Source organism: Ranitomeya imitator, chromosome 2 (genome assembly GCF_032444005.1).
Source record: "Ranitomeya imitator isolate aRanImi1 chromosome 2, aRanImi1.pri, whole genome shotgun sequence".
Classification (NCBI taxonomy): Eukaryota; Metazoa; Chordata; class Amphibia; order Anura; family Dendrobatidae; genus Ranitomeya; species Ranitomeya imitator.
Genome location: NC_091283.1, coordinates 769,324,294 through 769,396,382, shown reverse-complemented (window position 1 = coordinate 769,396,382; position 72,089 = coordinate 769,324,294). Strand labels below are relative to the sequence as shown.

Sequence of the window (72,089 nt, the reverse complement as noted above, 5' to 3'; positions counted from 1 at the left end):
AATAAAGAGCCTGGAGATACTCACAGAGTGTGATTTATGACAGGATTCATCAAACAGAACATCTATATTTCCTTACCTGGGAAGCTTTTAGGGTAATGGGAAATAAGGCCCTATAGATATAAAGTCCTTGTCTAGATGAAAAAATAATGTTTGGATGTGTTACTAATGAAACATTAAGAACCTATTTAAATTATATTATCAAAGGTACCAAATATCAGTGTGGTCTCGTGTTTGGTAGTTCTGTCATTGGCTTGTGTATGACACAGTAGAGAACACATTTGGTGATTTTTTTTCCACCATAAACATTATGACAAAGTATCCCCGAATAATTAACAGAGTTTTTGATATAGCTCTTATTTTACCCTCTCTTAAAGGGAATGTGTCACCTATTTAAAGCATAAGAGAGGCCATGAGCCTGATTCCAAGGATGTGTCACTTACTAGGCTGTGTGTTGTAATTTCAATATAATCAGTGTTTTAGAAGCAGGAGATTATTGCTATAGGGGTAGTAGGTCTCACAGAGCATTCAGGCTAATGTGTGCAACCACGCCCTCACCACTGATTAGCAGCTTACTGACAGTGTACACAGGAAGCTGCCAATTAGTGGTGTGGGCGGGGTTATTATACACAGCTCAGCATTCAGAGAACTGCTGGATCTGCAGCAGAGAAAAAAGGGATTATATCAAAACTACATCAAGCAGTCCAGGAAGTGATACATCATTGGAATCAGGCTCTCTGCCCCTACATCATGCTGCCCTCAGATTAAGTAGTATAAACCTGCTGACAGATTCATAATTTTCAATATTCAGGTACAGTCCTCTACTTGAATAGCAATTAGACTTTCTAGTATCTCCTAGGACTAATACCGGTCAGAATTGAGACAACAAGAATAATATTTACCAGTGACCCCTGCAGAAAAGTGTTTTATTTCACTGTGGAGGTCTTACTAAACAGGATCCACACAATACCCTTCTAGACTAGGGAAGTAGGTGACAGCAATTGAAATTTAGATGAGCTGAGAAGGACCAGGCATTGAGGTATGAGGTAGATGCTGACAAAAAAATAGTCCATCTAATCCACCTCAAGCATGCAAAGCAATTTTGAGAACTCCCATAGAAATGAATGGAGAGACGCGCATGCGCTGCAATCTCTCCATTGACAAGAGTACGCAAAGATGCACCCTGTTCTCAGGATGAATGCAGACACTAGTGGTATTATTTATTTATTATTATTTATCTATTTACTGGTGTGATCCGAATCCATCATACATTTACGGCATTTGCCATTAATGTAAAGGTTTAACCCATTAAATGCAACATGCTGGATTAGATTCTGTGAACATCAGCACATATAATGCTCGGTTCGCATTAATACAGTGTTCTCTGGCGAGCACTAACTTAGGGATAACTGTTTAGTTCCCACAAAACTATATAGTATTATTTTTGGAGAACCAGAGCTTTTAAGACGAGTGAAGATCACTTTAAGAACATTTGTGACATATGGAGCTCAAATATCTAAAATAAATCCAAAATGCACAAGGATCAGGAAAAGGTTCGTCATGGGAAGCGCTTTACACCTTCAATGCAAAATACAACATTCATGACTTGGTCACCATGAGAAGCGTCCTGTGCAGGAATGTCAAGAAAAGAAGTTACATATTTAAGCTGCTACAAAGAAGCGGTGGCATACAGCCTTGGCATTCACAGCCTTCCCCTCCCCCTTCATCCAGAATATTTTCCAAACTACAAGCTCTTTTCTTGCCCTTAGAGAAATAAATGTCTGTTATAGACATTGTTCAAACAACAAAAGAACGTATTGATCAAAGATATGGGGCCCACCAGCGAAAAGAATTCATGGTGTGACCACCCAGCTTACAGCTTGCAGCTGTCTAGCAGGCAGATAGAGGTCTCTTGAAGAGACTGTCTAGGTGGAATGACAAATAGTTTTGAGATCAGATAAAGTAGATTACTCTACCGTGTTTATGGTGTAGCCATGATGCAAGTGGATTTCGTACACGCATTAGTCTTCCCTTGCATTGATATTTATTGTGGCTTGTTCACACTGTGTTTTTGCCACGCATTTTTCCGGCAGGATAAAAAAAACACAGCATTTTACAATACCAGCAAAGTGAACGCGATTTCTGAATCTCACACACGTGCTGCTTATTTTCCCCTTGCAAATTTGAACCATGAAAGCTTTTTTCAACTCTGCAGCACGTCAAGGTTTTTTCCAATATTTTTCACCCTTTCAAATGAATGAGAATAAAAATGTGCAGATTTCATGCAATGTTTTTCCTGCCAACACTTTTGTAGCAGAGCAGATATCATTCATCATCTTTACATCGATAAGTCCACCCTCTTGTCCAAATGAAGCTGTTTATTAAAGTGATGACAGACGTCCATCCATGTATTTCCAGCACATTCCTTGTCAGCTCAAGCCCTTCACACCTAGTGCACTGCGCGGGCCGATGCAAGGTGATGATGACATGTGCATCTGTATATTCACTCCATTAATTTTCTCTGCTTGAACCGTTAGTTTTACTACGGTTTTCCCATTTTATGGTGTGATTTCATTTGATGATCAATGGAGGTCTGACCTCTAGGGACCCCATCAATCCAAAAATTGAAAGGGGACACAGCGCTGATTTATAGCTGTGTCTCATTTACTGTTTTCTTCTGCACAGCTCTGCTTGGCCACCAGCTATTCAGAGATCTGCTGGATGACTCCCTTTAAATAAAAGGGGCCAACTGCAGTCTTCGGCACATCTGGTTATTGGGGCTGGGGCCACGGCCAGTTTTAGGGAAGGTGGGGCCCTAGGCAAAAGTTTAAAATGGGGCCCCAAATGCTAACATATTGCACATCACACAGAAACATTTCTGTTGCATTTACGTGTGCTGAGTTCAGGCCGCTAAATGAGTGTGATTGACAATATTGAAGTCGTTCGACGTCTGTTTCCTGGCATCTTTACACCAACTCTAATCACTATTAGCTCAATCTGTCTCCATACAGGATCATGTTATCAGCAGCACAACTACAGTTTACATCGGCAATGTGCTGCTGAGAACAATGATTTCTGTTCCGGCATAAACAATCCAATCACTCGATGAATAGGCAGCATTTTGCTTGTTTAGTATAATACACCCCATAGTTCTCCATATAATATAATGTGCCTCTTAGTCCTCCATATAGTATAATACACTCCCCATAGTCCTCCATAGTCCTCCCTATAGTCCTCCATATAGCATAATACACTCCCTATAGTCCTCCATATTTTAAAATACACTCCTCAGTCCTCCATATAGTATTATACACTTTCCATAGTCCTCCACATAGTATAATACACTCCTCATAGTCATCCATATAGTATAATACACTCCTCAGTCCTCCATATAGTATTATACACTCCTCATAGTGCTCCATATACTAAAATACACTGCTCAGGCCTCCATATAGTATAATAAACTCCTCAGTCCTCCATATAGTATAATACACTCTTCATAGTCCTCCATATATTAAAATACACTGCTCTGTCCTCCATATAGTATAATAAACTCCTCATAGTGCGCCATATAGTATAATACACCACCATAGTCATCCATGTAGTACATTTCACTTCCCAAAGCATAATGCACCCCATAGTTCTTCATATAGTATAATGTATTCCCCATAGTCCTCGATACAGTATAATGCAGCCCACATATAGTTTAATGCAGCCACCCCCATAGAGCATAATGCAGCCACCCCACAGAGTATAATGTAGCCCCTTTAGAGTATAATGCAGCCCCAAAAAGGAAAAGTTTATTATCCAATATTCATGTAAAGACAAAGGGGCAAGTCGTCCGCCAAACAAAAAAAAAAAACAGAACACTGGTATATACAGATATTCTTCTGCTGTGATGTTTCTGTTTTTTATATATGGTGGACGACTTGCCCCTTTTGTCTTTACATGAATATTGGATAATAAACTGTTCCTTTTTGAGTGCCAAAGATTTTTTCATTCTTGATTACTCTGATTATTTTCTTCTGAGCACCAAATTCCTGTTACAGTGAGCACCCCTTATATCTCAAATATTATAATGCATACAATATAAGGTAACCCTCCGTAGAATATAATGGAGCCCCACTCAGTCATCCATGTAGTACAATTCACTTCCCATAGTATAATGCACCTTCATGTAGTATAATGTATTCCCCATACTCCTCGACACAGTATAATGCAGCCCACATGTAGTATAATGCAGCCACTCCCATAGAGCATAATGCAGCCACTCCCATAGAGCATAATGCAGCCACCCCACAGAGCATAATACAGCCCCTCCATAGAATATATGGTAGCCCTCACAGAATATAAAGCAGGCCCTCCATAGAATATAATGCAGCCCCCGTATATAGTATAATGTAGCCCCTCCATAGACTACAATGTAGCCCTCCTCGCACAGTATAATGCAGTATCCCATAGAATATAATGTAGCCCCCTCATAGAGTATAATGAAGCCCCCCATACAATATAATGCAGCCCTCCATATAATACAATGTAGCCCCCTCATATAGTATAATGTAGCCCTCTCATAGACTATAATGCAATCACCCCTCATAGAATGTAATATAATTCAGCCCACATAGAATATAATACAGCCCACCTCCCCATAGAATGTAATGTAGCCCCCATAGAATATAATGCAGCCCGCCTCCCCATAGAATATAATGTAGCCCCCCATAGAATATAATACAGCCCACTTCCCTATAGAATATAATGTAGCCCGCATAGAATATAATGCAGCCCACCTCTCCATAGAATATAATGTAGCCCCCATAGAATATAATGCAGCCCACCTCCCCATAGAATATAATGTAGCCCCCCATAGAATGTAATACAGCCCACCTTCCCATAGAATATAATGTAGCCCCCATAGAATATAATAAAGCCCACCTCCCCATAGAATATAATATAGCACTCCCCATCTACTATATAATTGTCTAAGGGTCACTTCCGTCTGTCTGTCCTTCTGTCTGTCACGGAAATCCCAAGTCGCTGATTGGTCGCGGCAAAACAGCCATGACCAATCAGCGACCGGCGCAGTCCGACGGCAACATGGCCGCTCCTTCCTCCCCGCAGTCAGTGCCCGCTCCGTACTCCCCTCCAGTCAGCCCTCACACAGGGTTAATGGCAGCACTAATGGACCGCAGTGTAACGCATTCCATTAACGCTGCTATTAACCCTATGTGACCATCTTTTTTACAATTGATGCTGCCTATGCAGCATCAGTAGTAAAAAGATCCAATGTTAAAAATAATAAAAAAAATAAAAAATCATCATATACTCCCTGTCCGTCGGCCCCCGGATGCAGCCCAGGCCTTTCCCGCTCTTCGCGACGCTCAGGTCCATGCATTGCGGTCTCGCGAGATGATGACGTGCGAGCTGCAGGAAAAGCTGCTGTGGAGGCGACGGAAGGTGAGAATGTAATGATTTAATATTTTTTAAATTATTTTCCTGATTGCTTGCGCACAGCCGGCGCGACATTGCCGCGGGATTTAAATCTCGCTTCCCTGATTGGTCACGCCCAGCCGGCGCGACCAATCGCGCTTCGTGATTTAAATCCTGCACCAATGTCGCTGATTGGTCGCGCCGGCTGGGCAATATACTACATCACTGGGCAATATACTACGTAGCTGGACAATATACTATGTGACTGGACAATATACTACGTGACTGGGCATCTTTGGCGCTGATCATTACTTCCTTCTAAATTAATTGAGTGAAATTGAGAATGCAGGAATTCAACAGTAATATCTTTCCTAAAAGAGCATTCAGAGTTATCTCTCAAAGTTTTTTTTAAACTTATGTAAATTTTTTTAACATGGTAAAAAAGTTTGTAAGGGGAGACAACTTATTGATATGAGAAATGTTGGATGTAAATGAAGGTGTTTTGCTTCCCTATTGACAGGACTCTTATATATTTCTTTCTTGTCCTGTTACTGTCAAATAGCTGATGAAAGACTGGAATGTGAGCTGTGCTTTCTCATTGAGCATGAAAGTTAAATGAGGACAGGCAGTATGCCAGACATCAAAAAACCTTTGAACTGGTGCTCCAGTCCTTAATTGGGTGGAAGCCTATTCTTGTATTCCTAGCATGAGTGAATCCCACACAAGTCTCTACTAGTAACCCAAAAAGTGCCACTTTTCTTCTGCTGTCTGTTGCATTAAAGCATCTGCCAACATGAATAAGAGCAATAATGGGCCTCAAGAAGTGGCCGTTTGTTTACCGAAATGGTTCAGATGAAAAATTGACAGTTGCCACTTTAGGAAAATGTAATTATATGCAGAACCAGAAAACATTAATTCAATTTAATTAGTAATAGAAAGTAGAGATCAGCGGATTGATCCACGAAGGATCAACTTGAGTCGAATTTCCTGAATTTTGTTGTACCACACCAATTCGAAAACTTTGACATTCACTTGTCGACCTTGCAGAAAAAAAATCATACCTAGCACCATTTCTTACACTGCTGAAGCATCAGAATTCTGGTCAATGACATTTTGGGCAGCCGTGTGGACTTCATCATAATGCCCTGCCGCTATGGTATCACATGGTCTAACTCAATTTATTACGCGGATCATACTTGTACGGTGGTGGTTAGTACCTGGGTAAATGGAGACCAGCAGGTTCCAGTGGAGCACAGCCAGGCACAGCTCTCTCTTTCTCTAGCAAATTGAACTTTTCTGCTTTTGAGATTCGTGACAAATTCATTTGATGCAAATAAAATTTTGGGGGAGAATTTGGTGAAACCAGTGAATTCTAATTTTAAACAATCATCTCATTTCTAAAAGTTGCTGTTAGCAATAAAATTTAAAAATTGCACCTTTGTTTTTGTTTTGATATTGAGCAGTATTAAATCACACTATAAATGTATTGTATTACTAGTGTGTTGATTAGAGATGAGTGGATCTTTTAAAATTTCATCTCTTAAGGACCAAGGGTATTTCCGTTTTTGCATCTCCGTTTTTTGCTCCCCATCTTCCCAGAGCCATAACTTTTTTTATTTTTCCTTCAATATGGCCATGTGAGGGCTTGATTTTTTGTTGGATGAGTTGGACTTTTGAATGTCACCATTGCTTTTACCAAATAGTGTACTGGAAACCGGGGAAAAAAAATCAAAGTGCGGTAAAATTGCAAAAAAATGTGAAATTCTGCAATACTTTTTTGAGTTTCTTTTTTACCATGTTCACTAAATGCTAAAACTGACCTGCCATTATGATTCCCCAGGTTATTATGAGTTCACAGACACCAAACATGTCTAGGTTCTTTTTATTTAAGTGGTGAAAAAAAATACAAAATTTGCCCCCTCCCCCCAAAAAGTTGGGCTTAATTTTTGCGTGTCAAGCTGGCGTTTTAATTAACGTAATATTTCAGTAGATACAATGCCTTGATCACACATTATTGCACTTTAATGCAGTGTTGCGGTGACCAAAAAAGGTAATTGATTTGATTTTTTTTCGTGTTACACCGTTAACCTATCCGATTAATTTTTTATATATATTGATAGGATGGAAGATTCTGAGCAATACCAAATATGTGCATTTTTTATTATTGTATTTTGAATGGGGTGAATGTTGGATGATTTGAACTTTTATATATTTTTTTTATTTAATATTTTTCAAAACATTTTTGTTCACTTTTTACTGGCATCAACAGCCTCCATGGGAGACTGGAAGCTGCAATCATATGATTGCTTGTGCTCTATGTAGCAGACATCCTCAATTGCTATGAGCGCCGACCGATACTGCATGTCATTGGGTGTTAAGGGGTTAAATTCACCCACAGTAAACATTTGGTTTGCGGTGAATAAGTTTGCATGAATCACATAAATACAAAGCCCCTAATTGATCACTGTGAGCCCCCATTGGATTCAATTGAACATGTTTTCAGCTCTATAAGGCAAATAAAGTCTTTTTAACGTCCAAGTGACTTCCAGCTATATGGGTAGGGGGAAAATGGATGGTAACCAAAAGTGTATTTCACAACACACTGCAGTATAAGACTTTTTAGGCTGCCTAAATTGTATAAATAGTCTAAAATTTATTCATTGGAGTGGAGGATGGAGTGCAGATTGGTGCATTGCTCTTGTTTATGGACAGGTGGTGCAAATGGCAGAAGCTGTGGCATTATGACATTTTTGGATGCGACAATTATCCTTGTTTGGTGGGTATAAAGCGCTTTCAGACTTTTTTAAATGAAGAAGCAATAGCTTTTTAATAAGCCATCCAAAATGTATCCTTTTAATAGGGAATAGAGTTGTACTCCACTGTTTTGAATGTGAAAAAGTAATGGCATCTCAACCAAAAGACAGCCATTTTCAGGTCTCTGCAGAGATGCTCAAAAGGGTTTAGGTCAGGGTTCTGGCTGGGCCAGTAAAAAATGGTCACAGAGTTGTTCTGAAGCCACTCCTTTGTTATTTTAGCTGTGTGCTTAGGGTCATTATCTTGTTGGAAGGTGAACCTTCCACTAAGTCTAAGGTCCAGAGCACTCTGGAAGAGGTTTTCATTCAGCATATCTCTGTACATGGCCGCATTCATGTTTCCTTCAATGACAACTAGTCATCTTGTCCTTGCAGCTGAAAAACACCCCCATAGCATGATGCTGCCACCACCATGTTTCACTGTTGGGATTGTATTGGGCAGGTGATGAGCAGTGCCTGGTTTTCTCCACACATACCACTTAGAAGTATGTCCAAAAAGGTCTATCTTCGTCTCATCAGACCAGAGAATCTTATTTCTCATAGTCTGGGAGTCCTTCATGTGTTCTTTAGCAAACACTATGCGGGCTTTCATATGTCTTGCACTGAGGAGAGGCTTTCGTCGGGCCACTCTGCTGTAAAGAAAAAAGACACAAAAATTGAGCTTAACTTGAGTTGGTACACATGCAGAAGTTAAACGCATGTTCAAATTGGCCACAAAACATTAAAACCTACAAGAGAAAAAAAAGTAAGCAAAAACCCTGATGTAACTAAGTAAAAAAGCAAAAGTGCATTTAAATAACAGAGTTTTTAGCAATACTTTTTTTAATCAAAAAATATCACAAAAGCCATCCCACCGCGTCAAGCTAACTCTGGTCGGGACAGTCCTACACTGTCTAATATTAAAACCTTACCATGTGTCAATGTTGACCTCAGTGTGAATAAGGGCAGACAAAAGGACTGGGCCCAACTAGTGAAACACCAGACTGCGGAAGCCTTATATATAATCTCTAGCTCAGAAACGGAGGCCACACCCTGGCTTGCTCAGAATGCAACAATACAAAGAAAAAAGACACAAAAATTGAGCTTAACTTGAGTTGGTACACATGCAGAAGTTAAACGCATGTTCACATTGGCCACAAAACATTAAGACCTACAAGAGAATAAAGTAAGCAATATAATATAATATGGTTGTTACGTGTTACGGAACCACTCAGCACCCAGAATATGTTGTGCAGTTATATGTATGTATAATAGGTTCCATGTGAGATGCATGTCCCTAATGCATCAGCCCACAGGCTGCGCCCCTGGGCAGAGGGGACACGATATTCCCCTTTTGGTCGCCCTCACCTTTGTAATTCCCACAGTAAATATCGGCAGGCTCCGGCCACCTGCGGCTATTGTAATGTATGTCTGGCCTGCCGCTTTTCTATTGGCCTGCCCTCTGTATCTGTGTGATATATTCTGTGTCCTGTGAGTAAAGTGTTGTCAGACTGGAAATATGTGGAGAAGCAGTGATCTTTTATATGCGCCCATGTAACCAAGCAATTCCAGCCAGCGTCATTCATTCAGACTCCAGCCAAAGCAGAGTGGACCTCCTGAAACACGGGGTGGTACTGAAAGAGGTACCCCAGCTTGGTAGACCCCGTTACACTGGTGGCAGACAGCGGGATATGATACCCTTTCTACAGGAGGAAAGGAATGAATGGAAAACAACTACCAGAAGTTAAAGAGGACTACATTAAAAGATCTGGTGGAGGCCCGAGGGTTGATCGCCAGCAACAAAACAAAAGCAGATTTGATAGCAGCCATCATGGAACACGACACTGCAGCGCCCCCCAATGTGAACGTGGAGGAGACTGAATTCCAGAGGGAGGTAAAGAACAGACAGGCGTTCTGTGGCCCAAACCCTGCAGTAGAGATCATACGAGAGGTGATGGCTGATGTGCGTACTGATCTGAAGGAAAAGATGGCCGAGCGGGCCAGGATAGAGCTAGCCAAGATGGAGATGGCAGAGCGGACCAAAGTGGAGCTGGCCAAGATGGAGATGGCAGAGCGGAGAGAGGAGAGTCAGCGAGCAGGGGGAAATCTGGCCTTCGACCAGGTACCTTCAACAGTAAGCCACAAAAAGATCCAGTATAATGCCTTCTGAGTTCCGACAGTTGGAGGAGGCAGAGGAAGACATTGATGGGTTTCTGCTGGACTTTGAGCGGCAGTGTGCCCTTCATCAAGTGAAGCCGGAGGAACGGGTTCAGATTCTGGCCAGCAAGCTGACAGGCCGGGCAGCAGACGCCTATCGCACGGTACCTGATGAGGACTGTATGGACTATGAGTGGATCAAAGAAGTGATCTTGACCCAGTATGCGCTGACACCAGAGGCATACTGCCAAAAGTTCCGCGGACGTATCAAACACGTAACCGATACCCATGCTGAATGGGCCTGTAAATTACGGTGGTCACTGCTAAAGTGGGTGCAAGGGAGCCAAGAAACCACTAAGGAGGACGTCCTCCAGCTCTTCTTGTTAGAACAATTCTTTAATGGACTAACCCCCAAGAAACAGGAATGGCTTCGGGACAGGTGGCCAACGACTCTTGAGGAAGCCGCTCGTCTGGCCGATGAACATCATGATGCCAGGAGGCCTCAGTTGTCTGGATCAAAGAAGGTCACTAGGGGTCTGCCCATGGACCTGGAGGGCCCAAAACCACCGAAGATTGTAGGGGGACCAGCTAGAAACCCGACCTACCACAGTCCCCCTGGGGTGCGATGCCACACCTGCCGTCAGCTGGGCCACCTGCAAAGACAATGTCCCAACCGGACTCAGCATACCCAGTGGACAATGGCGGGAACAGCTACCTTCAGCCGGGCTGCTGTACACTGCTACCAAGGCGAAGCTGACCCAGCATTGGGGGCTACGACTAACCAAGGGGTGGAAGAGATGGAGGAAGTGCTGCATGATGTAGACCCCGTGCAGGCAGCCCGGGCAGATAATCGACAACAGCATCGACAGGTCATGTGGGTTAATGGGAAACGTATGCAGGGACTAAGAGATTCCGGGGCAACTTTGACCCTTGCGAAGACTCATCTCGTCCGGGACCGAGAGATGACGGACCGGACAGTGGCAGTCCGTGTAGCAGGGGAGCTATACATCGACTGCCAACTGCCAGGATTCACCTGAACTGGGGAGTCGGGGATGGCCTTGTTGAGGTCGGCTTGATGGAGGATTTGCCTGCAGACGTCTTGCTGGGAAATGACTTGGGGCCCATGTTGTCTGCCTTCTCGGTTGCCACTCTGGCTGAGACATATCCTGGACCACCCGGAGACAAGCTCGAGCTGCGGAGGCGGAATCACACTCAGAGGAGGCCCAGGTAAGACATCCCAGCCCTACACGTATTCCCATAGCCAGACACATTTCTTGGGCCACCCCAGATGAATTTAAGAGGGAGTTACTTGAGGATCCTTTATTGGAGGGATATCGCAGGAAGGCACAGGAGGGGAGAGGGGTACTGGAAAGGGAACAGTTTGTATGGAAGCAGGGACTCCTCTACCGGATCACAGAGCAGCACCACACAGGGACGAGCCCCACTATAAAACGACAGCTGGTAATTCCCAAGAAGTATAGGCAGGAGTTACTGCGAATCTTTCATGACATATCCTTGGCCGGAAACTTCGGCGTCAGTCGCACCAGGCATCGTCTGACACAAAACTTCTTTTGGCCGGGGGAAACCTATGATGTTCGTCAGTACTGCCAGACCTGTGACAGTTGCCAGCGCATTGGCAAGAGGGGAGATCGATGCAAGGCCAAATTACGCCCCCTCCCCATTGTGGAGGAACCATTTAGCCGAGTAGCGGTCGATCTGATAGGGCCGTTAGCCAAACCCAGTCCGTCAGGAAAAAGGTATATATTGACAGTGGTAGATTATGCCACACGGTATCCAGAGGTGGTTGCGTTACCTAACATACTGGCAGAGACGGTGGCGGCCGCCCTGCTCCAGGTTTTCTCACGGGTTGGATTTCCCCAGGAGATTATCTCAGACCAGGGTACCCATTTTACAGCAGAGGTGACCAACCAACTGTGGAAGCTGTGCGGCGTAAAGTCCATTAGAAGCGCCCCATACCACCCGCAAACCAATGGGTTGTGTGAACGCTTTAACGGGACATTAAAACAACTCATTGGGACTTTTACCAAGACCTACAGGGACTGGGAGAAATTCTTGCCACACCTCCTGTTTGCCTATCGGGAGGTGCCCCAAGAAACCACGGGGTTCTTCCCGTTCAAGCTGGTATACAGGAGACGGGTAAGGGGACCCCTAGACTTAGTGCTAGAACACTGGGAAGGGGAGGGCCTCATAGAAGGGGTACCTATTGAACCCTATGTGCTGGAATTCCGGGACCGCCTACAGGAGCTGACCCAGGCTGTACGTGAGAACATGCAGGTGACCCAGCGGCACCAGCATGTATGGTACGATCGGAGGGCCAGAGAGCGCACCTTGGAAATAGGACAGAAGGTCCTGGTGTTAGAGCCCACTAGGCAGAACTAGTTCCAAGCTGCATGGCAGGGGCCCTACCAGGTAGTGGGGAAAATAGCCGACACAACCTATAATGTCGCCGATTGTGACGACCCCCGTGTTATCCGCATGTTCCACGTGAATATGCTGAAACCCTACCGGGAGCGCCCTGAAGAGGTAGTGGCCATCTGTGCACCTGAAGCAGAGGATTTAGCCGGACTTCCCTTGCCAGATGTCTTAGGGGAAAGGACTCAGTCTAAAACATGGGACCAGGTACACTTGGGTGAAGACCTAGGCCCGGCACTAACTGCAGGGGAGTAGGGAGGGACTAATCAGACTGTGGCTGTCGCTGATTGGTTGCGGCAGCCATGACTGGCAGCTGGTGAGACCAATCAGCGACTTGTATTCCATGACAGACAGAGGCCGCGGCCAATGAATATCTGAGACAGACAGAAAGACAGACAGACAGAAGGACAGAAAGACGGAAGTGACCCTTAGACAATTATATAGTAGATGGAGAACTATGTGGTGCCCATAATACTGTATGTAGCTCATTATAATGTATGGCGCAAAATATGGGGCTCATTCTGTATGGAGCACTATGTGGTGCCCATAATACTGTATGGAGCAATATATGGGGCACATTATACTGTATAGAACAGTATGTGGTGTCCATAATACTGTATGGAGCAATATATTGGACACATTATTCTGTATGGAGCACTATGTGGTGCCCATAATACTGTATGGGGGAATATACTGTCTGGTTTCTGAGCTATTGTAGAATTTACAATAAATGTCACTCATGTAATGTGAGAATACCATAACAATTATATATATGATACAAAAGTTATAAAGATATTGTGCAAAAACTGTGTAAATGTTCTAAAGTGAACAATCAATACCACCAAGAGCAGTAATATTTCAAAATCAAGAGAACTCATCCCACATTAACAAAAAACCTTGTGTGGTCGGCACATAACTGAAGACTGAGGCTCTGCTAGAGACAATTGGTCTCCCTGGTGGTTTGACAAGCGACTTATGCACTTTAGGAAGTACATAAAATAAAGGAGTGACCAGGTTATCTACAACCAAAAACTTATACACATCATCAATTATCAAACCACATCTTGCTTTGTCTGTAAGATTATTCAAATATCTCATTATTTTATGTTTCAAATAATCTGTAATGCACTTCTAGACTAAACAATCTTTAAGTTATAAAAACTTGATTCCAGCTCACCCAGTTGATCTATGCTCATCCTCCTGGAGCTCAGACACCGGCCTCACCCTGGCCTCACATCAAGGATTACAGAAAAAATTGGAGTCCGGCTCAACAGGATTGAATTTTCCTTTTCTTTTTCAAAAGAAATTATTGTGCATACAAAAGAAAAATGTACGTGGTCGACATGACCCAGTCGACGCGCTTCGAGTGCACTAAGCAGTCTTACTCATGACTCTATGCTATGTATAGAGGAGCTGTGTTGGTATCATACTGTGTATAGCAGAGATGTAGGCCCATCATACCGTGTTTAGGGGAGCTGTAGGCCCACCATATTGTGCATAGAGGAACTGTACATTGGGGGATTCAGTAGACATTATTAAATGTTAAGTGGGCACTTAAGCATTTTTGTTTTAGGGACCCTCTTTTCTAGGGATTTTGCACAGGGCATTAAAGGGAACCAGTCAAGTCCCCCATGCCCTCCAACCTAGCAGCATTCACCTATGTATGAGCACATTTCCTGCCTAACCAGCCACATATAATGCATTCAGTGAAAACAAGGTATAAAAAAAAACATTTACTGTATAAGGTTGTGCAAAAATCACAGCTGCAAGTCATTAGCAGGACATAGAGTAAAAGATGGAAAAGAAATATTTTCAAATAGAACTAGATTGTAATTGATTTTTGGGTGAGCATATTTCTTCCAGATATCCCAAGCAATCTTATGGGAGCTTCACCAGAGAAAATACCAATTCCACCGTAATCTACAGTCCACTCCCAGTAGTTCTTGCAGAATGTCTGTCTGTATTTGATGATTTTCTTGACTGCTTTACTGCCCTACATGATAACAAACCAGCTTCCAAATGCCTTCGTCTCGCAGATGTACTGACATATGCTTACTGCCATTCCGGAGCAAGCTCTTCACTGCAGTTGAACCGATCCTGTAGCTGAACCATCTTTACAAGATGATGCTGTAACTTGCTGGCCTTTCTTGGGTGTCCTGAAGACTTCTTTACAGCAATTGAACCTCTCTTAAAAAAACACAGATCTAAACCAGTAAGTTGGAATCTTAAGTAGGGTGTTGTGTTTTCCAATTGGCTGAAGACAGAGTTGATAGCTTCAGCTGGACAGCACTGCAGGTCCCAGTCACCCAAACCTTAGCGGATGATGAGTAACCATATTTGCGAATAGGATCTAAAATTTAATCTCGTACTTAGTCCTGACATGATAAAACAACAAATACAATACTTTTACACACCAATTTTATTGTAATAAAACCATCCATTATTTTTTTACTGAAATTATGAAACATTAATATTCAGTCCTTCATGATTTTATAGGGCTACATGGGGAATGTGACCTTTTCCAATATGAGAATGGCCTATGTTCTGCATAACAAACCTTCATTTATCAACAATTTATTTTCCCATGGTTTAAAATGTAAAAGACAAGAACATCTTTCAAGTGGTCAGCTAATTCATATTCACATTTCAAGCTATTTTGTGAAAAAGGATCTAGTAATAGTTGTTTTTTTTTTTTGCTGTGAAAAGAAGAAAAGCTCATTTATGTACATGTCTTGTGTTTTTTTATAATGCTATGATTTAAAGGAATTTTTACATCTAAAAAGGAGTTATCCAACTTTTTAAATTTAGCTACTGATATAATAAAATCCCGAACCAATGAGAACGTGACAGGGAATGATTATAGTGTAAAAATCAATTTTTATTTATTACATAATGTCACGTCCTCATTGGTTCGGGATTTTCCACTATATCTGTCACATGTGGTGACCCATTGATTATATTGGGACTTTTATTTTATTTTGATTTTTTAATGTGTCTATTATCTAGGTGTCACTACTGTGTCTCTTACTGATATAATAATAAAAAATAATAATACAATACATGTTAACCCTCCTATGGTGCTCTTGGTCTTTGTTTATATGCAATAGTCACTTGACCACTGCCCAATCACAGATGCATAGCCACCTCTTGTATACGACAGAACTACTATCAGAAGTAGAGAGGTTCCAGGAATAGTGAAAATTTAGGGCAATGTCAATCAGTGGTGTAATTACAGTAGAATCCGTTTGACCCCAGTGCAAAATTTGGGCCTGCATGTTCGTCAAATGCATGTGTCCTTGTAGCATTCCAAATCCTGTGACGACATACTTGTTTGCCCTTTCATGTAAAATGTCCCCATCCTATAATAATGTCCCGTATTCTGTGCCCTTTCATGTTATACTGTTCTCCCCATCCTGGCTGCTTCCTGTAATAATGTCCGCAATCCTGGGCACCTTCCAGGTATACTGTCCTCCATCCAGGACATTTTCCTGGTATATTGTCCCTCATTCTGAGCAGCAACAATGTCTCATCCTGGTATAATGTCTCTATCCTCGGACACTTCCTGGTATAATGTCTCCCTTTCCAGGTATAATGCCCTCTTTACCGGACCCCTTTCTGTAATAATGTCCCCAGTCCTGGGCACCTTCCAGGTATAATGTCCTCCATCCTGGGTATTTTCCTGGCATAATCTCCCTCATTCTGGACCCCTTCCAGTATAATGTCTCAATCCTTGGCCACTTCCCGGTATAATGTCTCCCTTTTTCTGGTATAATGCCCTCTTTACTGGACTCCTTCCTGGAATAATGAAGACACAAAAGAGAATAGTAAAACCAAAAACACTCAGTTTGAAAAAATGTTGCAGTAATCCGCAAGTGCTAGTAAAAGATGTAAAAAACAGGGTATTTGGTTGATACATTTTTTGCAAAAAATGTATACTAAGCTGCTCTACCAATCTTCACGGTATACCCTTATCAGAGCAGTCCTAACTAATGTATGCAATCCCTATCTGATGTATTTAAAAACCTGATCATCTGTATATAACCTGTGTGAACAGGGTTCAGAGAGGAAAAATCCATGTGTGCATACAGGGTAGAACAGCTTTTGTGCAGATAGCCCAAGAGGAGTGGTGGAACTCCCCAGTCTTGTAGACACAAGAGAACAATTATGGAAACAGGAACACATGGGCTACTTGCACAGTGAACAAGTCTGTATGATCATGTTCACACACCACCAAGAAACCTGAAGACACAAAAGAGAATAGTAAAACCAAAAACACTCAGTTTGAAAAAATGTTGCAGTAATCCGCAAGTGCTAGTAAAAGATGTAAAAAACAGGGTATTTGGTTGATACGTTTTTTGCAAAAAATGTATACTAAGCTGCTCTACCAATCTTCACGGTATACCCTTATCAGAGCAGTCCTAACTAATGTATGCAATCCCTATCTGATGTATTTAAAAACCTGATCATCTGTATATAACCTGTGTGAACAGGGTTCAGAGAGGAAAAATCCATGTGTGCATACAGGGTAGAACAGCTTTTGTGCAGATAGCCCAAGAGGAGTGGTGGAACTCCCCAGTCTTGTAGACACAAGAGAACAATTATGGAAACAGGAACACATGGGCTACTTGCACAGTGAACAAGTCTGTATGATCATGTTCACACACCACCAAGAAACCTGAAGACACAAAAGAGAATAGTAAAACCAAAAACACTCAGTTTGAAAAAATGTTGCAGTAATCCGCAAGTGCTAGTAAAAGATGTAAAAAACAGGGTATTTGGTTGATACGTTTTTTGCAAAAAATGTATACTAAGCTGCTCTACGAATCTTCACGGTATACCCTTATCAGAGCAGTCCTAACTAATGTATGCAATCCCTATCTGATGTATTTAAAAACCTGATCATCTGGAATAATGTTTTCCTTTCCTGGTATAATGTTCTCTATCTTGGGCCCCTTGCTGTAAAAATGTCACCCATCCTTGATCCCTTTTAGTATTATATGTTCTCCCATTCTAGTATAATGCCTCCCATGCTCGGCCACTTCCAGTAATATATGTCCTCAATTCTTGAACCCTTCCAGCAGAGGTGTATCTAGGTTTTCCAGCTTCCGGGTAAGATTTCAGTTTGCCTCCTCCAAGCACATTTGCCATTTGTATGCTTAGGCTATGTGCGCACATTGTGTATTTGCTTGCAGAAATTTCTGCAAGGTTTCTGCATCACTTGGCAGAAACACGCAGCTGGAAATACACGCATTTTAATGCATTTTTTATGCATTTTTGCATGCGTTTTTGTAAATAAATAGAGCAAAATAAAGATAAATTAGAAAAAAAAAATTGTGATGCAATTTCCTTGTTCAGCCTGTTCAGCCAGATACCCTCATTAACCTATTAACCTACATATGCTGTAACAAAAAAGCAACTGTCAGAAATCTGCGTGAAATGCAACATCTGATTATTTAAAAAAAAATTTGAAAAAAAAATTGCGTGGGCTCCTGCATTTATTAACCAGCAGAAGGAAAGCCAACAGCTGTGGGCAGATGTTAAGGAGGCAATAGCCAAAGGTTCCCAGGCTATTAATATCAGCTCACAGCTGTTTGCTTAGCCTTTACTAGCTAGTTTACAAGGAAACACCAGAAAAAAATTGATATGGGGTCCCCCTATAAAATTAAACCAGCAAAGGCTAGGCATACAGCTGCGGGCTGTAAATATACCATACTTACTGAACGTCTAATCCCCGACGCCCTTGTCTTCTGCAAACAATCAAAAAATAATAAACCAACATATATTACCATACTGTCAGATGTAGTCCATTTAATACCGAGTGTCCCACGGCGGTCTCATGTGTAGAACAATTACATCGGGAGATGTGACCGCTCTACCCGGCCTCTAGCGATACACTTGTAAGGAGGAGAGCTGGTTTGCCTTATCCAGAAGGAGTCTGGAACACCCGGTACTGTCACCTAAGTTACAGGGGGAGAGTTTAGTGCTTTGACCGACCTTTTGTGATAGAAATATTTATATCATGTAGATCTCACTTGCATGTATACTCCTCTATAATCATATATACTCATATAAACGCAAATATATCTATATACACTATAATCAATTGCTTAAAATGGCTGACATAAACTGATATAAGCCAGACAGACTGTTCAGTGATTTCCACCCCAAAAAGCGGAAGAACTCCAGATGTCTTAAGTGCTGATGAGATGTCTCAACTTTGTCCTAGATGCAGAGAACTTCATTTTAGTTGCTTAATCAGCATTCATATGTGCATTAATCACAATATTCCATATGTATTTAGATAACCAATAACAGAGGAGCTAGGCAATATGTTAATTAACTAACCACCCCTAACCACTTCTTTCTATATGCAATTATAAAACTATGTATGTACAATAAATGATCAGTATTGTTGGAATGCTTTTCTGTCACAATGGTGACAGGGCCACAGCTAATTGAACAGCTCAGAGTGTGAGCCAAAGGCAGATTGGCAGGACAAGCCCTCAGCTTACATGACATGAGCCAAGACAAGACAGAGTCTGTAAAGAAGTTTATGGCAGAGTAATGCAAGTATTCCAAGACTTGGGCTTCACCATTCATGACCAGATACACAGGCAAATGTTGGCACAGGCCTTTGTGCATGGACTGAGACAGCCAATCAGGAAACCACTGATAGTGGCTAGTCCCGAGAACAGGTCAATAGCAGTGGACTGACCCAGCAAAACGGGTTATGTGCGCCTGGGAGACTGTTTATTGCCAATTGTCACCAAAACTGCTGCCATTATAGCGCCACAAAGAGCGCCAAGAAGGAAACGGGTGCCGTGCTGCTGAGAACGCCGGAAGGGAAGCCAGAAGTGAAGATGCTGCAAAGTGTCAAGCGACACGCCGGAAGAACCGCTGCAGACTCCGAAGAGGAGACACCGACCTCAATAAGGTTAGCAAAGGGGAGAAGCTTTGTCAAAGCAGGGGGAAGAAGTGATGGTAGATGCAGCCGCAGCCCCTGTAATGCCCCAAGACCTTGGGTTGGATGCAGCCACCGGTCTCATGGCACCCCCGGGCCTCGCCACGGACGCACCTGCAGGCTCCATCTTACCACCGCAGCTTCAATCAGCATGCCGGACCCCGCTGCCGCTACAGTGTCCATCATGCCGTTGTCCACAGTAGCCAAAGGGATTGAGTCCCAACGAGGAGTGCAGAAGACAGCCCCTCTCATGGTGACCACTGACCTGGAGGCGCAACCACCCTACAAAGACAGAAGAAGTGTCAAGTGTTACATCTATGGCAAGTTTGGCCATTTCTGGAACCAGTGCAGAGCATCCATGCAACCCAAGAGTTGGTCCAGAGAAACAGGTCAAGGAAGAAGTTCAGAAGACAGTGAAGTACCCCGTCCATGGGACAGGGGAAAGCAAGCCAGGTCCGCAAGACACTACGCTCCTGACATGTAAAACCCCGTCTGCAGAACCAATACCTCAAATTGCCCTGAAAGTGGATGGCGTTGTCAGATCTTTTCTTCTGCACACCGGTGCAGCCAGAAGTGTGATGAGACCTGTGGAACTCGCTGATCCCACCTGCCTATCAGAATCCTCTGTGTCTCGCATGGGCATTGATGGTCAAGTCAGACATTCTCAGCTTACAAAGCCTCTGAGCGTGTGCACTCAGCCAGGACACTCTATCCTGTCCCAGTTTGTGGTGTCAAGAACCTGCCACTCAACCTGCTGGGAGCAGACCTACTGCAGAAGCTGAAGGCAACCACAGTGTTCCAGGAAGATGGGACCGCGACACTTTCTTCATCCCTGACCCAAGAAGAATCATGCTGGCGGCCCTACAAGAACCTCAAACAACCGATGAGGCCTACCCAAGGAGGTACTGGACGTAGTACTAGAGAGTCTATGGTCTAAGGGACCCCAGGATGTGGGAAAACCTCAAGTTGCCCCAGTACGGGTGTCACTCAAGCCAGGTACCCCATACCCTCGTAAGGCCTAGGCCAGGCCTAGAGCCAAGCTGCCTCTGACCAACTGAAGGTCTACCTGGAAATAGGAATTATGGTTCCTCGCACATCGCCTTGCAATACCCCGCTTTTCCTGGTCAAGAAAAAAAGACTGTAAAAGGAGAGCCAGCCAAGTTCAGAATGGTACATGATCTGAGAGCTGTGAATGACGCCACGGTGTTTGAAACTCCAATTGTGCCGAATCCACACACTCTGCTCTCAAATGTGCCTTCCACAGCAAAAGTGTTCACAGTGACCGACCTGGCTAATGCTTTCTCCAGTGTCCACTTCATCCAGAAGAGCAGTACCTGTTTGCCTTAACGCACCAAGGGGGACAGCACTCATGGACAGTTATGCCACAGCGGGCCCAGAACAGCCCTTCACAGTTCAGCAAAGCAATGTCCACAGTCCTCATCAACTGCGTCACATAACATGCAGAAGTAACCCTGCTACAATACGTGGACAATCTACTCCTTTGTGCACGTGTAAAGCCCATTCCTTGTCTCTCCTACTCTACCTGGCGGAGCAGCACTGCAAGGTCTCAAAGAACCAAGTCCAGTGGTGTCTGAAGTGAGTTACGTTCCAGAGACACTGTATTGCTCACCAGACGAAACATCTGACAGATAACCGGAAAACCACAGTGGAGAAGACGGTTCCTCCAACAACTCCAAGGGCGCTACAGGCCTTCCTTGGTCTAGTTTTGTATTGCAGAGCCTGGATCCCTGATGCCTCAGTCCTAATGCAGCCTCTGTGTGATTACATCAGTGTAACCCCGTTCCTCCTGACAGATGCAGCCTTCAGCTCATTCAAGAAGTTAAAAGGCTCTGTAGTCTCAGCGCCAGCACTAGGCCTACCTGACTACGAGAAGCCATTCCGTCTCTGCCTGATGGAAAAAGAAGGCCTTGCTACTGGAGTCCTGATGCAGCTTCAGGGGGGAAAGCAGAGACCTTTGGGCTACTTTTCAGCTTGCTTGGATCCAGTTGCAAGGGAAGCCCCCTCCTGCATGAGAGCAGCATTTGCAGCATACGCCCTCCTGGACAAGACTGCTGTCATCATTCTTGGGTATCCATTGGAAATCCTGGCTCCGCATGACATCTCAGCAATCCTCAACCGAACCCAGCTAAAACATCTCTCCACCGCCGGCCTTCTTCGCCTCCAGTGCTCTCTACTCCTGCCCGACAATGTCACCATCTCCAGATGCACAGTCCTCAAGCCGTCCACTTTACTCCCACTCCCAAGGGGGGATACAGATATGGACCCTCAGATCAAAATTCTGATCAAAATCTGCATGATACCTTCCATAGGGATCTGGATTTGCTCCGGACAGGTGACCATGATTACTTCTGCATCAAGCAACAGGAAACAGCAGGACTACCCAAGGTGGCAGAAGAGCCACTAACCAACCCAGAGCTGATCCTCTATGTGGATGGCTCCAGATTTGCAGATGATGAAGGAAGATTCCATCACGGGATGAGCAGTGACCAGCAATCAAGAGATCCTGTGGTCTAGAAGTCTGCCGCCTAGTCTGTCAGTCCAGGAAGCAGAACTGATAGCGCTGACGAATGCCTGCCAGATTGCAGAATGCAAAACTGCGAACATATACACCGATTCAAGGTACTCACATGGCATAGCATGTGATTTTGGACCCATCTGGGCTGCAAGGGACTTCATCACAGCAAGCGGAACAACCGTGAAGCATCATGGAGCCATCAAGGACCTGCTGGACACACTCCAACTTCCAAAAATGGTGGCAGTCCTAAAAGTCAAAGCACATGGAAAGTTGAACACAGTAGAGGCACGGGGCAACAACATGGCGGATATGGCAGCCAAAGAAGCAGCCAAGGAAAGACAATATGGAGATGTGGGAGAAGTCATAGAGCCAGACGACTACTACATGATGACTGAAGACAAGAAACCTGACCAGATGACGTCCTGGGATCTGCTCAAAAAGCTGCAAGAGCAAGCCCCAAAAAAGGACAAGAAGGAATGCTGGATGCGGAAGGGAGCAGCACATGAAGAAGGAAGGGTATACGCAATGGACTACAAACCCTGTTTATCCCGAAGCATGTATCCTATGGTGGTCCAGTGGGCACATGGGCCCACACACAGATCAAAGACACAGATGAATGATCTGATAGGTGCTTACTGGTTCGCTCCAGGGATCTCCACCCTATCAGCCAAGTTCACTAGCAGCTGTCTGACATGCGGCAAATGCAACCCTGGAAGAATGGAGAAAGTTCCCACACATCATCTTGCCAGACCGCTGTACCCCTTCCAGAGGATCCAGATAGACCTTAGATATGCTCTTGTGGTCGTGGACGTGTTCTCAGGATGGCCAGAAGCTTACCTACCAGAAGTTGACACTCCAAAGGTTCGGAGTGGAGAGGTGGCCGTGAGCTCGGTGACTGAATCAGGTTGGGCCGAAGACCTGCAAAGAGAAATCTTAGCCATGAGAGAGGATCTGAAGGAAACTAAGAGGAGAGTGTCTTCTTTGAGTGCTCCGGGGACCAGAACGTACTCAGATTCGAGATGAGAAGAAAGAGCAACTGGACAGGAAGAACTACCTACCAGCTTTCTGTGTTGTGAGCTCGGGTATATGGCTTGGGCCTGCCCGCAACAGGGACAGCCTCCACAGCGCCGCCCGTTAAACTAGGAGGCTCCGAGGCTGGGGGACGCCGCCTGGAGCCAGAACAGTCAGTGAGAAGTCCCCAGAAGTCCCACTAATCTAGTTTCAGTGTGTTCATTAGTTTGGGCCGAAATTGATGGACGGGCGGTATGCTGCCTGGTGGATACCGGCTCTCAAGTGACCACGATGCCCGAGGCGTACTATCAAAGACATTTTCCTGTAGCATTGAGGCCGGAATGGGGACAGGTGATAAGAATAACGGCCGCTAATCAATTACCCATCCCAGTCGCAGGGGTGGCGTGGATGCAAATTAAGGTCTGCAGAAAGAACTGTGGCCGCAAAGGGGTAGTACTGACCTCGCGGGACACGGAACTCGGGTACATGGTCACTCTGGGGATGAATATGTTGAATGAGTTAGGAAGTGTGCTGGTGAACGAGTCCCCGGATGAATTCTTGAGACAGTGGAGCCCGAAGACACGCCAGAGAAAGTTATTTCAGCAATTGATACTGTCGGCACAGGCTCATGCTGTCTCTGTTATATGTGACAAAACATGTAGCCGAATGGGAGTAGTAGTTCCATCAGACGACGCTTGGGTACACACGTCGCATGGGTACACACACACAGACAGACACACACACACAGACAGACACAAAGACAGACACAAGCACATATTCTCTGCCCACACACAGAGACGCACACACATATTCTCTGCCTACACACAGAGACAGACACACATATTCTCCGCCCACACACTCTTCCTTCTTCTGACATAATTTCCCTTTGACAAATTAGACAGAAAAAAAAAGTTATGAATCTTGGAAGAAGATGAGAAAAAAATGAGAATGCAAAAATTAAAATTGGCCACAGCGGGAAAGTGTTAAATTGTCAGTAGGACTAGTAAAACAAAAGCAGCGTGTGTAATATCATATGGTAGCGTTGGATACACAGGGATTTCATGGTATTCTCAAGAAAAAAAATCTGAAAGGACATTTTTGTTTAAAGCATCTGGGAAATGAAGAACAAGGTGTCATGGCTTATTTTGGTGTATACAGTAATTTATGTATCACTTATCACAATGGCAGAAGGTCACCGTCATTAGGCAGAAGCTCATTATCTGATCGCATAAATTGAATTTTTTTCCTTGTTGTACCCTGAGGACAAATGTAAACTAGTTGCCTTCTTGTAAAAGGTTCTGTTTTTGCCTGAGACCTCTAATCAATTTGTGTGTGTTTCTTTGCTTGAAGTTATAGCTGAGCATTTTGCGAATCCCTTCACCGTTAATCAAGATTGATCATGTAACAAAGAGGTCATTGCCTCCTGTAAGGCTGCCGTCACACGTTCAGTATTTGGTCAGTATTTTACATCAGTATTTGTAAGTCAAAACCAGGAGTGGGTGATAAATACAGAATTTGTGCATATGTTTCTATTATACTTTTCCTCTATTTGTTCCACTCCTGGTTTTGGCTTACAAATACTGAGGTAAAATACTGACCAAATACTGATAGTGTGACAGCAGCCTAAGACTGTATCTTCTTTCTTGCATTGGTATTCCTAAGAAATCAAGAATTCCACAAATCATTCCTTAAAGTGAACTGACTGTGCAATGCACAATATATTAGGAGAATTTTAAAATTCATATTGTAGTAAATAGGTGACTCCAGTGAGATTATATTTTTTCTGTCGTATTAGTATTTATAGGGAATCAAGAATTATCGAAGTTATTGCTTATAGAACCTAGAACATAAAAGAATTATCAGGACTTTTTTAAAAAAGATCTCCATGAGAAAACCATTGTCTGTATATCGTGTAATTTCCTCTGCTACTCTCAGAGTAAGGCTGGAGTCACACATAACGCATAAAAAAAATCGGTCGGTTCAACACGTATGAGAATCGTACAAATGTTCCCTGAACAGTGATCCGTATGTCATCCGTGTGCAATGCGGGGATGCGTGTGACATCTGTATGACATCCGTGTGGTGAGATTTTCTCGCCGGCTTGCAAAATCGACATTTAATGGATCCATGGGCTCAAGTATTCGTGAAAACATATATACAGTCTATATATATATATATATATATATATATATATATTTCGTACATCTGTAAGATGCGCCAATTCTGGCACTTAGCCTCTCTCTTCCCATTGCCCTGTAGCAGTGGCATATGGGGCAATAAGGGGTTTCATTTAAGTTTGAGGACAGAGGCTGTGGTAATGACTGCAACTGTAGCCCCTTGATGATTTCCTGTTTGATTAACCCAGCATTCATTTGGGATTTTCAAACAAAGCGACATCAATACGGAAAGCCAAAATAAATAAATAATGCAGATAGACTATAGAGGGAAGGTGAGGGAAGTGTGTGATGGGCCCCACTGTCCCCTCCCTGTTAACTCTATATTTCTAAGCGCCCTTTTATGGTACCAAGAATAAAAGTTCTGTAAATAGTAGAAAGGTCATTTTTTAGTAAATTTGTTGCTTTGACATTGCTCACAGGGTAATAATGCAAAGTAATTGCCTAAATACATGCACTTTACCGTACTTCTGGTTTTCGGCGTGGTCAGGTCCGATGGGCGTCTTTTTCTTTTCTCGGTGTCTCCTCAATCTCTGCAGCTGCCATCCTTCTGGCTTGATTGATGTGGATAACTGGTCCTACGTCATCTACTGATTGCCGCGAATCTTGTATCTACGCACTTAAGGCGCAGGTCTGTGCAGGAGCTCTAAGCTTTGAACTACTAAGTACAAGGAATATTTTGTGGACTTGTTTGTCCTACTGATTATTAAAGACTGCAAAATTGGCATCTTCAATATTCAGCAACCCAAACAAGTCCACAAATTTTTCCCTGTTCTAATTACAATCGGTCTGATGACCCTTGGATCCGCAGCAGCTGAAGAACATTCCAAAACGCATATTTCGACAGATCAGGTCAGCATAATCTGCGATTTTACATTTCAATATTTGTTGGAAAAGAGCCCTATTGCGCTATTTTTTCTCCAGCCTTTCAAGTAAACTAAGGTCAGAGCAAAACCTCATACTGTGCATGCGCCAGCGCTGACTTCACTTCTGGGTTAGGTGCCAGCATATTATAGGACTTTGCTCTTGCTTTTGCTGCAATCATGTGACTTACGGATGTCATTCCTTCTGCTGGAATGGTAACACTTATTGCTCTATTTCCTAATTATCTAAAAACTCTGACAAATTTGGAAATATCCCGGAAAACCAGGTTTTATAAGAATCTGTTCTACTGGCAGTAACCATGTAACACCTATGTCACCCGTGATGCCACATCAGTGAAAAAGATTGCAAGCACCATCTTTACCTAGGCTACCGGCCATTTGATAGACTGCAGCCATGGCCGGTAACCAAGACAGCGAGCATTGTACTATAAAATAAAATCCCTCCTTTCACCAAGCATTTTGTAATTTTACCCATTAATAATGTTAAGAAAACCTCTTTAAAGGGAGCCTGTCACCCCCAAAATCGAAGGTGAGCTAAGCCAACCGGCATCAGGGGCTTATCTACAGCATTTGGTAATGCTGTAGATAAGCCCCCGATGTATCCTGAAAGATGAGAAAAAGAGGTTAGATTATACTCACCCAGGGGCGTTCCCGGTTCTGGTCTGGTCTGATGGGCGTCGCGGTCCGGTCCAGGGCCTCCCATCTTCTTACGATGACGTCCTCTTCTTGTCTTCAGGCTATGGCAGAGCAAAGTACTGCAGTGCGCAGGTGCTGGGAAAGGTCAGAGAGGCCCGGCTCCTGCGCACTGCAGTACTTTGCTCTGCCCTCAACAGGGCAGACAAAGTACGCCTGCGCCGGAGCCACAGCGTGAAGACAAGAAGAGGACGTCATCCTATGAAGATGGGAGGCCCCGGACCGCGACGCCCATCGGACCAGAAGAGAACCGGGACTGCCCCTGGGTTAGTATAATCTAACCTCTTTTTCTCATCTTTCAGGTTACATTGGGGGATTATCTACAGCATTATAGAATGTTGTGGATAAGCCCCTGATGCTGGTGGGCTTAGCTCACCTTCCATTTTGGGGGTGACAGGTTCCCTTTGTAGGGATATTCCTGTATTTATGAAATAACTACAGGAAAAGTCATATATGTTTCTCAAACGTAGATCACTCCTCTGGGGCTATCTGCTAGCATAAAAGGGTGTAGTGTTTGCATTCTGTCTTCTCCAAGACGGTATTTGTCCAGTGTGGGACAGAGTTGGTGAAGGGCCATCAATTACTTTGATTTTTGGGGCCCACTATTCAACTACATATGAAAACTACCTTGCCCTAGTACAAAAATGTATTATTGTGTCTATGTAAAATTAAGTGGACTAGCTTATTTAATGAATGATTAGATGATACCTATTTCTGCAAATTGCGAATCAAGCGTAATTGCACTGCTCATCAGCACTCCTTCACAGGGGCCTACCGGTGGATTTTCCTGTTCCCTTGTGGGCCAGTCTGAGCCTGTATCTGTCACCTGACCCCAATTCTCTTCATAGATGACAGCCTTATAGAAGATAATTGCACACAGGTATTTAGGGCATATACACGAGAATGTAAAAGAAATACAACTTAAAGAGGACATGTCACCACATCAAAATTGAACGGTTTTGCTCTTATTTTATTTCCCCTGCTCCCCTGAGTATTTCTTGTTTGTTTTTTTTTAAATCCACCATATAGTTGCACAGTTAGAGTTTTTTATTTAGTGTTAATTTTTATAGTTTTTAGAAAGGGGGTGTGACTTTCAGGTTTTTGAGGGGCGTATCTTTAGGCTACTTTGCATAATTACCCTGTGAGTCACACCCCTTTAGTAAAGACCATAAAAATTTGCACTAATTAAAAAGGACCGTATCTGTGGAACCGTATGACAGATTTAAAAAAAGAAACAAGCAGAATACTCAGAGGAGCAGTGAGAATAAAATAAGCGCAAAAACTGGCCAATTTTGACCTGGTGGCAGAAACTCTTTAAGCTACTGCTACCATTAAGCATATTAGCTATTAGTCTCAGTGTGTCCACAAGCATTATTATTATTGTTGTACTAACAGATTATTTTTACGTCTGTGTTTTCAAGCTTCTAGGCTATCTCAAATAAAAGCATAAGTCTGAATACAGCGCTAGGATATAATGAAAGATGTTACAAAGTAAATGCAGATTTATGTAGAAAGGTGCACAAACAAGCATTATATATATCAAAAACTGATTTATTATTGCATCAATAAAACTATAGGATATAAGAGATTCTAAAGACAGTCATGTGTATGGAGAAGCTAGTATTCATAACACAGTAACGGAAATATTAATAGTTTATTATCTCCATATTGAAGTGTAAGACACACCCTACACAGAAAATTTGGGGGTCATATTGTGAATGTAGACAAGTCCACACTTGCTTTTTTTTTTTTTAGTATTGGGGATTTGTCAGTCGAATTAAGAATCGTGCAGTTCAAAGGAATTAGGCAGGAATTCCTGCATTAGAGCATTGCATTAAATAGCTCTACTCTAACACTTCTACTACACAGAGAGCTTTGATTTAGCCATTCCAGAAATTAACAAAGAAAGAACACACTGAATGCCACTTTTCATCACAGTAGGTTTCTGACAGATTTTCATTCATTTCTACTATGTCATCATTTACTTCCCGGACTGTGGTGAGTTCAAGTCCCGATGGTGAAGGTGAAGGATGTGATTTCTGGTTGGATTTATGGTCAGACTTCTTTTTGTTTCCAGATTTTTTCCCAGGAATGCCAGCACCTAAATTTTCATTTTCTTCTGGATCTCTTGCTTTTACTTCTGTCTCCTTTCCATGTTCCTTAACGCGACTCTTCCCTTTGGATTTTTCAGCCACATCTCCAACTAGTTTTTGAAGTTGGGACTCTACAGCTTCTGTTTTCTTACACAGACGTGACTTCAATGTCTTATCCTCACAAGCATGTTTCATTTTCTTCAATTTACCAAGGATTTGTTTCCAGTACTGTTTAGCCTTCGTGGCATATAGAGGGCATTTATGTGGCTCCCCTTCATAAGTACAATTGTAGCTGTTGGTTCCCGGTACGTTACAGTTTACCGACAGGCTTACAGTGACATTTCCAACAATTTGCCAAGAACAATCATGTTTGTGTTTGGTTAAAAATTGCCCTGCCCGTAGGATTGCTTGTGTCTCTCCACTCTTGTTGGCTGTTTTGGCATTTCTGCCATAGGTTAGTTGTAAAACACTTAGGCAGTGGACCAAAACCAAAAAAATGAATGAAATAACACTGGAGAGCCTCATCTCATTAGGTCTGTGTTGCCGGATGGTTTGTAATTCAAGGGCGTCCAAGCATTAATAATCTTTACAAGCTCTGAAGGAGAAGCTATTTGGCATTCCGAAATTCCTGAAAGGCAGGAGTAAGAAAAATAAAATGTTGGGGAGTCAAAACATAGGCAATTACTGGGCACTGGCTGTGAAACATGGGCTCACAAAACAAGAGATATTAACAGCATTCCAAGAATTGTCCAGCATATGTATAGTCTAAAAGCTATGAGTGAATATTTGAAAGAGCTGAAAAAAAGAGCTTTATAGAAAACGGAAAAGTCTTTAAAGATTTACAACACATGCAAATGACTAACGCAAGTACGACTAAACAGTATTCACTTGCAAATCACACCTTTATGGAACATGCAGAGAATATAAAGAAGCCAAAGAGCTCGTTTGGAGAATACTAAAAAGAACCTGTATAAATATAAAACAAAATCTAAAATGTGTTCCAAAAATACAATAAAGTAATAAATATATATGTTCATATAGATGGCTATGCATGTGATGGAAGGGATGCACTATATGTCTGCACTAATAATTAGATCTGTATTCAGCAATCAGAATCACTTATTAATAAAGTATTACAACACTACACATAGTATTATTTATGATCTGCACTAACATGAAAAAACCAATACATATGACAATACACTAAGCAACAAAATGTGGCAGAAATATAAGAAGCAATAGAAGAAGTCTTACCAGTCAAGTTGGAAAGTACCAGTGGAGGACTCTATAGAAGGGGCAATAAGAGTGTGTTTTCAATGGGACAGGAGGGGCCACGGTCACTCTGCCCCTCCCAGTAATTCTCCATGCACCAACACACTTTTCCTAAGGAAGCCACAGGGAATATTAAGTATGACATTATGCACCTTTTACCATATCAACAAAAAAAAAGAAAAATAAATAATAAAAATAGGAGTTGTTCTTTTGCAACAAAACAATAAAGATGGAAAAAAAGCAAAACAAAAATAACAAAGTATGATAAATATATTGGGCAGCAGCTCCACTGAAATATCACAGTTGAGCACAAAATACCCCACCTATTATAGTGTAGCACTCCTCGAGCGCCATTTACCACAATATAGCACTAAATACCTCTTTAACAGCACCGAATGCCACAGTGCAGCACAATATACCTCCCCAGTAGCACCAAAAAGAATACCACATCATACAACAAATTACTGCCCCAGAAGTGCCAAGCCCTATAGTGTAGCACAAAACAGCTCCAAGGCTATGTGCACACGAGGCAGATTTGCTTGCAGAAATTTCTGCAAGGTTTCTGCATATCATGGCAGAAAAACGCAGTGGAAAATCCATGCGTTTTTGTAGCATTTTTGTTGGGGATTTTCATGCAGATTTTCATGCGGTTTTGTAAGCTCCGCCCACACGCTCTCCCTCCATCAGACATAATTACCTTTGACAATTCTGCAGTGTTTTTGGAAGCAAATCTGCAAACCTGCGTTTTTGCTGTGGATTTGACTGACCCAAAGGAAGTCAATGGGTGCAGAAACGATGCAGATCCGCAAAAAGAATTGACGTGCTGCAGAAAATAAAACGCTGCAAATAAGGATGGAAATTTCCGGATCATGTGCACAACACTTCAGGAATGTCAGGAATTATCATTGCTTAAGTAATCCATTGTGTTTTTGGAGCATTTCAGAGCGGAAAAAACGCTGCAGAAATGCTACAAATCCGCACCGTGTGCGCATAGCCTATATGTTCCAAATACCACAATGCAGCTCTCATGAACAGCACCAGATACCACAGAAGCACAATGTACAGTACTGCACAAAATACCTCCCCAGCAGTGCTATACATATACCACAGTGGATAACAACTTGCCATCCCAAAAGCAGCACACAAAAATACCACAGTTCAGCACAAAATGCATCCCCTGCAGCACCAAATACAACACTGCAACACAACTGCAAATCCCATGGCAGACAAAATGACTGGTGATAAAAATTTCCCATTAAATGTCACCTGCTTAACCCAGCAGGAAGTACGGCGGCGTCTAAAAATCACTAAAATTGATAAATCTTCGGGCCCGGATGGGATACACCCCCGAGTACTGCAGGAACTAAGTACCGTCATTGATAGACCATTATTTTTAATCTTTAAAGACTCCATAATAACAGGGTCTGTGCCACAGGACTGGCGTATAGCAAATGTGGTGCCAATATTCAAAAAGGGGACAAAAACTGAACTCGGTAATTATAGGCCAGTAAGCTTAACCTCTACTGTGGGTAAAATCCTGGAGGGCATTCTAAGGGATGCTATGCTGGAGTATCTGAAGAGGAATAACCTCATGACCCAGTATCAGCACGGGTTTACTAGGGACCGTTCATGTCAGACTAATTTGATCAGCTTCTATGAAGAAGTAAGTTCCGAATTGGACCAAGGGAACCCAGTAGACGTAGTGTATATGGACTTTTCCAAAGCTTTTGATACGGTGCCACACAAAAGGTTGATACATAAAATGAGAATAATGGGGATAGGGGAAAATATGTGTAAGTGGGTTGAGAGCTGGCTCAGGGATAGGAAACAAAGGGTGGTTATTAATGGAACACACTCGTACTGAGTCGTGGTTAGCAGTGGGGTACCACAGGGGTCAGTATTGGGCCCTCTTCTTTTTAACATATTTATTAATCACCTTGTAGGGAGCATTCAGAGCAGAATTTCAATATTTGCAGATGACACTAAACTCTGCAGGGTAATTAATACAGAGGAGGACAATTTTATATTACAGGATGATTTATGTAAACTAGAAGCTTGGGCTGATAAATGGCAAATGAGTTTTAATGGGGATAAATGTAAGGTCATGCACCTGGGTAGAAGTAATAAAGATACCTAACTATGCGCTTAATTCTAAAACTCTGGGCAAAACCGTCAATGAAAAAGACCTGGGTGTATGGGTGGATGACAAACTCATGTTCAGTGGCCAGTGTCAGGCAGCTGCAGCAAAGGGAACTAAAATAATGGGATGCATTAAAAGAGGCATAGATGCTCACAAGGAGAACATAAGTTTACCTCTATTCAAGTCACTAGTTCGACCACACTTAGAATACTGTGCACAGTTCTGGTCTCCGGCGTATAAGAAAGACATAGCTGAACTAGAGCGGGTGCAGAAAAGAGCGACCAAAGTTATTAGAGGACTGGGGGGTCTGCAATTCCAAGACATGTTATTACACTTGGGGCTATTTAGTTTGGAAAAACAAAGACTAAGGGGTGATCTTATTTTAATGTATAAATATATGAGGGGACAGTACAAAGACCTTTCTGATGATCTTTTTAATCATAGACCTGAGACAGGGACAAGGGGGCATTCTCTACGTCTGGAGGAAAGAAGGTTTAGGCATAATAACAGACGCGGATTCTTTACTGTAAGAGCAGTGAGATTATGGAACTCTCTGCCGTATGATGTTGTAATGAGTGATTCATTACTTAAATTTAAGAGGGGATTGGATACCTTTCTTGAAAAGTATAATGTTGCAGGGTATACAGTGCCTACAAGTAGTATTCAAGCCCCTGCAGATTTAGCAGGTTTACACATTTGGAATTAACTTGGCATTGTGACATTTGGACTGTAGATCAGCCTGGAAGTGTGAAATGCACTGCAGCAAAAAAGAACGTTATTTCTTTGTTTATTTTTTTTTTAAATTGTGAAAAGTCTTTTCAGAGGGTCATTTATTATTCAACCCCTCAACCCACCAGAATTCTGTTTGGTTCCCCTAAAGTATTAAGAAGTAGTTCAGGCACAAAGAACAATGAGCTTCACATGTTTGGATTAATTATCTCTTTTTCCAGCCTTTTCTGACTATTTAAGACCCTCCCCAAACTTGTGAACAGCACTCATACATGGTCAACATGGGAAAGACAAAGGAGCATTCCAAGGCCATCAGAGACAAGATCGTGGAGGGTCACAAGGCTGGCAAGGGGTACAAAACCCTTTCCAAGGAGTTGGGCCTACCTGTCTCCACTGTTGGGAGCATCATCCGGAAGTGGAAGGCTTATGGAACTACTGTTAGCCTTCCACGGCCTGGACAGCCTTTGCAAGTTTCCTCCCGTGCCGAGGCCAGGCTTGTCCGAAGAGTCAAGGCTAACCCAAGGACAACAAGGAAGGAGCTCCGGGAAGATCTCATGGCAGTGGGGACATTGGTTTCATTCAATACCATAAGTAACGTACTCCACCGCAATGGTCTCCATTCCAGACGAGCCCATAAGGTACCTTTACTTTCAAAGCGTCATGTCAAGGCTCGTCTAGTTTACTCATGATCACTTGGAGGACTCTGAGACTGACTGGTTCAAGGTTCTCTGGTCTGATGAGACCAAGATCGAGATCTTTGGTGCCAACCACACACGTGACGTTTGGAGACTGGATGGCACTGCATACGACCCCAAGAATACCATCCCTACAGTCAAGCATGGTGGTGGCAGCATCATGCTGTGGGGCTGTTTCTCAGCCAAGGGGCCTGGCCATCTGGTCCGCATCCATGGGAAGATGGATAGCACGGCCTACCTGGAGATTTTGGCCAAGAACCTCCGCTCCTCCATCAAGGATCTTAAGATGGGTCGTCATTTCATCTTCCAACAAGACAACGACCAAGAAACACAGCCAAGAAAACCAAGGCCTGGTTCAAGAGGCAAAAAATCAAGGTGTTGCAGTGGCCTAGTCAGTCTCCTGACCTTAACCCAATTGAAAACTTGTGGAAGGAGCTCAAGATTAAAGTCCACATGAGACACCCAAAGAACCTAGATAACTTGGAGAAGATCTGCATGGAGGAGCGGGCCAAGATAACTCCAGAGACCTGTGGCGGCCTGATCAGGTCTTATAAAAGACGATTATTAGCTGTAATTGCAAACAAAGGTTATTCCACAAAATATTAAACCTAGGGGTTGAATAATAATTGACCCACACTTTTATGTTTAAAATTTATAAAAATTTAACTGAGCAACAAAACTTTTTGGTTTGTAAGATTTATGCATCTGTTAATAAATCCTGCTCTTGTTTGAAGTTTGAAGGCTCTAACTTATTTGCATCTTATTAAACCTGCTAAATCTGCAGGGGGTTGAATACTACTTGTAGGCACTGTATATACTAGATTCCTTGGTTGGGGCGTTGATCCAGGGAACTAGTCTGATTGCCGTATGTGGAGTCGGGAAGGAGATTTTTTCCCCCAATGTGGAGCTTACTATTTGCCACATGTTTTTTTTTGCCTTCCTCTGGATCAACATGTTAGGGCATGTTAGGTTAGGCTATGGGTTGAACTAGATGGACTTAAAATCTTCCTTCAACCTTAATAACTATGTTACTATGTTACAACATACCACAGTACGGCAGCCCACCACATAAGCACTTAATACCACCATGCAGCACAACATACCTTCCAACCAAATCCACACAAATATCTAAGTGCAGCTCCACTGGTAGCAGTATAACCACCCTGCCTACACCTCACTGACTGCCAACTGCATTTTGTCCTGTCAGCATTATTTAAAGATGATCTTTTACTAGATTTTTGACATTTAAACTGAGCACCTCCTCCAATTGCTGCTGTGACACTGATTCTGTAACAGTTTTTCTTTTTCCTTTGTGCCCTTCCGTTCCAAAGTTATGCCCCATGGAAAAAAAGGTTAGGAATAGTGATGAGCGAATATACTTGTTGCTCGGGTTTTCCCGACTTGTTAAAGTTCAGTGATTCAGTTTTCATCGCCTCAGCTGAATGATTTACAGCTATTTGACAGCTTGATTACATGTGGAGCTTCCCTAGCAACCAGGCAACCCCCACATGTACTCAGCCTGGCTCATAGCTGTAAATCATTCAGCTGCCGCGATGAAAACTAAATCTCCGAACACTAACAAATACTCAGAGGACACCTGAGCAACAAGTATATTCGCTCATCACTAGTTAAGAATGTTCTCTTCATCCAACTGGGCGTGAACCACAGAACCTCTCTGTGGGAGTTTGCTTATTCAACAGTGCAACTGGCCAATCAAAACACGGTATCACCCACTGAGCTGTCCTGTGGCCCAGTTGGTTGAAGGGAAAATTTCCACAGAAGGGGCCCAACTTTGGAACAGAGGGGCACAGAAGAAAAAGAAAAACTGTTTCAGAATCAGTAAATTGGCACCAATTGGAAGAGGTGCAACTTAAAGAGTAGAGTGAAAGGTCCTCTTTAAAGTCTTATAGTATTTGACGTGGTCTTGATTAAAGGGGTTGTCATGTATCGCTGAGTTTTACTATGTATGAAATGTGATTTAATTGCACTTGTTAATATACAGTTCTGGCAAAAATTAAGAGGCCACTGCATAAAAATTAAGAGACCACTGCACAGTTTTCTAAAAATCACCATCTCTACATGTCTGACAGCCATTCCATTCCACTGTCAGTTGAATTCCAACGAGAGTACACCTCATTCTACTTAGTGTGCTTCTGATTAGGGGATCAATACGCATGCCAAGACGCACGAAAGCTGTGATTAAAAATCATGGTTATTCCACCAAATATTGATTTCTGAACTCTTCCCGAGTTAAAACATTAGTATTATTGTTTCTAAATGATTATGAACTTGTTTTCTTTGCATTATATGAAGTCTGCAAGCACTGTTTCTTTTTTATTAGTTTGATAATTTTTCATTTGCTGCAAAAAAACCACAAAATTTTTAGCTTTGAATTTCGGATGCATGCTGTCAGTAGTTTATAGAATAAAACAACAATATACAATGTACATTTTATGCAAAAATATACCTATAAAGAGAAAAATCAGATAAACTGCAAATTTTTAAGTGGTCTCTTAATTTTTGCCAGAGCTGTATTTGTCAAATGTGCCACAATGATCTGCTTTCAGCACAACATTTGCCATAGTAACATAGTAACATAGTTAGTAAGGCCGAAAAAAGACATTTGTCCATCCAGTTCAGCCTATATTCCATCATAATAAATCCCCAGATCTACGTCCTTCTACAGAACCTAATTGTATGATACAATATTGTTCTGCTCCAGGAAGACATCCAGGCCTCTCTTGAACCCCTCGACTGAGTTCGCCATCACCACCTCCTCAGGCAAGCAATTCCAGATTCTCACTGCCCTAACAGTAAAGAATCCTCTTCTATGTTGGTGGAAAAACCTTCTCTCCTCCAGACGCAAAGAATGCCCCCTTGTGCCCGTCACCTTCCTTGGTATAAACAGATCCTCAGCGAGATATTTGTATTGTCCCCTTATATACTTATACATGGTTATTAGATCGCCCCTCAGTCATCTTTTTTCTAGACTAAATAATCCTAATTTCGCTAATCTATCTGGGTATTGCAGTTCTCCCATCCCCTTTATTAATTTTGTTGCCCTCCTTTGTACTCTCTCTAGTTCCATTATATCCTTCCTGAGCACCGGTGCCCAAAACTGGACACAGTACTCCATGTGCGGTCTAACTAGGGATTTGTACAGAGGCAGTATAATGCTCTCATCATGTGTATCCAGACCTCTTTTAATGCACCCCATGATCCTGTTTGCCTTGGCAGCTGCTGCCTGGCACCGGCTGCTCCAGGTAAGTTTATCATTAACTAGGATCCCCAAGTCCTTCTCCCTGTCAGATTTACCCAGTGGTTTCCCATTCAGTGTGTAATGGTGACATTGATTCCTTCTTCCCATGTGTATAACCTTACATTTATCATTGTTAAACCTCATCTGCCACCTTTCAGCCCAAGTTTCCAACTTATCCAGATCCATCTGTAGCAGAATACTATCTTCTCTTGTATTAACTGCTTTACATAGTTTTGTATCATCTGCAAATATCGATATTTTACTGTGTAAACCTTCTACCAGCTCATTAATGAATATGTTGAAGAGAACAGGTCCCAATACTGACCCCTGCGGTACCCCACTGGTCACAGCGACCCAGTTAGAGACTATACCATTTATAACCACCCTCTGCTTTCTATCACTAAGCCAGTTACTAACCCATTTACACACAATTTCCCCCAGACCAAGCATTCTCATTTTGTGTACCAACCTCTTGTGCGGCACGGTATCAAACGCTTTGGAAAAATCGAGATATACCACGTCCAGTGACTCACCGTGGTCCAGCCTATAGCTTACCTCTTCATAAAAACTGATTAGATTGGTTTGACAGGAGCGATTTCTCATAAACCCATGCTGATATGGAGTTAAACAGTTATTCTCATTGAGATAATCCAGAATAACATCCCTCAGAAACCCTTCAAATATTTTACCAACAATAGAGGTTAGACTTACTGGCCTATAATTTCCAGGTTCACTTTTAGAGCCCTTTTAGAATATTGGCACCACATTTGCTATGCGCCAATCCTGCGGAACAGACCCTGTCGCTATAGAGTCCCTAAAAATAAGAAATAATGGTTTATCTATTACATTACTTAGTTCTCATGATGGCAGCTCCACTTCCACATTAATCTTGATACAGGAGACTGCATTCTACCACGCTCTGTATTAAGGGGGCTGCCTGACTGAGTAGCTCATCAATATCTTGTCAGTTGTGGGCCTACTACATGACACTCCCACCATTCAGCTGTTTGCAGGTCCCAGGGCTGCAGGAAGTATTAATTGTGTAGAGCTGGAGTGCCACAGTTATACACTGTGGGATTGCTGTTCTCCCATTAATATTAATATCAAGGATAAGTCCTCAATATCAGATCAGTTGGGTGTTTGATCCCTACCTTTCCAATACTGATAACACAATGGGATATTATTTGGCACTGTTGGACAACCCCGCTGACAATATCATCACTAATAGGATGAACATGCCAGGCACGGGCTCAATCAAGACATGAATTATTTCTATTCACTTAGGCATAGTACACAGGCACCCTTTGGTTCTACGTCCCACTAAGCAGTTAGTGAGGCATGGTTGAAACGATCAGATTTCTGAATTCACTTTTTTTAGACTTATATTTTTGAGTACGTAACTGAATTATTTTTCCAAAATGTTATCGATAAGATAATAACAACAACAGTGGGGTAACTTCATGCTCAAATACTTGTATGAAGAATCTCTCACAGGGCCTCTAACTTCCATAGCCCTTAATAGAACTGGTCTTCTCATATGGGCTAAGACAACCTTTCAATCCCCCCCTAGGCTCCAGGACCCGGGAGAGACTGTGACCATTGCACCTACTTTAGTTACACTTCTACATGCCAACTGTGCTACATCTGAAGATCAGTGAACTTAATCGACTGTCTACTAGTTCTTTGCTACCCTCTTGTGTTTCATTTTGCAAATTACATCCGGAGGAACTTGTGTGTAAATTGATCATCAACAGAGATGAACAAAAAAATTTGAGTGGAATTTAATTTTACAAAAATATGCATTTGCGAAAATGCGGATATTTTGTAATTATGTTCCCAGCGGTTTCAGCAAAATGATGGCCGCTGGTCGCCATTTTTCTTCACTTAAATGGGCCATCAAAAACTTAAAAAATAAAATCTTTATACTTACTTTACTGCTCACATTTCCTGCTGCTTCGTTACTTACCGCCACCAGTCCGGTCCTTGCCGCATCTTCTGATTCTTGCACACAGGAATCTTTGGACATCTTAACATGTGTCGGCATTCCCAGCTATCATGAGCCCAGGAAGGATCTATGCATGCTCACAAGAAGGTCACTACGTATGTCATGACGCCATGACCTTCCACATGCTTGCGCAGAACTCTCTGGGCCTCATGAAAGCTGGAAGTCTAGCACAGCATGAGAGACCTGGAAAATCCAGCATGACAGGGTATCAGACGATGAGGACCAGGCGGGTGGCCTTGAGCAGCCGAAAAGCCAGAGAGGTGAGTAGTATGGTGAGTGTAAGGATTTATTTTATTTTATTTCATTTTTTTACATATTACATTTAATGCTTAATTACATATTATGCTCTGGGGTCCCTCATAATAAGAGACATTACATTTGCACAGAATAACTTCTCTGTGAAAGGAAAATTTTGGGGAAGATCCTTGTGTACAGGCGAATTCAAATTTAGACACAACTATTCCCACATATATGTAAATGTGGAAAGAAGAAGAGATCCCATATACAATAAAACCATATTTATTAATACATAATTAAACAATACATACTGAAAAGTAAAAAAGCAAAGAATGCCGTAGGGGACACCATAAGATACCAGACCAATAAACATTTATGTTCACACACTGAAGAAATACTGAAATGGCCTTAACCTAGGTAAGTACATGGGCCATGATTATATACACAATAAAAGGAAAAATTCATCTATATACAGTACAGACCAAAAGTTGGGACACACCTTCGCATTTAAAGATTTTTCTGTATTTTCAGGACTATGAAAATTGTAAATTCACACTGAAGGCATCAAAACTATGAATTAGCACATGTGGAATTATATACTTAACAAAAAAGTGTGAAACAACTGAAAATATTTAGTATTGATTATTATTATTTATTAATTATTTTTTATTTATATCAATTCATGAATTATTATAATTTATTTATTAAGTATGGTTTGTCATTATTAATTATGTAATGTTTATTCTTATCTATTTAGGTTTTGTTTAATCAGGACATATTATCAGAGCGATGTTTATAGTGCATTATAAGGTGGGATTCTCCCATCACATTGTCACCTTGATAGTTTGGGTATTTGTGTTAGTCGTTGTTGAATACAGCATTATTTTGGTATGCACGTTGTCACTTTATGTAATTTATAACAAATATATTTATATATTCAATGTTTTTTTTATAGTTAATATTTATTCTATTATGGCACTGGTCACTTTAATAAATATAATATATTATCATTAATACCCCTTTTATAGCACTTTGTTCGTTTATGTTCACCAGCCACCAGTCACTTATATATTATCACATTATTACTAATGATGGGAGCACTGGGTTAATAATAATATAGTGCACTAATGGTTCCTTCTCTGTTATATATATAAAAAATAGCATAACTAGTCTCTTGAGCACGTCACATATTCCAGGGAGCCCATTTGGCTTCCTTGTCCTCTGTCGCTCCCCATGACGCTCTAACACTGACACACATACAGTAGCTTTTAGTTTGCGTGTCATTGAGCGTCGGAGGGAAGCACGTCATAAGGGGGCGGGGATGTGCGTAATGCGCCGGTATTGCCTACGGGTCTCCTCTTTGGATTTGTATATAAACACCACTGCCCCTCACCCTGACACGTCTCTGGAAGAAGCAGGAGGCGAAACACGCGTTGAGATGAGGGGACGCCGCGAGCACCAGCACCAGTACAAGGTATTATATGCCTTCACTATATATTGATTGCACCAGCGGGGTTTAATTTCTCCTTTTTGTTTCACACTGCATATTTGTCCTTTCATAAGATGATTGTTCTTCTTGGAGAGTTTATATGCATTACAAATGCTTGAGGGTTACTGTGCTTTATAGCACTTAGATTTTAGAAGGTTAATCACTGAGGTTGAAGCAGAAGTCCAGCGTGGGTGACATCCATAAAAAATACCTTTTATTCCATTTTCATTAAAAGCACATAAGTCCAAAATCCATCTTTATATCCAGAGACACAAAAAACGGGGGATTCATACCAGTGAGTCACAGGCTTAAAGTGAATTTAAAGTCATCCGCGTTTTAATGGTCATGCTGCCTTAGTCATTGTGACACAATGACTTAGTCACAATGACTAAGGCGGCACGACCATTACCACACCATTTTGTCCAAAAAAAAACAGTTACGCTTCCAGGTATTGCCCCAGAAGAAATGGCAAAAGGGTCAAAACTCTCAAGCGCCGCGAGGCATTTTGGATTAACAAGTTAGACACCTTGGAACCACGAGGACTAAATAGGGATTATGAGATCTCTAGTTTCATTTGAGATACCCTGAGCCTTATTACTCTTATTTTCTTTTATAGACACAAATTAACTGAGACTATATGCTGCACTGCATGGACGGGTATAATTCTTTAATTCTCCACTTTGGCTAATTTCATTTTTTTTTTCAAGTTTTATTTAGAATTGTTTATTTTTATAATTTTCATTAGTTTATAAGCATCATTTAATCATCTTTTTTAGCTTTTTAAAAAAATGTTCTTGCTAGTTTGACCCTATTTCCCCAGTCCAATGCATATCACTAATTATTTCCTATTTTTCCTCTAGGTAAGCCTGCAGCTCTCCATTCGATAGAGATATCCTTTCTTTACATACTCTTTTATATATCCTTTATTTAATTGTCAGTTTCAACACCAGTTTTCCCCTTCCAGTAGTGGTTCGCAACCATGTAGACATTATATTTGTGTTCCCGGGGAAACTTCTTTTCCCATAGCCCTCTGTAGGTGTACAGAAGTCCATTGCATCACTTCCGGTGACGTGTTCTAGTCTCAGTGAGTCGGCACCATTACACCTAACATGCTGTACACGGAGGAGTCTTTTTCTCCTGCAGTCCCACCGCGTCACTTCCGGTGATGTCACATCACGGAGAACTTCCGGTTTCGCGGTCGTATGGCGCCAGACGCATTAGGTATGGGGCTATATCACCTATATAAACAAACACTCTGACACCATACACATGTCGCTACCTTCTCCTGCACGTCTAGTGCCATTATCCTACTTACACCAGTATGCAACATCACTTTGGTGAGTCAGGTCCCCTAATAGGGCCCCGTATATTTCCATGTATTTTTAAGTACAGTGTGCTATATGTGCCCTCATGTTTTACTATACTGACTTTATATGTATATGTTTTTTTTCCTAGCTGTAATACTTGTTCAAGCGATCCATGTACGCTGAAGACAAAGGTATGTGATTATATACGTATGCATTAGGATCTTATTCCTTCCTATTATTCTATAGACGTTATCGATTTACCTGTTCATGTTTACTATTAGATATTCCTCTACAATCCTATATCACTTTATGGCTTATGGCCATATTTTGCTCTATATACAGTGGGGCAAAAAAGTATTTAGTCAGTCAGCAATAGTGCAAGTTCCACCACTTAAAAAGATGAGAGGCGTCTGTAATTTACATCATAGGTAGACCTCAACTATGGGAGACAAACTGAGAAAAAAAAATCCAGAAAATCACATTGTCTGTTTTTTTAACAATTTTTTTGCATATTATGGTGGAAAATAAGTATTTGGTCAGAAACAAACAATCAAGATTTCTGGCTCTCACAGACCTGTAACTTCTTCTTTAAGAGTCTCCTCTTTCCTCCACTCATTACCTGTAGTAATGGCACCTGTTTAAACTTGTTATCAGTATAAAAAGACACCTGTGCACACCCTCAAACAGTCTGACTCCAAACTCCACTATGGTGAAGACCAAAGAGCTGTCAAAGGACACCAGAAACAAAATTGTAGCCCTGCACCAGGCTGGGAAGACTGAATCTACAATAGCCAACCAGCTTGGAGTGAAGAAATCAAAAGTGGAAGCAATAATTAGAAAATGGAAGACATACAAGACCACTGATAATCTCCCTCGATCTGGGGCTCCACACAAAATCCCACCCCGTGGGGTCAGAATGATCACAAGAACGGTGAGCAAAAATCCCAGAACCACGCGGGGGGACCTAGTGAATGAACTGCAGAGAGCTGGGACCAATGTAACAAGGCCTACCATAAGTAGCACACTACGCCACCATGGACTCAGATCCTGCAGTGCCAGACGTGTCCCACTGCTTAAGCCAGTATACGTCCGGGCCCGTCTGAAGTTTGCTAGAGAGCATTTGGATGATCCAGAGGAGTTTTGGGAGAATGTCCTATGGTCTGATGAAACCAAACTGGAACTGTTTGCTAGAAAGACAACTTGTCGTGTTTGGAGGAAAAAGAATACTGAGTTGCATCCATCAAACACCATACCTACTGTAAAGCATGGTGGTGGAAACATCATGCTTTGGGGCTGTTTCTCTGCAAAGGGGCCAGGACGACTGATCCGGGTACATGAAAGAATGAATGGGGCCATGTATCGTGAGATTTTGAGTGCAAACCTCCTTCCATCAGCAAGGGCATTGAAGATGAAACGTGGCTGGGCCTTTCAACATGACAATGATCCAAAGCACACCGCCAGGGCAACGAAGGAGTGGCTTCGTAAGAAGCATTTCAAGGTCCTGGAGTGGCCTAGCCAGTCTCCAGATCTCAACCCTATAGAAAACCTTTGGAGGGAGTTGAAAGTCCGTGTTGCCATGCGAAAAGCCAAAAACATCACTGCTCTAGAGGAGATCTGCATGGAGGAATGGGCCAACATACCAACAACAGTGTGTGGCAACCTTGTGAAGACTTACAGAAAACGTTTGACCTCTGTCATTGCCAACAAAGGATATATTACAAAGTATTGAGATGAAATTTTGTTTCTGACCAAATACTTATTTTCCACCATAATATGCAAAAAAATTGTTAAATAAACAGACAATGTGATTTTCTGGATTTTTTTTTCTCATTTTGTCTCCCATAGTTGAGGTCTACCTATGATGTAAATTACAGACGCCTCTCATCTTTTTAAGTGGTGGAACTTGCACTATTGCTGACTGACTAAATACTTTTTTGCCCCACTGTATACTCAAAATTTTTATGTCCTACCATCCGCTATAGGTACTATTTCATGATTCAAAACTAACTTTAATTATCCTGATATCATGGTTTCTATTATTTCATTTATTTTACTGCATTCCACTGTCGTGGCTTTTCGATACTTTATGTACTATACTGATATGTATTTTTTATGTTCATTTATTAGAGTTCTGATGAAGGTATTGGCCGAAACGTCAACAATTTTTTTGTCAACAGTGGATCAATAATAAAACTTTGAATCCTGTTTTCTGCATGACATTTGAGAGTGCTGAATTTCTTTCTTTATCATTTGAATAGGCCATCAATATGTGATTATGTGGATGTGACAAGCGGTACCCCTGCCAATCACCTGACCAAGATTAAAAATCATCAGAGAAAGAAAGAAGAAAGAAGTATTGACACATGTGAACTTTCTGATGAGCCTGAACTCTGACACTGGGTGTTATCTGATCCATGGGGTGTCGCTTCCAAATGCTGAGAAGAGTGAGAGGCCCATGGACCTTCCGGCCAAACAGATTGCTCCCCGATGAGGTCCCGATATTGTGGTGCTTGAAGGGCCTGTAGTCGGGTGACTGCTCCCACAAAATGACACTGCAACTCCCCAATGTCATTTCCAAGGAGGATATCTGCAGGAAGTCCTTCCATAACACCAATCCAACACAGTTTTTCTCCAAAACCATAATCCAAACACACCAACGCTTGCTGTTTATATGGTGGGGGTGGTGGTAGCTCTTCCTCAGGCAAGATGAAGTGCACAAGATGCACTGGACGAGGTGAGGCTTGTTGTGAGTTCTGTTTTTGGGCTCCCTCTGGTGGTTACTGATGGTACTGGGTGACTTGTGTTCTCTGCGGTCTCTGGTGTCCACCTGTTCCATCAGGTTATGGGAGTTTCCTATTTAACCTGGCTTTTTTGTCATTTCCTCGCTGGCTATCAATGTAATCAGCGTGTCTTTTTACCTCTGCTCCCTGCGTCTGTTATCTTCAGGACAAGCTAAGTTTTGTTTTTCCTGTTCCACGTTTTGCTTAATTTTTGTCTTAGTCCAGCTTGCAGATATGTAATTCCTTGCTGCTGGTTGCTCTAGTGGGCTGAAATTACTCCTCATGTTCCATGAGTTGGCACATGAGTTCAAGTAATTTCAGGATGGCTTTTTGAAGGGTTTTTCGCTGACCGCGCAGTTTACTTTTGTATCCTCTGCTATCTAGCTTTAGCGGGCCTCATTTTTGCTGATTCTATTTTCATAACTACGTATGTGCTTTCCTCTCATTTCACCGTTATTACATGTGGGGGGCTGCTATTTCTGTGGGGTGTTTCTCTGGAGGCAAGTGAGGTCTGTGTTTCTTCTAATAGGGGAAGTTAATCCTTCGGCTGGCGCGAGACGTCTAGGAATCATCGTAGGCACGTTCCCCGGCTACTGCTAGTTGTGTGTTTAGGTTCAGGATCGCGGTCAGCTCAGGTTCCATCACCCTAGAGCTTGTTTTGCTTTTGTGCTTGTCCTTTTGTGATCCCCTGCCATTGGGATCATGACAGTATAGCCGGCCTAAAAAAAATTGGTCATCGTTTTGGCTGAAGTAGGTGGAAAAGTAGTCTGAGGAAGTTTTTTTTTTTTTTTTTTTTCTTTCCCCTCCTCAGTGTTTGCTGCCTAGCCTTAATTGCAGCTTGGCTGCTTCTTTCCTCCTCTTAATCCTTGAATGGCTCTGACCTCAGTTGTTTATCATGGACGTCCAGAGTTTGGCTTCCAGCCTGAATAATCTTGCTGCTAAGGTTCAAAATATACAAGATTTTGTTGTACATACGCCTATGTCTGAACCTAGAATTCCTATCCCAGAGTTTTTTTCTGGAGATAGATCTAGTTTTCTGAATTTTAGGAACAATTGCAAGTTGTTTCTTTCCTTGAAATCTCGCTCCTCTGGAGACCCTGCTCAGCAGGTCAAGATTGTTATATCTTTCCTGCGGGGTGACCCTCAGAATTGGGCATTTGCATTGGCACCAGGGGATCCTGCGTTGCTCAATGTGGATGCGTTTTTTCTGGCATTGGGTTTGCTCTATGAGGAACCTAACCTAGAGATTCAGGCTGAAAAAGCTTTATTGGCTCTCTCTCAGGGGCAAGATGAAGCAGAAATATATTGTCAGAAATTTCGGAAATGGTCGGTGCTTACTCAGTGGAATGAGTGCGCTCTGGCTGCAAAATTCAGAGATGGCCTTTCTGAGGCCATTAAAGATGTTATGGTGGGGTTCCCGGCGCCTACAGGTCTGAATGAGTCCATGACTATGGCTATTCAGATTGATCGGGTTTTTACGGGAGCGCAAACCTGTGCACCATTTGGCGGTGTCTTCTGAACAGGCACCTGAGATAATGCAATGTGATAGAATTCAGTCCAGAAGTGAACGGCAAAATTATAGGCGGAAAAATGGATTGTGTTTTTATTGTGGTGATTCAGCTCATGTTATATCAGCATGCTCTAAATGCACAAAAAAGGTTGATAAGTCTGTTGCCATTGGTACTTTACAGTCTAAGTTCATTCTGTCTGTGACGCTGATTTGTTCATTATCATCCATTTCCGTCGATGCCTATGTGGATTCAGGCGCTGCCCTGAGTCTTATGGATTGGTCATTTGCCAATCGCTGTGGGTTTAGTCTGGAACCTCTGGAAGTTCCTATTCCTTTGAAAGGAATTGACTCTACACCTTTGGCTATGAATAAACCTCAGTACTGGACACAAGTGACCATGCGTATGACTCCCGTTCATCAGGAGGTGATTCGCTTCCTGGTACTGTATAATTTACATGATGTCTTAGTGCTTGGTCTGCCATGGTTACAAACTCATAACCCAGTCCTGGACTGGAAAACAATGTCTGTGTTAAGCTGCGGATGTCAGGGGGTTCATGATGATGCATCTCCGATTTCTATCGCTTCATCTACTCCTTCTGAGGTTCCGGTATTTCTGTCTGATTATCGGGAGGTTTTTGAGGAGCCTAAGCTCAGTTCGCTTCCTCCTCACAGGGATTGCGATTGTGCTATAGATTTGATTCCTGGCAGTAAATTCCCTAAAGGTCGTTTGTTCAATCTGTCAGTGCCAGAGCATACTGCTATGCGGAATTATGTTAAGGAGTCCTTGGAAAAGGGACATATCCGTCCATCTTCGTCCCCTTTGGGAGCAGGTTTTTTTTTTGTGGCCAAAAAAGATGGTTCCTTGAGGCCTTGCATAGATTATCGTCTTTTGAATAAGATTACAGTCAAATATCAGTATCCTTTGCCTTTGTTGACTGATTTGTTCGCTCGCATTAAGGGGGCTAAATGGTTCACTAAGATTGATCTTCGGGATGCGTATAATCTTGTGCGGATAAGGCAGGGTGATGAGTGGAAAACCGCATTTAATACGCCTGAGGGCCATTTCGAGTATTTGGTGATGCCTTTTGGACTTTCTAATGCTCCTTCTGTCTTCCAGTCTTTTATGCACGATATTTTCCGTGAATATCTGGATAAATTTATTATCGTGTATTTGGATGATGTTTTGTTTTTTTCTGATGACTGGGAGTCTCATGTTCAGCAGGTCAGGAAGGTGTTTCAGGTCCTGCGGGCCAATTCTTTGTTTGTAAAAGGTTCTAAATGTCTCTTTGGAGTCCAGAAGATTTCTTTTTTGGGGTATATTTTTTCCCCTTCTACTATTGAGATGGATCCCGTCAAGGTTCAGGCTATTTGTGACTGGACGCAGCCTACATCTCTTAAGAGTCTACAGAAGTTCTTGGGCTTTGCTAATTTTTATCGTCGCTTCATAACTAATTTTTCTAGTGTTGTTAAGCCTTTGACGGATTTGACTAAAAAGGGTGCTGATGTTACTGATTGGTCTCCTGCGGCTGTGGAGGCCTTTCAGGAACTTAAGCGCCGGTTTTCTTCTGCTCCTGTGTTGCGTCAGCCAGATACGTCGCTTCCTTTTCAGGTTGAGGTTGATGCTTCCGAGATTGGAGCGGGGGCGGTTTTGTCACAGAGAAGCTCCGATGGCTCAGTGATGAAGCCATGTGCGTTCTTTTCTAGAAAATTTTCGCCCGCTGAACGGAATTATGATGTTGGTAATCGGGAGCTTTTGGCCATGAAGTGGGCATTTGAGGAGTGGCGTCATTGGCTTGACATGCTAGACATCGTGTGGTGGTCTTGACTGATCACAAAAATCTGATGTACCTTGAGTCTGCCAAGCGTCTGAATCCTAGACAGGCTCGTTGGTCACTGTTTTTCTCCCGTTTCAATTTTGTGGTTTCATACCTGCCAGGTTCAAAGAATGTGAAGGCGGATGCTCTTTCTAGGAGTTTTGTGCCTGACTCCCCTGGAAATTCTGAGCCCACTGGTATCCTTAGGGATGGGGTGATTTTGTCGGCTGTCTTCCCAGACTTGCGACGTGCTTTGCAGGAGTTTCGGGTGGATAAACCTGATCGTTGTCCGCCGGAAAGACTGTTTGTTCCGGATAATTGGACCAGTAGAGTCATCTCCGAGGTCCATTCTTCTGTGTTGGCAGGTCATCCTGGAATATTTGGTACTAGAGACTTGGTGGCCAGGTCTTTTTGGTGGCCTTCCTTGTCGAGGGATGTGCGTTCTTTCGTGCAGTCTTGTGGAGTTTGCGCTCGGGCTAAGCCTTGCTGTTCTCGGGCCAGTGGATTGTTGTCACCTTTGCCTATCCCGAAGAGGCCTTGGACGCACATTTCCATGGACTTTATTTCGGATCTCCCTGTCTCTCAAAAAATGTCCGTCATATGGGTTGTGTGTGACCGCTTTTCTAAGATGGTTCATCTGGTACCCTTGCCTAAGTTACCTTCCTCCTCTGAGTTGGTCCCTCTGTTTTTTCAAAACGTGGTCCGTTTGCATGGCATTCCGGAGAACATCGTTTCTGACAGGGGATCCCAGTTTGTGTCTAGATTTTGGCGGACGTTCTGTGCTAAGATGGGCATTGATTTGTCCTTTTCGTCTGCATTCCATCCCCAGACGAATGGCCAGACGGAACAAACTAATCAGACTTTAGAAACTTATTTAAGGTGTTTTGTTTCTGCTGATCAAGATGACTGGGTTTCCTTTTTGCCGCTTGCCGAGTTTGCCCTTAATAATCGGGCTAGTTCTGCTACCTTGGTTTCTCCTTTCTTTTGTAATTCGGGGTTTCATCCTCGATTTTCCTCTGGTCAGGTGGAGCCTTCTGATTGTCCTGGAGTGGACATGGTGGTGGATAGGTTGCATCGGATTTGGAGTCATGTGGTGGACAATTTGAAGTTGTCCCAGGAGAGGGCTCAGCAGTTTGCTAATCGCCGTCGCCGCGTGGGTCCTTGACTTCTTGTTGGGGACTTGGTGTGGTTGTCTTCTCGTTTTGTTCCTATGAAGGTCTCTTCTCCTAAGTTCAAGCCTCGGTTCATCGGTCCCTATAGGATCTTGGAAATTCTTAACTCTGTGTCGTTCGTTTCGTTTGGATCTCCCGGCATCGTTTGCTATTCATAATGTGTTCCATCGGTCGTTGTTGTGGAAGTATGAGGTACCTGTTGTTCCTTCGCTTGAGCCTCCTGCTCCGGTGCTGGTGGAGGGTGAATTGGAGTATGTTGTGGAGAAGATCTTGGATTCTCGTGTTTCCAGACGGAAACTCCAGTATTTGGTCAAGTGGAAGGGTTATGGTCAGGAGGATAATTCTTGGGTGATTGCCTCTGATGTTCATGCTGCCGATTTGGTCCGTGCTTTTCATAGGGCTCATCCTGGTCGCCCTGGTGGTTCTCGTGAGGGTTCGGTGACCCCTCCTCAAGGGGGGGGGTACTGTTGTGAGTTCTGTTTTTGGGCTCCCTCTGGTGGTTACTGATGGTACTGGGTGACTTGTGTTCTCTGCGGTCTCTGGTGTCCACCTGTTCCATCAGGTTATGGGAGTTTCCTATTTAACCTGGCTTTTTTGTCATTTCCTCGCCGGCTATCAATGTAATCAGCGTGTCTTTTTACCTCTGCTCCCTGCGTCTGTTATCTTCAGGACAAGCTAAGTTTTGTTTTTCCTGTTCCACGTTTTGCTTAATTTTTGTCTTAGTCCAGCTTGCAGATATGTGATTCCTTGCTGCTGGTTGCTCTAGTGGGCTGAAATTACTCCTCATGTTCCATGAGTTGGCACATGAGTTCAAGTAATTTCAGGATGGTTTTTTGAAGGGTTTTTCGCTGACCGCGCAGTTTACTTTTGTATCCTCTGCTATCTAGCTTTAGCGGGCCTCATTTTTGCTGATTCTATTTTCATAACTACGTATGTGCTTTCCTCTCATTTCACCGTTATTACATGTGGGGGGCTGCTATTTCTGTGGGGTGTTTCTCTGGAGGCAAGTGAGGTCTGTGTTTCTTCTAATAGGGGAAGTTAATCCTTCGGCTGGCGCGAGACGTCTAGGAATCATCGTAGGCACGTTCCCCGGCTACTGCTAGTTGTGTGTTTAGGTTCAGGATCGCGGTCAGCTCAGGTTCCATCACCCTAGAGCTTGTTTTGTTTTTGTGCTTGTCCTTTTGTGATCCCCTGCAATTGGGATCATGACAGAGGCTGCGTGGAGCTCCCTCCGAATCCTTGAGTGACAGCCAGACTGCAAATGTCCAGGCTGCCCACACCCATAACATCTCCTCTCTGTGATACCCCCAGGTCATGGTCGGAACTGTTGGGGCCCAGGATGGTGAGGCGTGATTGTCATCGGCTTGCAACTAGGTGGAAGGGCAGATATAATCGGAGGGGGACAGGGCGCGGGAGCAGGCTGTGGTTTATTGTCCAGAAGCCTCCTCCATTGCGGTCGGATAGTAAGGGCTTCATCGGCCAGGGCTGCAGCTCTATCCTCGGTACACTGCGTGCGCTCCCAGACCCATTCCCGTACCTCTGCGGGCACTTGGCAAGAAATTGTTCTATAAAGAACGCCTGTATAACATCTTCCACAGTAAAGGTGTTTTCTGCTTCCAGCCATCTCCGACATGCCTGAGACATCTTATGTGGATACATCCTAAACGATCCCCCCGTGGTGCAGGGGAGGTCTCAGAACTTGGCCCTATATGAGTCTGGGGTGATAGCATGATAATCCAGGATAGTCCACTTTACAGGTTATAATCCCAATTCCGCTGTGAGTCAATGGTTCGGTAAGCTTCTGCCATGCTTCCGTTCAGGAGTCCCACTAACAAACGAATCCAGCCAGAGTGGGCACCTACAGCACACCACACTGCTGCTCAAAGTCCTTTAAGAACCCCTCCACATCTCCGGAAGCCTCATCAAATTGCTTAAACTCTGTCCGGGTGATCCGTACATGCTCCCGGATCGTTGAGTTTACACTCCACATTGCATTACTCCATTGCTTCTTGTCTCCACTGTGCCCAGCGGATAGCCTCCTCCTTATACTCCTGAGAGACGCCTGGGCTCAGAACCGCCATCTCTTCTTCATACCACACCAACCACTGGCTTTTTGGGGTGGGTATCCTTGTCTCCAGTGCCTGTCCTTTAGACCTCTGGGAGGAGGTGGCCGGCCTAGAACCCACCAGTAGGTCAATTAAGGCTTCTTTAGTCAGTCCCTGGTAGTTCAGGCCCAGGTCTCTGGCTCTCTCCTGTAAACTGGATACAGTCCAATTTCTGCACTCACTCTGGGTGGTTCTCCATTGGGTTACACACTGTTGATCCCACTGCCGCCACCAGTTGTCACGGGGTCCTTCTCCGATACCACACAATCAACAGAGTGAGGGAAGTGTGAACAATCCCAAGACCTTTATTATAGGCAAAACTAAAAGGTCCATAAACAATCCACCACACTCTGAGGATACAATAGTCTAGAACACGAATGCAGTTCAGTAACAGGATAAAATGTCCAAGGAGATGGGAGTCCAATAATTCAGCAGACATAGGATAAATAAATCCATATGCTTCCCTTTCTCTCTGACATGCTGTGTTCACACCATCCTCTCCACACAGGAACTGACTTCCCAGCTCTTGGCCTCCCCAGCCCCCTCCTTATGTACAGGGGTTGTTTTTTGAAGGACAAGTTGTACTTTTAAATTACACCATTCACTTTATGATGTGGTGCACTGGAAAGTGGGAAAAATTCCAGTGGCCTTAAAATTGCTAAAAAGTGTAATTTCACTTTTTTTTAAAAAAATGTTTAAATGTGATTCTTACCTTACAGAAAGGAAGCAGTATCTGTGATCCCATGCTGTCCTGTCTGTATACTCTTTTCCTTCCTCCCCAGGAGCTGTGGTATGATCAGACCATGTTCCTGCACGGTTAGACACAGCCATTACACAGTGCACAGCAGGGGCACATATATAAGATTATCTCGGCAGTGGGACATTTTATTTAAACACATCCAATTGTGGAAATTATTATTATTTCAAGATCTATTGATTTGATATTGATTGTACTTTGATCATGGGACAACCCCTTCAACTATGTTTTAAGAAACTCTGATAAAGAGGATTTGAGTTCCCATAAGCAGTATAATATATGGACTAATCACATATAATATTTTGCGGACCATAATATGCACCCCAAATTTTGGAGAGGAAAATAGGAAAACATTTTTTAAAAAATAACATGGTTGTGCGCCTAATTGTCCAATTTTACGGTAGCATACTGAGGAAGGGGGGGCGGCTGGAGTGGAATGGGGTCACAGGAAGCAGGGTCGCTGCAGCAGGAGACCAGCGACGGGTGCAGGAGTGAAGCCTCCTCCCAGCCCGGGACTCACAGCATCGCCCCATTCCCACCGCCGCTGGCCTCCTGCAGGAGCAACTCTGCCTCCTGTGACCTGGCCCCACACAAGCCAGTAAGCTACATAAGTAATTAGGAAAGCATGACACTTCAGGAACGCTGGTTGTGCACAAGTAGGATAACTAAATCTGTCAACTGTGATGTAGAAATACTTGACACTCAAATAGATGTGTTCAAGAACTTATTTATTGAATGAAGCGCTTCCTGTCTTAGCAGTGAACACTGCAAACTCACACATTGCGCTTCCACACAGATCTACTCTATCCAGGTGACTGATGAAGGTCATGTATTGACTGAAACGTCTCATTTTTCTGGAATTTCTTCATTCAATAAATAAGTTCTTGGACACACCTTTATGAGTGCAAAGTATTTGTATATCACAGTTAGCTACATAAGACGCACCCCGATTTTCCTCCCAAATTTTTTTGGGAAAAAGTGTGTCTTATAATCTGAAAAATATGGTATATATATTTTTTAAACGTGGTAAATGCAAACATGGAAAAGCTTGCCGTCTTTATCCCTGTTACTAATCTTGCACTACGGTCCATAATCCTCTCTCTGTTGGCCAAAAACAGAGTAATAAATGAATACTAGTAATCTGCAGATGAAGTAAGTGATCAGCCATGGGAATTTTGAAGGCTTACAGCTATCGGCTCAACGGTAGCAAAAAACTTGATTACTTGATGATTGATATCTCAGTTATTCTAGCATTCTAAATAGACATAATATTTTGTTGAATCTGTATGCAGCAACTTTAAAGAATACATAATTTATATTGATATAGTTTGCAACAACCCTCATTTTCATGGCACGCACGAATATTTAGACATCTGAAACTAATACCCAGAATGAAAAAGAAGCTTTGGCTTATGTGTCGGCGAGATACCAGCAGAGAGATGCCAATCACATAATTTAAACAAAAATCCCAATTGATTTGTAAGCCTTGGATTATAAATGTCTACAGTGAAATGTGTCTCTGATCTGTTAAATTAAATTAAGTTTTATACTGGCATTACTGACTGTATTGCACACATGAGATAAGACATAGAAAAAATGACTAGAGCAGTAGTTAAACTAACGAATTCAAATCACTTTTAGCTCTGGATTTAGCTTCAAATTGTTCTGCAGCAATAAAAAAAATAGTAGCTAAATTTTAGATTAATCAAGTTAGCGTAAAATGAATATACGTTTATGAAACTTAATGCCTCAGCACCCAGACCTCCTGCACGTTAAGTACACAAAAACTTTGAACACTAAAAAACCCTATGGTGCTAAAAGTTAGAAAAAGTTGAGTTATTGTGGAAACAGATTTGTCAACTCACCCAATTTTATACAGAGTTGTCCATTTTTTTTGCCTCCTTTACCTGGTCACTCAGTGAGACAGGTATCACCTTATTTCTATGCAGAGAACCTAAATAATAATAACAGTCTGTGCAGGGTGCTCACAGTGCTGGGATGAACCTTCATAACCACAGAACATTTTGCTAGTGGGGTGGGCAGATGGTGAGGGACAGACCCACAATACTTAAAATAATCACCGGGGAACAAAGTCTCGTTCCGGTGATTCCCTTCATTGGACCCAGTACCGTGTTAGACAGCTTTAAGTATGGGAAATCTACCTGCTTCCAGAGAAAGTGTTGAGACGTCACGCGCCGCTGTTGTCAGTGCCACCGTTGGATTCCCACCTGCTACAAATTTTGCTGAGACGTCATGTGCCGCTGTTGTTGGTGCCACTGTTGGAACCCTGAAGCACTGCCCACCAGAAGACTACAGTCTGATAAGTTTCACCTCTTTAATTCTGAACTATCGTTCATCCTTGTCCTACCCTGACACTCTCCCAGGTCTGCCCTATTTCCTCCCATCACCCTGCTACCCACTACTCCCTGTGTGGAGTGCATTTACTGTTAAATAAATCTTTTAACTCTTGATCTGCCTCTTTTCCGTGACAATATTCTGCAATTTCTGCATCAACATGCTCTGGGACTGGAGCACATCTCAACACTCTAGACACTGGCTGGGGAGGCACCAGGAAACGATTGATGGTGGGAGCACAGTAAGTTGTATTAGTTCTGTCAGCTCTGGGTGAGGGAGCGTGTGGCAGGCGACTCCAGTAATGGTGCACTAAGTGAGATGCAGTCAATTTCCTACGGTAGTTGGCAGGAAGCGGGATTCGGTTGCCTGTTTTACGGATGGTAAGAGCATGGTCAGTCCCTTAAAGCTTAGTTGCACCAGTGCAATCCCATTACTTTATGATGGTGACATGTTTCACATGTTGAGGTCTGACCTAGCTCCCTGGATAGGAGATGACAGTACAGTGTGGGCATTTGTTTTGCTTCTTTGCTGCATCCCATCCCATTGCTGATTTCAGTAGTTTTGTCTTGCTTTTTCTTGGTAGATATGGAGGAAATGTGAGACACACTCGTCTTCACTCCTCAGTGGCTTTGCATGCTCAATCGCTGCCCCAGTTACTCTTTCCATTGTGATATGCAAGGATCAGAGATCATGTTTTATACTTTTTTGTGTCCATTTAACCCCTTCCCGACCCATGACGCCACGTAGGCGTCATGAAAGTCGGTGCCATTCCGACCCATGACGCCTATGTGGCGTCATGGAAAGATCGCGTCCCTGCAGGCCGGGTGAAAGGGTTAACTCCCATTTCACCCGATCTGCAGGGACAGGGGGAGTGGTAGTTTAGCCCAGGGGGGGTGGCTTCACCCCCTCGTGGCTACGATCGCTCTGATTGGCTGTTGAAAGTGAAACTGCCAATCAGAGCGATTTGTAATATTTCACCTATTATAACGGGTGAAATATTACAATCCAGCCATGGCCGATGCTGAAATATCATCGGCCATGGCTGGAAATACTAATGTGCCCCCACCCCACCCCACCGATCGCCCCTCCAGCCCCCCGATCTGGCCGGTACACTGCTCCGGCTCCCCTCCGTCCAGTGCTCCGCTCCCCCCCCGTGCTCTTGTTCGCTCCCCCCGTGCTCCAATCACCCCCCCGTGCTCCGATCACCCCCCCTGCACTCCGATCCACCCCCCCGGTGCTCCGTTCCACCCCCCCGTGCTCCGTTCCAGCCCCCCCGTGCTCCGTTCCACGCCCCCCGTTCTCCGTTCCACCCCTCCCGCGCTCCGATTCCCCCCCCGTGCTCCGATCCCCCCCCCGTGGTCCCCCCCACCCCATCATACTTACCGATCCAGCCGGGGTCCCGTCCGTCTTCTCCCTGGGCGCCGCCATCTTCCAAAATGGCGGGCGCATGCGCAGTGCGCCCGCCGAATCTGCCGGCCGGCAGATTCGTTCCAAAGTGCATTTTGATCACTGAGATAGATTATATCTCAGTGATCAAAATAAAAAAAATAATAAATGACCCCCCCCTTTGTCACCCCCATAGGTAGGGACAATAAAAAAATAAAGAAATTTTTTTTTTCCACTAATGTTAGAATAGGGTTAGGGTTAGGGGTAGGGGTAGGGTTAGGGCTAGGGGTAGGGGTAGGGGTAGGGTTAGGGCTAGGGTTAGGGTTAGGGGTAGGGTTAGGGGTAGGGTTAGGGTTAGGGCTAGGGGTAGGGTTAGGGTTAGGGGTAGGGTTAGGGGTAGGGTTAGGGTTAGGGGTAGGGGTAGGGTTAGGGCTAGGGTTAGGGCTAGGGTTAGGGTTTCGGTATGTGCACACGTATTCTGTTCCTCTGCGGATTTTTCCGCTGCGGATTTGATAAATCCGCAGTGCTAAACCGCTGCGGATTTACCGCGTTTTTTTCTGCGCATTTCACTGCGGTTTTACAACTGCGATTTTCTATTGGAGCAGTTGTAAAACCGCTGCGGAATCCGCACAAAGAAGTGACATGCTGCGGAATGTAAACCGCTGCGTTTCCGTGCAGTTTTTCCGCAGCATGTGTACAGCGATTTTTGTTTCCCGTAGGTTTACATTGAACTGTAAACTCATGGGAAACTGCTGCGGATCCGCAGCGTTTTCCGCAGCGTGTGCACATACCTTTAGAATTAGGCCATGTGCACACGGTGCGGATTTGGCTGCGGATCCGCAGCAGTGTTCCATCAGGTTTACAGTACCATGTAAACATATGAAAAACCAAATCCGCTGTGCCCATGGTGCGGAAAATACCGCGCGGAAACGCTGCGTTGTATTTTCCGCAGCATGTCAATTCTTTGTGCGGATTCCGCAGCGTTTTACACCTGTTCCTCAATAGGAATCCGCAGGTGAAATCCGCACAAAAAACACTGGAAATCCGTGGAAAATCCGCAGGTAAAACGCAGTGCCTTTTACCCGTGGATTTTTCAAAAATGGTGCGGAAATATCTCACACGAATCCGCAACGTGGGCACATAGCCTTAGGGTTAGGGTTGGAATTAGGGTTGTGGTTAGGGTTAGGGGTGTGTTGGGGTTAGGGTTGTGGTTAGGGGTGTGTTGCGGTTAGGGTTGTGATTAGGGTTATGGCTACAGTTGGGATTAGAGTTAGGGGTGTGTTGGGGTTAGTGTTGGAGGTAGAATTGAGGGGTTACCACTGTTTAGGCACATCAGGGGTCTCCAAACGCAACATGGCGCCACCATTGATTCCAGCCAATCTCGTATTCAAAAAGTCAAATGGTGCTCCCTCACTTCCGAGCCCTGACGTGTGCCCAAACAGTGGTTTACCCCCACATATGGGGTATCAGTGTACTCAGGACAAACTGCGCAACAATTACTGGGGTCCAATTTCTCCTGTTACCCTTGTGAATCTAAAAAAATGCTTGCTAAAACATAATTTTTGAGGAAAGAAAAATGATTTTTTATTTTCACGGCTCTGCGTTGTAAACGTCTGTGAAGCACTTGGGGGTTCAAAGTGCTCACCACATATCTAGATAAGTTCCTTGGGGGGTCTAGTTTCTAAAATGGGGTCACTTGTGGGGGTTTCTACTGTTCAGGCACACCAGGGGCTCTGCAAACGCAACGTGACACCCGCAGACCATTCCATCAAAGTCTGCATTTCAAAAGTCACTACTTCCCTTCTGAGCCCCGACGTGTGCCCAAACAGTGGTTTACCCCCACTCATGGGGTATCAGCGTACTCAGGAGAAACTGGACAACAACTTTTGGGGTCCAATTTCTCCTGTAACCCTTAGGAAAATAAAAAATTCTGGGCTAAATAATTATTTTTGAGGAAAGAAAACGTATTTATTATTTTCACGGCTCTGCATTATAAACTTCTATGAAGCACTTGGGAGTTCAAAGTGCTCACCACACATCTAGATAAGTTCCTTTCGGGGTCTAGTTTCCAAAATGGGGTCACTTGTGGGGGGTTTCTACTGTTTAGGCACATCAGGGGCTCTGCAAACGCAACGTGATGCCCGCAGAGCATTCCATCAAAGTCTGCATTTCAAAACGTCACTACTTCAATTCCAAGCCCCGGCATGTGCCCAAACAGTAGTTTACCCCCACATATGGGGTATCACCGTACTCAGGAGAAACTGGACAACAAATATTGGGGTCAAATTTCTCCTGTTACCCTTGGGAAAATAAAAAATTCTGGGCTAAATAATTATTTTTGAGGAAAGAAAACGTATTTATTATTTTCACGGCTCTGCATTATAAACTTCTATGAAGCGCTTGGGGGTTCAAAGTGCTCACCACACATCTAGATAAGTTCCTTTCGGGGTCTAGTTTCCAAAATGGGGTCACTTGTGGGGGGTTTCTACTGTTGAGCCACATCAGGGGCTCTGCAAACGCAACGTGACGCCCACAGAGCATTCCATCAAAGTCTGCATTTCAAAACGTCACTACTTCACTTCCGAGCCTCGGCATATGCCCAAACAGTGGTTTACCCCCACATATGGGGTATCAGCGTACTCAGGAGAAACTGGACAACAACTTTTGGGGTCCAATTTCTTCTGTAACCCTTGGGAAAATAAAAAATTCTGGGCTAAATAATTATTTTTGAGGAAAGAAAACGTATTTATTATTTTCACGGCTCTGCATTATAAACTTCTATGAAGCACTTGGGGGTTCAAAGTGCTCACCACACATCTAGATAAGTTCCTTTGGGGGTCTAGTTTCCAAAATGGGGTCACTTGTGGGGGGTTTCTACTGTTAAGCCACATCAGGGGCTCTGCAAACGCAACGTGACGCCCACAGAGCATTCCATCAAAGTCTGCATTTCAAAACGTCACTACTTCACTTCCGAGCCCCGGCATGTGCCCAAACAGTGATTTACCCCCACATATGGGGTATCAGCGTACTCAGGAGAAACTGGACAACAACTTTTGGGGTCAAATTTCTCCTGTTACCCTTGGGAAAATAAAAAATTGCAGGCTAAAAGATCATTTTCGAGAAAATAATTTTTTTTTTTATTTTCATGGCTCTACGTTATAAACTTCTGTGAAGCACTTGGGGGTTCAAAGTCCTCACCACACATCTAGATTAGTTCCTTTGGGGGTCTAGTTTCCAAAATGGTGTCATTTCTGGGGGATCTCCAATGTTTAAGCACACAGGGGCTCTCCAAACGTGACATGGTGTCCGCTAATGATTGGAGCTAATTTTCCATTTAAAAAGCCAAATGGCGTGCCATCCCTTCCGAGCCCTGCCGTGCGCCCAAACAGTGGTTTACCCCCACATATGGGGTATCAGCGTACTCAGGACAAACTGGACAACAATATTTGGGGTCCAATTTCTCCCATTATCCTTGGCAAAATAGGAAATTCCAGGCTAAAAAATCATTTTTGAGGAAAGAAAAATTATTTTTTATTTTCATGGCTCTGCGTTATAAACTTCTGTGAAGCACCTGGGGGTTTAAAGTGCTCAATATGCATCTAGATAAGTTCCTTGGGGGGTCTAGTTTCCAAAATGGGGTCACTTGTGGGGGAGCTCCAATGTTTAGGCACACAGGGGCTCTCCAAACGCGACATGGTGTCCGCTAACAATTGGAGCTAATTTTCCATTCAAAAAGTCAAATGGCGCGCCTTCCCTTCCGAGCCCTGCCGTGTGCCCAAACAGTGGTTTACCCCCACATATGAGGTATCGGCGTACTCGGGAGAAATTGCCCAACAAATTTTATGATCCATTTTATCCTACTGCCCATGTGAAAATGAAAAAATTGAGGCGAAAAGAATTTTTTTGTGAAAAAAAAGTACTTTTTCATTTTTACAGATCAATTTGTGAAGCACCTGAGGGTTTAAAGTGCTCACTAGGCATCTAAATAAGTTCCTTGGGGGGTCTAGTTTCCAAAATGGGGTCACTTGTGGGGGAGCGCCAATGTTTAGGCACACAGGAGCTATCCAAACGCGACATGGTGTCCGCTAAAGAGTGGAGCCAATTTTTGATTCAAAAAGTCAAATGGCACTCCTTCCCTTCCAAGCCCTGCCGTGCGCCCAAACAGTGGTTTACCCCCACATATGAGGTATCAGCGTACTCAGGACAAATTGGACAACAACTTTCGTGGTTCAGTTTCTCCTTTTACCATTGGGAAAATAAAAAAATTGTTGCTAAAAGATAATTTTTGTGACTAAAAAGTTAAATGTTCATTTTTTCCTTCCATGTTGCTTCTGCTGCTGTGAAGCACCTGAAGGGTTAATAAACTTCTTGAATGTGGTTTTGAGTACCTTGAGGGGTGCAGTTTTTAGAATGGTGTCACTTTTGGGTATTTTCAGCCATATACACCCCTCAAACTGACTTCAAATGTGAGGTGGTCCCTAAAAAAAATGGTTTTGTAAATTTCGTTGTAAAAATGACAAATCGCTGGTCAAATTTTAACCCTTATAACTTCCTAACAAAAAAAAATTTTGTTTCCAAAATTGTGCTGATGTAAAGTAAACATGTGGGAAATGTTATTTATTAACTATTTTGTGTCACATATCTCTCTGGTTTAACAGAATAAAAATTCAAAATGTGAAAATTGCGAAATTTTCAAAATTTTCGCCAAATTTCCGTTTTTATCACAAATAAACGCAGAATTTATTGACCTAAATTTACCACTAGCATGAAGCCCAATATGTCACGAAAAAACAATCTCAGAACCGCTAGGATCCGTTGAAGCGTTCCTGAGTTATTACCTCATAAAGGGACACTGGTCAGAATTGCAAAAAACGGCAAGGTCTTTAAGGTCAAAATAGGCTGGATCATGAAGGGGTTAAAGAAATTATTTTACACAAAGAAATGGTTAGCATTTATAGCACTTAACAAATTATAAACAAAAGTTTTGGGAAAATTTCAGTAATATATTTTGCTGTCAAAACCCTTTGGCTGCCTTTTGTAAACCAGTTGGCATTGCCATGTTAAGCAATTACCAGATTCCAGATGTCCATCAATATATCAAAGGAGGCTCTATCAAATTAGCATTACCCTACAGGCGTAAAATGGAGATTTGAGAGTAGCGGAAGCAGTTATTTAAAGTAATGAGATTTGCTTACACTGCATCTGTAGACAGATTGCGACTCACATAATCATTACTGTATGTTAGTGTGTTTTGTTTACAGCTTAAATAAAGGTAGCCGCCATATGTTGTTACCTAGTAGCACTCTCTGGAGTACTATTTCCTAGCACTGTTGAAATGATGGAAACATTGTATTGCTTTAAGCAATCACTCACCTGTATAATAAACCAAAAGGGCAAATACTCGCATATACTGCAAAACATGCCCTGTGCGTCGTGTAATGCAGTGAATGGAGTTTTCCAAAACTATGGCTCCGATTCATCATTTGCACTTTTTACTTAAATATTTCTTGCCATCTTTTTTGCACCAACGTTTTCAAATTCTCGCAACATCAAAGATATCCTTTTTCGTGCCTTTTACCCTTTTTTGTGCCTTGCTAGAGAAAAAAGTCGAATGATGCTTTCAAATGTTAGATTTCAACTGCGCAAAAATAAAAATAGACAGATTTTGTATTCCAGTAAGGTACTGAAGTACAGTTTCACAAAAAATTTGCCACGTTTTGAAAAGTCACAAACAATGAATTCAAGTCAAATGTGTGGCTAAATAAAGGGCACAGCACCTGTCATGTAAAATGCCTCTATTAACCTGTAGATATAGAGTTAATGTGCAGATTAATAGCATTCCAACACTGTGCTGAGAGCCCCACTGCCAGGAGAAAATTAACTTTATTCTTATCAGCAGTGTTCGACTTCCAGTCCTAGGGGTGGTACCGGCATGCTTTCAGACTCCGCTTAGTGTATAGAGAGTGACGGCTTCAACCAGCGTCGGACTGGAGCACCTTGGGCCCACCAGAGAAAATCATTCTTGGGACCCACTATGTAGTTACATAGAAATAAATACAAGACCATTGATTGTGCGGTAAATCACACTAATATCAGGGTATAATATAAGGTAGTACACGTCTTAATTATGTAGCAGGGGTTGGGGTAGCCCCCTTATAGAATATAATGTAGCCCCCTCATATAATATAATGTAGCCCCCCTCATAGAATATAATGTAACCCCCTCATAAAGTATAATGCAGCCCCCTCATTGCCCTCTCCACCACCTCCATCATTGTCCTCATCACCACCTTCATCATTGCCTTTTCACCCACCACCCCATCATTGCTCTTTCCACCACCTCTATCATTGCTTTCTCCCCATCATTGCCTATTCCACCACTTCCAGCATTGCCTTCTCCCCACCACCACCATCATTGTCCTTTCCAACACAACCATCATTGCCTTCTTCCCCATCACCTCTATCATTGTCCTTTCCACCACAACTATCATTGCCTTCTCCCCCACCACCTCCATCATTGCCTTCTTCCTCACAACCCCCATCATTTCCCTTTCCACCACACTCTATGATTGTTTTCTCCCCCACCACCCACATCACTGCCCATTCCACCACCTTCTTCATTGCTTCCTGCCACACCACCCCATCATTGCCTTCTCCCCCACCACTCCATCATTGCCCTTTCCACCACCTTCATCATTGTTTTATCCCCACCTCCATCATTGCCTCCTCCCCCACCACCTCCATCATCCTTTCCATCACCATCATTGCCCTCTCCACCACCTACACACACACACGTCTTTGCACATTCCCCCACAGACAGACACACACACACCTCTCTGCACATTCCCCCATAAACACACACACACCTCTCTGCACATTTCTCCGCAGAGAGAGACACACACGACTCACCTCTCCGCACATTCCCCAGCAGCAGCTTCATCGCCTGCAGCTTCCTCTCCAGCACAGCTGCGCCGTATCAGACAGGAAGTCCCAGGCACGAAGCAGGACGGATCCCTTCAGCTCTACTCTGCTGCCATTTTCTACCGTAGGCAGCGGAGCTGCAGACATTGCTCCCTGCCCGCTGCACATGAGGACAATCTGGCCAGGGGTCCCCCAGAGTCTTGGGGCCAGATAAACAGGTCAGATTGCCCTCAGTGTTGGCCGCCTGCAGTGGCCCCCCTCCACCTCCGATGCAGCTGCACCGGCTTTACATGTAGTATGTTAGCCACACCCTGGAGCAGTGGGGGCCCTAGGCAGCTGCCAAACCTGTATGCCAGCAGGTGTCAGTGCCTGGGCCCATCGGAGAATCCTCAGGTTCTCCAGTGGGCCTGTCTGACCCTGGCTTCAACTCTACCCCCGGTACTGACTGACAGCAGGATCAGCATTTGAGTCGACTGTAAGTCAGTGCTGGGAGCGCATTTACAGCGTTTACTCTCTATACTGAGTGGTTACTGAAACCGCGCCAGCACCACCACTATGACTGAAAGAGTGAGGCTGCTGAGTAGGAATAAGGTTCATTTCCTCCCGGCAGAGGGGCTCTCAGGGCGGGCACCGCAAAGTTAATAGCATTTTTTTTTACATGGCAAGTTCCCTTTAAACCATGTCCACATTGTAGAAACTAGATGAATCCAAGTTAAGTTAACTTTAAAAAGGGGCAAAATAAATAAGGAATGAGGAGCAAGCGTGGATGTAACTATTAGAATAATTTTTACAATTAATTGACAATGATAAATTGGGGTCTATAGTTCTAAGGATTATTTCACATATACTGAAATTTCTGCCGAACTTATTATAATAATAGGTTTCCTTTATCATATTTATTGCATAGTCCACACTGGGGAATCAGTGTAGCTACATTTACATGTGTGAAAGGGAAATATATTAATATTTTATTCAAACAATAAGCATTAAATCCAATTCAAACGAGCGGAAAAATGTACATTGCTTTATGAGGCTGTGCTCACAGTAGCCCTAAAATAAACATCTGATTGCTATTTGTAGACGAGCAGTAGAAAAGTCATAGCTCTGAACTGCTCTCATAACATACTGGCTAAACTTGAATGTCTTGGAGCCTAATGCAAAAAGTGTAACTGGATTTCTGACTCCTGACTATAGAGCAGAACAGAAATGATTGCCCTTCTTCTGTGTGATAGATACGGTACATAGTGCAAATTTACCCTAAGGAAGTAATTACTAAGTAAAAAGTATAGATCTTGGTTATAGAAGCATAGCTCAGCATTAGGTGGCCACGTTCAAGCTATTACTGAATATTGAAATTAAAGGTCTTTACAAATAGATATCACTATTTATTTCCTAGGTTTTTGTGGGGTTTTTTGCTGGAGTGAAATAAAAATCAAACCTGTAATGAACCAAAGGTCAGGACATTATGTAAAGCTACTACCGGTATATTGTAATCTATGATATGGTAACGATGTGCCTAAACAGCAATGCAAGGACTGTGTCTTTGTTACATATAGTATGAAGCAATATCATAAAATTTCATCACATTTGCACTACACAGTCCTGGAGCAGGGTCAAGATACTGGACTATTGTCACATGTAAAGCCAGTGTACCTCCCAGTCTGTCATAAGGGAGATGAGGCGCATAAGTGTACAAGCTAAAGCTAATGGCTAGAGATGAGAGTAATGATTGGCAAAAAATCTGGTTGAGTCGAATTCCTGGCAAACTCAAACATTTTGAGCTGCGGTTCACAAATTAAAAAAAAAAAAGCTGAAGCAGTTTCTACTGCCTGTCCTGTCTGGTAACTTTGACCTTGGCTTTAGTTTGACCTCCCTTTGCTCTCGCTCACCTCTGTCTGCTTACCCCTTTTGCGGTGTCCTAGTATCATCGCCGCCGCACTTACCTGCTTGATGCTGCAGACCTGTGGGAGACTCCGCCTCCGAATCACGTGTCCGTTCACGTACCGCAGGTCCTGTTGCAGCGTCTAGCCGACTTTCTTATCGCTCGGCTCTGCTGCTCAGACACCTTGCCCACTTCAGCTACCTGGACCCCTTAACTCCCTGGTGAGTCAGTTTTAGTACTCTGACTCAGACACCTGCTATAAGTCTATAGCAGGGCTCCTGACAGGTCTTGATAAAACACAGTGGACCTACACCAGCAGATGACATGGCTCCCCAAATATCACTGATTGTGGAATCTTCACACTAGACCTCAAGCAGCTTGGATTGTGGCCTCTCCACTCTTCCTCAAGACTCTGAGACCTTGATTTCCAAATGAAATGCAAAATTTACTTTCATCTGAAAACAACACTTTGGACCACTGAGCAACACTCCAGTTCTTTTTCTCCTTGGCCCAGGTAAGATGCTTTTGGCACTGTCTATTAGTCATGAGTGGCTTGACACAAGGAATGCAACACTTGTAGCCCGTGTCCTGGATACATCTGTGTGTGGCTTACCCTCCTTGTGGCGTGAGTTAATGACTGCCTTCTGGACATCTGTCAAGTCAGCAGCCTTCCTCATGATTGTGGAGCTACTGAAATAGACTTTGAGACCTTTTTAAATGATTAGGAAGCCTTTCTAAGATTTTTTTTGTTAATTATCCTAGTTTATTGAAATAATGACTTTTGGGTTTTCATTGGCTGTAAGCCATAATCATCAACATTAACGGAAATAAACACTTGAAATAGATCACTCTGTTTGTAATGACTATCTAATATATGAGTTTCACTTATTGCATTGAAGAACTGAAGTAAAATAACTTTTTGATGATATTCTAATTTAGTGAGAAGCACCTGTACCACTTCGCTAAACTCTGTAGTAGACCACATACACTCCCTTCATAAGAACAGTATTCCCTAATGACAGTGTTTTCTTTCAGGAGGATAATACACCCTGCCATACTGCTAAAATTGCAAAGTTTGAAAAAGTTCAGGGTGTCTTCGTCTTCTAATTCTTCAGATCTCCTTCAGTTGAGCATATGCAGGATTTGATGGTAAAACAATATCAAACATGGATGACTGTGCTATCAAAAAGTAAACCTTCATGTTGCTATATCAACAAAAAATACAAATATTGTGGGTCCTGGAATGCATTAATGAGAAAACTAAAAAACGACAAAAAAAAAGAGATTTATCATTAGGGCCAAAATAGGCCTCATGCTTAATCAGTTAAAGTTCATGTGATCCATGAAATTCATAATGTTCAAATCAGTATACATGGCGAGCCAGAGCACATAGTGTTTTGTAGAACAAAGAAATTACTGCACAGCTCTCATCTGGTTCTGCTTGTCTGCAGGGATTCAACTGCAGGACAGTCAGAAGTTTTGTAAACAGGGAATCCGGAATAAAACTATAGGGAATCTAGACTATTACTAATATGCTTCACTGAGTCTACATCTGTTTATTTCTGTTACCAAAGAAATATGAAAACTATGCCTTTTGATTTTTTGCTATTCAAAAATCATCATAAAGGTTTAACCCCTTAGTGACAGAGCCAATTTGGTACTTAATGACCAGGCCAATTTTTGCAATTCTGACCACTGTCACTTTATGAGGTTATAACTCTGGAACGCTTCAACGGATCCCGCTGATTCTGAGACTGTTTTTTCCTGACATATTGTACTTCATGTTAGTGGTAACATTTCTTCGATATTACTTGCGATTATTTATGAAAAAAACGGAAATATGGCGAAAATTTTTAAAATTTTGCAGTTTTCAAACTTTGTATTTTTATGCCCTTAAATCAGAGAGATATGTCATAAAAAATAGTTAATAAATAACATTTCCCACATGTCTACTTTACATCAGCACAATTTTGGAAACAAAAATTTTTTTTTGTTAGGGAGTTATAAGGGTTAAAAGTTGACCAGCAATTTCTCATTTTTACAACACCATTTTTTTTTAGGGACCACATCACATTTGAAGTCATTTTGAGGGGTCTATATGATAGAAAATAATGAAGTATGACACCATTCTAAAAACTACACCCCTCAAGGTTCTCAAAACCACATTCAAGAAGTTTATTAACCCTTTACGTGCTTCACAGGAACTGAAACAATGTGGAAGGAAAAAATGAACATTTAACTTTTTTTTGCAAACATCTTAATTCAGAACCATTTTTTTTATTTTCACAAGTGTAAAAACAGAAATGTAACCATAAATTTTGTTATGCAATTTCTCCTGAATACGCCAATACCCCATATGTGGGGGTAAACCACTGTTAGGGCGCACCGCAGAACTTAGAAGTGAAGGAGCGCCGTTTGACTTTTTCAATGCAGAATTGGCTGGAATTGAGATCGGACACCATGTCACATTTAGAGAGCCCCTGATGTACCTAAACAGTGGAAACTCCCCACAAGTGACACCATTTTGGAAACTAGACCCCTTAAGGAACTTATCTAGATGTGTGGTGAGCACTTTGAACCCCCAAGTGCTTCACAGAAGTTTATAACGTAGAGCCGTGAAAATAAAAAATCGCTTTTGTTTACACAAAAATGATCTTTTTGCCCACAAATTCTTATTTTCACAAGGGTAACAGGAGAAATTAGACCACAAAAGTTGTTGTGCAATTTCTCCTGAGTACGCTGATACCCAATATGTGGGGGTAAACAACTGTTAGGGCGCACCGCAGAGCTTGGAAGAGAAGGAGTGCCGTTTTACTTTTTCAATGTTGAATTGGCTGGAATTGAGATTGGACGCCATGTCGCGTTTGGAGAGCCCCTGATGTGCCTAAACAGTGGAAACCCCCCAAAAGTGACACCATTTTGGAAACTAGACCCCTTAAGGAACTTATCTAGATGTGTGGCGAGCACTTTGAACCCCCATGTGCTTCACAGAAGTTTATAACGTAGAGCCGTGAAAAAAAAAATTGCATTTTTTCTACAAAAATGATCTTTTTGCCCACAAATTTTTATTTTCACAAGGGTAACAGGAGAAATTAGACCACAAAAGTTGTTGTGCAGTTTCTCCTGAGTACGTCGATACCCAATATGTGGGGGTAAACCACTGTTTGGGCGCACCGCAGAGCTTGGAAGAGAAAGAGTGCCGTTTTACTTTTTCAATGTAGAATTGGCTGGAATTGAGATCGGACGCCATGTCGCGTTTGGAGAGCCCCTGATGTGCCTAAACAGTAGAAATCCCCCACAAGTGACCCCATTTTGGAAACTAGACCCCCAATGGAACTTATCTAGATGTGTGGTGAGAACCTTGAATGCCCAAGTGCTTCACAGAAGTTTATAATGCAGAGCCGTGAAAATAAAAAATATTTTTTTTTTCCACAAAAAAGATTTTTTAGCCACCAAATTTTTATTTTCACAAGGGTAACAAGAGAAACTGGACCCCAAAAGTTGTTGTCCAATTTGTCCTGAGTATGCTGGTACCACATATGTGGGGGTAAACCACTGTTTGGGCGCACGGCAGAGCTCGGAAGGAAGGAGCGCCGTTTTGGAATGCAGACTTTGATAGAATGGTCTGCGGGTATTATGTTGCGTTTGCAGAGCCCCTGATGTACCTAACCAGTAGAAACCCTCCACAAGTGACCCCATTTTGGAAACTAGACCCCCCAAGGAACTTATCTAGATGTGTGGTGAGAACTTTGAATGCCCAAGTGCTTCACAGAAGTTTAGAATGCAGAGTCGTGAAAATAAAAAATATTTTTTTTTCCACAAAAAAGATATTGTAGCCCCCAAGTTTTTATTTTCACAAGGGTAACAGGAGAAATTGGACTGCAATAGTTGTTGTCCAATTTATCCCGAGTACGCTGATGCGCCATATGTGGCGGTAAACCACTGTTTGGGCGCACGGCAGAGCTCGGAAGGGAAGGAGCGCCTTTTTGGAATGCAGACTTTGATAGAATGGTCTGTGGGCATTATGTTGCGATTGCAGAGCCCCTGATGTACCTAAACTGTAGTAACCCCCCACAAGTGACCCCATTTTGGAAACTAGACCCCCCAAGGAACTTATCTTGATGTGTGGTGAGAACTTTGAATGCCCAAGTGCTTCACAGAAGTTTAGAATGCAGAGTCGTGAAAATAAAAAATATTTTTTTTTCACAAAAAAGATTTTGTAGCCCCCAAGTTTTTATTTTCACAAGGGTAACAAGAGAAATTGGACCCCAGAAGTTGTTGTCCAATTTATCCCGAGTACGCTGATGCCCCATATGTGGGGGTAACCCACTGTTTGGGCGCACGGCAGAGCTCAGAAGGGAGGGAGCACCATTTGACTTTTTGAGCGCAAAATTGGCTGTCGTGTTTGGAGACCCCCTGATGTACCTAAACAGTGGAAACCCCCCAATTCTAGCTCCAACCCTAACCCCAACACACCCCTAACCCTAATCCCAACCTCATCCATAATCCTAATCACTAACCCTAACCATAATCACAACCCTTACCCCAAAACAACCCTAATGTCAACCCTAACCATAACCCTAATCAAAACCCTAAATCCAACACACCCCTAATCCTAATCTCAACCCTAACCTCAAACCTAACCCTAATCCCAATACACCCCTAATCACAACCCTAACCTTAACCCTAATCCCAAACCTAACCCTAATCCCAAGCGTAACCCTAATGCCAACCCTAACCCTAATACGAACCCTAATCCAAACCCTAACCCTAATCCCAGCTCTAACCCTAACTTTAGCCCCAACCCTAGCCCTAACTTTAGCCCCAACCCTAACCCTAGCCCTAGGGCTACTTTCACACTTGCGTCGTTTGGCATTCCGTCGCAATCCGTCGTTTTGGACAAGAAACGGATCCTGCAAATGTGCCCGCAGGATGCGTTTTTTGCCCATAGACTTGTATTGCCGACGGATCGTGACGGATGGCCACACGTCGCGTCCGTCGTGCACTGGATCAGTTGTGTTTTGGCGGAGCGTCGGCACAAAAAAAGTTCAATGAAACGTTTTTTTGTACGTTGCAGCCGCCATTTCTGACCGCGCATGCGTGGCCGTAACTCCGCCCCCTCCTCCCCAGGACATAGATTGGGCAGCGGATGTGTTGAAAAACTACAGCTGCTGCCCACGTTGTGCACAATTTTCACAACGTGCGTCGGTATGTCGGGCCGACGCATTGCGACGGCCCCGTACCGACGTAAGTGTGAAAGAAGCCTAACCCTAAGTTTAGCCCCAACCCTAACCCTAAATTTAGCCCCAACCCTAACCCTAAATTTAGCCCCAACCCTAGCCCTACCCCTAACCTACCCCTACCCCTACCCCTAACCTAACCCTAACCCTACCCCTAACCCTACCCCTAACCTAACCCTAACCTAACCCTAACCCTAACCCTACCCCTAACCCTACCCCTAACCCTACCCCTAACCCTAACCCTACCCCTAACCCTAACCTAACCCTACCCCTAACCTAACCCTACCCCTACCCCTAACCTAACCCTACCCCTAACCCTACCCCTAACCCTACCCCTAACCTAACCCTAACCTAACCCTAACCCTACCCCTAACCCTACCCCTAACCCTACCCCTAACCCTACCCCTAACCTAACCCTACCCCTAACCCTACCCCTAACCTAACCCTACCCCTAACCCTACCCCTAACCTAACCCTAACCCTAACCCTACCCCTAACCCTAACCCTATCCGTAACCCTACCCTAACCCTACCCCTAACCCTAACCTAACCCTACCCCTAACCCTACCCCTAACCCTACCCCTAACCTAACCCTAACCTAACCCTACCCCTAACCCTAACCCTACCCCTAACCCTACCCCTAACCCTACCCCTAACCCTACCCCTAATTTTAGCCCCAACTGCTGTTCTCCTGCCGGCCGGCAGATGGAGACAGATGGCGGGCGCACTGGGCATGCGTCCGCCATGTTCTGCTGCCGGCGGCCAGGAGGAGCAGCAAGAGGATCCAGGGACCTAGGTGAGTATGCTAGGGTCCCCGAATCCCCCTATTTCTCTGTCCTCTGATGTGCGATCACTCTGAGGAGCATCGGGGGAGCTAGGTGAGTATTGGGGGGCCTCCTGGGACCCCTTTTCTCTGTCCTCCGATGTGCGATCACATCGGAGGACAGAGAAATTAAAAAGAGATCGCTTTTTTTTTTTTTTTTTGCGATCGCTGGTAAACGGTTAATTACCGGCGATCGCAAATGCGGGGTGGGTTAAAAACCCCCCGAATCATGTTCTCTGGGGTCTCGGCTACCCTCGGCATCCGAGACCCCGGAGAAAATCGGCCTCTGGGGGGCGCTATGGACTTTTTCCACAGCGCCGTTAATTAACGGCGCTGTGGTTTAAGTACCCTTAGCGGCCGCCGTTAAAAGGCGTATCGGCGGTCGCTAAGGGGTTAAATGAAAATCGTGTGTTTTTTCTACCATAACTTCAAATGAAGGTGAATTGGCAAATTCAAGATAATCACTGTGAAGCTTAAAGGGGTGGTCTGATATCTGAAATGTCCTTCATAAATATCTATTTTTACACCCTAGGCACTTTTATAATTTGCTTTTTTTTAAAATAAAATATCTTTATCTCTATCCTGTTAATCCCTAGGTGTGTATGTTTTATCTCACTTCCTGTGATGTTTTACTTGAGGGGAGTCTCAAACAGGACATCAAAGGAGGCTGCGGCTGCAATCATTTCTCAGCAGTGTCTATCACTCCTCCTGGAGCACGACGTGACTATGGGGTGGCGCTGTGTAATTTCTTTCATCGACGCCCTCTGAAGATTTTCTCGTTCTATGGTGCTGACAGAAGCTGTTGGAGAAATGAAGGTGCTGGCACTGTGCTTCTGTCCCTCTGTCCGCGCCAGCCGCAGTTTCTTACTATGAAAGGAGACGCCATCAGGAAGCAGTGATAGAAACAGTGTGAGTGACACCAGCACATTCTCCCAGCTTCTATAACTGCACTCAAACAAATCATCAGGGGGCAGTGATAGAAGCAGGGTGAGTGATACCAGTGCTGATTTCTGCTCCTTCCGGGTACCTGGTAATCACATCATCACTGAGACAGGA

General features: G+C 43.3%; 1 protein-coding gene across 1 annotated transcript; it reads right to left on the bottom strand.

Annotated features, from left to right (window-relative positions):
• Positions 1–28,812: 28,812 nt before the first annotated feature.
• Positions 28,813–39,297, bottom strand: FGFBP3 (fibroblast growth factor binding protein 3). Its single transcript, XM_069754988.1, is given in 4 exon segments — positions 28,813–29,692; positions 29,695–29,786; positions 30,413–30,443; positions 39,220–39,297. Coding segments are annotated over 4 exon segments (948 nt in total). The 3' UTR covers positions 28,813–28,945.
• Between the last annotated feature and the right edge of the window lie 32,792 nt (positions 39,298–72,089).